We start from the raw sequence: 71,358 nt of genomic DNA on the forward strand, positions 1-71,358 counted from the left end.
ATTGTTTTTCATTGATAATAAAATCTGGAGATGTCATAACTGATACATAACATAAGCATAAACATTACAGGCCTCGATTGTACTAATGGCCTAAAATCCTCAAATCTCTCAACGGATTATACCTTCGTACCGTTACCTGTGATACAAAGAAACGAGTGGGTCAGGCTTGGGAGCCTGGTAAGCACATATGGTTTTCAACCCATAATATTGTATTATACATTTTTCACAATAAAAAAATAATCCCAATTACCCATTCTCATTATTCTTAATCTCTAATCCCTAATTCTAATCTCAAGAGACCTACCCGAAAGGATCTCTATGAGTAGACAATACCGATTAACGAAATTTGTACAAATACGTGTCAACAAGACAACCTTGAGGGGTATAAAGTACCCAACCGAAAAACTTTCCTTTTCCATAAAAAGTATGATCTAAGCTATATGTGGCGAACCTGCTAGTGTTCCACCCAACTAACTAGAATAGTCAATGGTCATCACATATATTTTGTTAGATGACTGGTCCTGATAATACAATGTTTGACCTCTCACCATTATTTTATTTTCCCAACCCATTATTTTATTTTTCCCAAAAACCCTTCACTACCTAATGCGAATATAATAAAGTAATTTATATAAGTAAAAAAATCATATCCTATTATAGAACAAATATCAAGTACACAAATAGCAAGCACATATAGTATTTAATAGATACTTTATATCTATGAGTATGCTGAAAGTAACTATGCACTCACTTGTTAAAAGTGGATGGCTCGGCATTTGTGCAATGCTTCACCCTAGCACTTAGCTTTTCCCTTTATGTGACCCAGGTTTATTTATCACTAAGTTTTAGTCTAATATCCCTTGAGACTAATGATAGTATAGTTTCATCAAAAATCCTAATGTCTACATAAAGATCTATCAGATAAGGAACAACTAGGTATGATCTTATTAGAGGTAGGGTCCGTTTAGTATACAAAGTATACTATTTGGAAATCTCACTTTAAACACCTCACTAAATCCAACATAGACATCACTTGTATAAGTAGATCAATCAATATAATGACGTGGAATTACTGATAAATCTTATTTATCGGTTCATAATAACGACTATGACTATAAATATAAGTCACACTTAAATTAGAACAAGTGCAACTTAACTAACAGAGCTTTCTAACAAGAATCAATAATTGCACGGGCAGAACTCTAAGCTAGAAAATTCTTTTTGTTTGGCTCTCTGATGCCGCAGGGCTCGCTAAAGTAATTGGGAATTAGGGAGTAAGCAGTTGGAAGGAATTCTAGAGAGTCGTGGATGAAAATGTGTGAGAAATAGGGCTGCAAATGCTTCTATTTATAGGCTTGAGAAAAAGGCGTTTTGTGCTTTTTGAGACGCGCGTCACACACTTGGTCGAGAAGGGTGACGTGGCTTCATATGAGTGTTGACATGTGATGGTTTCTGTGAGGACATTCAGATGCACGCCGCGCACTCATGTTCGTACGGAATATCAGATTTTCAAAAATTCATATCTTTTTCATACAAACTCTGTTTTCGACGTTCTTTATATCCACGTGTAGCTATCGACGAGTACTACAATTTTTATGTAGACTCTGTTGGCTAATTCTTACTTTATTTTTAAATCTATATTTTTAACAGACTTAGACTGTTAAATTCCGTATAAAAACCATAACTCTCTGACACAATATTCGTTATTTACTGTCCTCATATCTATGGATAGGTGTCGACGAGATCTTCAACTCTCGTTTAGATTGTTTTTTCTAACAATTGACAGATTTGAATTTCGGTTTCGGTACTAAGATAGTTGCCTTGAATATTTCGAAAAATCATAAGTTTCTCTAATGAAGCCAGATTCACTACTAGAAAACAACCATTTAATGACGCACAAACAATGACACGCGCTGATAGAGGATACACATTTGTGTGTGCCCTAAAAAATAATGTCAGTTTTGAAAAATATGAAGGATAGAGGATACGCATTTGTGCATGCCCTAAAATTAGTGTCGGAAAAGAAAAAAATGGAAATGTGGAGGGCGCCTTTCATAAAATGTGTGTCATCTAAGTGTGTCGCTTTATAATTTTTTTAATGAAACACGTGTTTTAAGTGGGATTTCACCCGCCTATTGGATCCCAAAAATTAAACCCCCCAACGTCTTCCAATTAGCAAGAAAAGGCCCTAGGACCTTCGTGTTGATAGCAGAATTGCTCTTGCTTTCGTGATCAAATGCATCGCGAAGACGATTGTTTTGATGTTTCCAATCTTTTTCTCAGTTTTGTAAGCCACTATAGGGACTGGTGTTATGCATTTTCTTTACTCATTCTGCAATCACGGTGCTAAACTCATGGAGTCGGCGATTGGGGGTCTACGACTCCTCACAATCAAAGCGCGAGTGATTTTAAGGTTTTTTTGTCCCCGATATCAAAGAAGGACTAGGGCTTTTATGTTCTATACCTCACAAGTGCACACCTAAGAACTAGCGCTTTTATATTAGCGTGTTCAGGCAGCACAACGATACCCACTCTTCTCCTAGAAAGGTCAGTTCTGGGGTTTCGAAACTATAGGGCTCAAGTTAGAGGTAAGATCATAAATCGAAGGTTGAAGGTTAGATTTGGGATTAGATGAGTCGTCGGTACAACTGACGTCCTCATGGTGTAGTTCATATGAGTCGCCAAAGTCCAGGCCAGTGATGCGCTAACGATGTCATCGATTCGAGTGCAGGTGACGTGTCGATTATTGGTTTATCGAGAAATATTTTACGTTTTGGGGGTTTTTGATTTTGGATCGTTATTGAATGTCTTTCATTTTTTTTCTAGAAAATCAAACTTGTGGCTGCTTCTTAATCTTGTGCTATATGAGTACCATTGTTACCGTCTCTGGTAACAACATCTAACCTTATGTGATCAGATTCGTTCATTCCGGTTCTCCCCTTCTCCTTTACCTCCCTAAAGTTCTTTTCAACCAAAACAATTATGTTTTTACTTTTGAAAACTAAAAACAGATATTTGAAATTCATTGATGTAATTTCTTATTTTGACAAGCCTAATGATGTGGGAACGTCTTTGCAACAGTGTTATCAGAGTGATTCCTATTCTTCATGCTAATTTTGGATCTCAAGGTAAATCATATGTTGAAAATACATCCATAATCACTAACTGTTCATCATCATCCCCAACTACTTACTTCCTTTTTTATTGTGTTCATGCTTCTTTTTATTATTTATTTCCATGTCTGGTGCAAGTTTTTTTTTATTTTTTTGATTTTAATGTGTTGGATTTTTATTGCCCACTAAGTGTTTAATTATTTGCTTCAATGAGTTTTGTAATATTTTATAAAGAATATAATAAAGATGTAAATTGGTCATCTTTTAATGAATCATGTTCTTCATCAAGTAAGAACACTTCATTTGGAAGCAAAAACTGGGATTCTATATACTTGGAAAGTACCCCACAAAAAGTTGCAGAACTGGGACTTAACTTTCCTGGTGTAGATGAGGTAAAATAGTGTTCTTGTGTTTTCATTTTCTATTTTTTGTTGTTTTTCATCATCTTGATCTTTGTGTGTGTGTATTTACGTTCAGGAGATTAATGATATTGAAGGCAGTTTGGTAACTTCATTTCTAAGTAAATTACATTTAATATACACTAAAACCACACATGTATAAACTGCTATTGCTGTAGTGATAGAGAGAAAACTGTATAAATTTGAAGATCATAAGAAGAACATATGAAAGGTATGTGAGGATTACAAGACTTTTTTGGTGCTATTAATTATTTTCAACTCTGATATCTATATTCGATCATCTAAAATGTTAAGACTATGTTTAATGTGAGTTGCTACCTATATATGCACTATATGCTCACCCTAATACATTGGCTTTTTTTAAATTTAACATTTAGTGCTATTGACTATTGACTTTCATCTTTTTGTCAATTTTGTGCACATTAAAGCGATTTGTTCTTAATGATTTCTGGATTAACTGAGGTTAGTGGTAATAAGTGATTTGTTCTTAATGATTTCTGGATTAATTCAGATTATAACAATACCTTAATGATATTAATAAAATTCTATGATATTTACATTGTCTTGTTGATTTAATTTACTACTGGAACTAATCAAAGTATTTTTGCATGTGTTTTGCAACAATGAAGTCAGAAGAAAAGTCTAAGATCACCAATACAATGAACTCGTGAGTGTCGCATGTAAGAAACACTATTTATTTTTTATTTATTTCTTACAATAATAATTAATCTCGTCTCTTTACAGGTGGATAAACATTGATCAATTATGTCTCATCTCTTTATAGGTGGCCCATTTTCTTTTACTTACAAAGCTTTCTAAGACTAATCCATATGACAAGGGCAATTATGTCCTTTGCACATACAAAAGATCAAAGTTTTGGTGTGATTCAAGTCTTTTTGGGGTTACAGGTGCATGAGATGCTATCATAGAAGAACCCTGCATTGGTGAGTTATTGTGAAAAAAATAGCTGAAAAAGGGGGCCCACTCACTCTGCCTGAAGAAATTGGTGGATCTATTCATGTTGCTCAGATGGAAACAACAACCATGACAAGTGCAAGTGCTCGTCTAAGGAATGTCCAGCCAGAAGTCAATGTGGATCAGAGCTATGAAGTCATAGCTGAAAATGGGGGCCCACTCACTCTCTATTTTCAATAAAATAGAACAACAACTTAATTAGGTTCCTCATTTTCATTCCCATACTTGTTTCTATTATTCTATATTATATGAATATGATTAGTTCAAATCCTAATAATTATTAATAAAGCATTAGGGAGAATATGTGATTTTGATATCAAACCCCAAAACAGAAGCAGATCCAGCTGTCATCTCCTTACTGCTTGAAACAACAAAATCCCAATATATCTGAAAACATAGTAAGCTCACCTCACCTGAAATTCAAACTAAAAAAAATATATATTATCTTTCCTTAAAAAAAAAAAAAAAAAAACACTGTGATGCTTGAAAAAAAATATCTTATGTAATCCCTGACACTTAAGAAACTATATATGTATTACTTCCATACTTGTAATTTTTTTTTCAGTGACTTCTTTCTCTTTTGTATTAGGTAATGAGTGAAAAAAACTTGCAAGATGAAAACACAGAACCTGCACCTATGCTTATATCATTAGTGTTACAGAACTATAGGGGACACGTGGACCATTGGGTTGAGTCATATCAGGTATATGCAATCCTACACCTATGCTTATATCATTAGTCTTTTTTTGCTTTTCGTCGAGGGGGTGATTCTAATCAGGTGTAATTCCATTCATGAAAGCTCAAATATCTTTAAAAATATGAATGAAAAAGATACCGTTTCATGGAACACCATGATTTCGTCCTTTGTCTAGAATGGAATGGATGATGAAGCGTTAGAACCTGTTTGTGTTTTTTCAAAGTTGCTACCTTGTTTCTATTTTCTTACTTTGTATATGTTCTTATAGGTACCTGTTCCTGCACTAAAGGAACATATTTCTTCTGTTACTGCTGTATTGTCTGAACAGCAATGTTTAATCTATCGTGGCAAAGTTTTGAAAGATTATCATCTCCTTTCAGCTTATCGTATCCTTTTCCATATCTTACATTTAGTGATGCCTAGTGGTGATCTATTAGAAAAGCTAAAGAATTTGTGCTCTTTTTGTTCTTGTTATTGTTAGAAGATTGGATTATGAATAGATTCAACAAATGAGTCACTATCAACTAAGTGTACTAGTTCTGCAAAATGTGAAGGAGTGATCTACACTTTCTATACAACAGGATTGCAATCCAAGTATCCAACTGTGTGTTATTCATTCAAACCCAAAATAACCATATGATTTATTAAACTTTATAAAGCCATAAGTAAATTCCCTAACTCTGATTCCATTTGTGTCATTTCCAGTTTTACATGGTAAAGTGATGCATAAAGTGGGTGTTGTATCTATAGGTGTTGGAGGCTTAAAGCTTACTGAATACCTTAAAGAGCAACTTCGTCTAAGAGATTTACATGTTTCTTCATTATACACTGTTCGCTCATTGAAAGAGGTAATCTTTTACCCACTTTAATATCTATAAACTTATGCCCTTGAATTATTTTTATATAATTTCCAATTTTACCCTTTTTGGTCTCAGAAATACAATGGGTCTACATCAGGCAGTGGCAGATTGCATTGAGCGTTGCCATGCTGCCAAAATGAGAACCCATCATACTTGGTTCAGGACAGTTGTGTTGGCTGGAGGCACTACATGTTTACCAGGGTTACCAGGTATAAATTAATTTATAAATATAAATGTTTTTAATTTTTAATATAATATTAATTTATAAATGCTTCATGTTTTAATTAATTGTAGAAAGATTAGAAAAGGAAGTACATTATCTTCTACCTCCCTCTAGGATGTCAGATATAAATGATATTATTTATCTTTTTTTAACTAAAAGTACACTAAACATTAATGTGTTAGTTGTTTGTACTTTGTTAGTATCATTCATATAATGAGCCTCACAATACTTTTGAGAAAGTCTGAGATATTGGAAGGGCTATTGCTTATGACATGTTTCTAAAGGTAACCTGTTGCTCTTAACACATTCTAATAAATATATATATTAGGCTGTTTTTGGGGGTTATTTCTATTCTAATGCTATCATGCTTATTGGCTGCCTATTATGATGAATAGGGTGAAACCGAACTTGGCTGCCTTTTATGCATTCAATATGTTCTTGTTATATATATATATATATATATATATATATATATATATATATATATATATATATATACACACACATTAAATATTTGTTGTTTTTTCAAGTTTTTGGCAGATATACAAGTTGATGACGAGAACATTGTTCCAAGACCTTTAGTGAGTTATGATGATGTCCCTTAATAGCAATGTATTATTAGGTTATATAATTGGGGATGATTATTTGTATTTGACATGTTAGTGCAATGAATTATCTTTCTTATTTATTGTATTTTATTTTGTATTTTGTATGACATTAACTTTTGTGCAATGGATTGTATTTTTTGTATATGATATTTTATTTTCTATTATGAGACATGAAATGCAAATTTAATTTGAAAATTAGTAAATCTATAAATAATTTTAAAAAAAATAAAAATAAAAAATACGATACGCAAAAATGTGTGTCATCTTCATTTATGACATGACCTTTCTTGACAGCGGCTTTAATGATACACATTGCGTGTCATAAATGCACGTCGTCTCTAGACGACGCGCAAAAGCGCATCGTCTCTCGTTATGACATGGCCTTCCTTGACGCGCTTTTGCGCGTCGTCTGAGCGTTTTACGACGCGCAATGAGCGTTGTAAAAGGCTGTTTTTCTAGTAGTGATTTGGATGTTCTCTATATGCGTGAGTTCGCTTTAACAACTACAATGAATTTCATTTTAAGTATTTTCCCTAAATAACATTCGATTGAAAACATCATTTATCATTGTAACGAATAATTATCATATTATTCTTTAATCATCTATCCCTATCTTGTGGACGTTACACCAGACCTATAGTGCATTATGAAAAAAATCACGAAATGGCGTGCCTTACCCCGTTAGTTGGATGTCAAGCTTTACGAAGCCGCCTTCGATACGGTTACAACTTGCCTTAACACCATGGGACGCTATGACACGTTATTGAAAACTCTGGTCGTTGGAAACAAAATGATCAAAGTAAAAAAATGGATGCATATTAATAGGTTGGACGCACGTTCACCGTATCATGACAAAAAACTTATTTTTTATTTTTTATTTTTTAATTTTAGGATAAGTTTATTATCGGAAAAAAAATATACTAAATTTTATAATTTATTTTTTATCATATTTTCATAGACATCTATATTGATATATAAAAACAATTAAAAAAATCTACTTTGTATTGTTTATTTTTTCAATATTTTTTTAATATTTAAAAAAAAAAACTAAATATACTAAATCTTTTAATTTTTTGTCCTCAATAAACAGACATCCATTTTGATATAATTTTTTTAACTTTGATCTAGTCGGATTCGTATTATAAATCTGAACTGCATATAATTAAGTTTTTATTATTAACATTATGAATTTGACTTTTTGTTTTAATACTTTGATAATTAATAAATTAATTTAGTGAAATTCACATCTAAATCCAAGTATATTTCCTTATAATTTTATAATATTTTAAGGTTTTGATGATTCGTAAATTAGTTTTGTACACAAATGAATTCACACTATGAATATGCACTGAATATAATTTAGTTTTCAGGATTCACAATGTGAGTCTGACTTTATGCATACTGTGAATCTTAACTGATAATTCAGTTTTCAGTATTCACAATGTGATTTTAAACTTATATATATATATATATATATATATATATATATATATATATATATATATAAAAGTTGTTTTATACATGAATATGAATGTTTATTCAAGCATTCGTCGAACACTTGAGTTGCAATAATAAAAACAACTTAAATAATACTGTACTGAAAAACTAACAATGTAACCGACGGGCTTTAGACCAATCACTATCCTTTTCTTCAGCATTTTAGGAGTCAAATTACCAAAGGGATTTCTCTAAGCACCAGAAAGAGAAAGAGACAATGATTCACGATCAAGAGCTTGAAAAGAGTCATCAATGGTGATATCTGGAGTTGCAGTGTTAACACACACAACCAATGGACTCCTAACTGTATGAAACCCATCAGACCAAACAATCTCACCATAATCATATCTTCCTCGCGACACCTTTTTTGGCTTAAAAGTCACATAATATGAAACTTCATCTCTGAAATACGAGAAAAACAAGATCATCGGCCAAACTGTAACCTCCACTCCATGAGGACAAACAACTCTTGCGAAATATAGACTTGTTTTCCTCCCACCTACATTTCGAACTGTTCTTTTGATAATGACACTGGATTCAAGACTCGAAATTGTGATAGATGGGTAATTCAAATTCGTGTTGCTCGTCATTTCTTTAGGACAATTCACATTTTTCCCAGGAACAAGACTGATGATTCTCTTGATTTGATCTTCAGTGTAGCCATTGTTACATAGGAAAAGAATGTAATCATCAGCTTTTAAGTCGTAAACCAAACCTGGATCTATAGCTTTCAAGGGATTAATGTGTCCAGCTCCTATATCAAAAGGATTAGATTCTTCATTCGTTCCACCAGATAATATCGTGTCATGATTCATATCCCTGTTGTAGGCTGTTGTCATTAAAGCAGATCGAATCGCTGCTGGAGACCAATTTGGATGTAGTGATTTGATGAGAGCAACTATTCCTGAAACATGAGGGCATGACATTGATGTTCCTGATTGAAAGTTCCATTCTACTGATCTTTGATCAATACTTGTTGAAGTTGGAGGTATTCCAGGTGGCCATGCTGCTAATATAGTGACGCCAGGAGCACTTATATCTGGCTGTGGTGAATTCAATTATATAATTTGTTGTTAATATCATTTTGTATGGATCAAACATTTCAAGTGTATTTTATTACCTTTAGAATATCGGGTGAAATCGAGCTTGGGCCTCTAGATGAAAAATCCGCAACAACCGGTGCTGGTGTTTGTTTGATAATCGTCTTACTTGGAAATATGTGCACCTTAGGGGGATACATCCTTCATTTTTCAAGAAACCAATATTATTAATATATACATACATAATTAGAAAATCTTATGGGATGTTTGGGTAAAGAGGATGAATAAGTAATGTTTGGATAAAGTGTTGCATATGGGTATTTTTTTTTAGACTGAACTAACCATTGAGACTAAGAGCATCCACAATGCATTAATGAATTGACACATCATCATTTTACTTACTATACAACTCTATATTAATTTTCCTACACTGCACTGAACTCAATAGAGTTTAGTGGAATATATATTTAACAGTTAAAATGTTTCATTTTTCTCATTGAAGAGTTTAATGGCTGTTGAATTTCATATCCATTGAATGCTAACATGGCATCCCACAATGGTAGAGTTTAATCCATTGAAAGTCAATTAGGCATATCACTTCATTCAATTCTCCCATTGAACTATGCATTGTGGATACTCTAAATGACCATTTTACAGTTACAACTTTAATCAATTTTAATGGGAGAGGAAAAACAAAAGACAAATAGGTATATCATTAGTGTCTTTATTCATTAAGTCATTTCTTGGCTTAACCTATTAAGTCATTATGTCCATATTAAGTCAAGAAGAAACAACCATACGTGTATCAGTGTCCACCGATTAAGTTCATAAAGTCAAAAGGAAACGACCCTTACATGCTTTGAGACAAATAATGTCCCATTTTAGTGCCTTGGATCATGTCAACACGGATGGTGGGGATTATATCCACATCAACATATTGTCGAGTAGGCGAGTCTACAAAGATCAATCCTGTGGCATTCGCACCCCACACTGCTACTTCTGCCTCTTCAATTAGCACCGATCCTGGGGTTGAGAAGCACAAGATCACTGCTCCGAATGCATTGTTGTTTCGCCACCTACTCATTCTACATATCCTATATTTTCATTGTTAAGCAATAGTCATTCAATTTATCATTAGCACAATTTTATCACATCATATAAATGTACGTGAATTTGTATGTATATATATATATATATATATATATATATATATATATATATATATATATATATATATATATATATATATATATATATATATATATATATATATATATATACACACACAATAGAGAGAAAGAGAGAGTACCCTCCACGAAAAAAAATACGAGCTCCAACCAAATATGCTTCTATGTGTTTATTATTTAAGCTTTCTCCCTACACATAACAAGTTTATGACCATGGGCTTTTTAGGAAATAAATTATAAAAGAATGCAATGAAGTTAGTTATATACCACGAAAGAGAGACTATTATCCAATAATATTCGTGTTGGAAAATTTCGATCAATAGATGAAGCGCCTACACACGTACTCCAAGGTGCAACATTTTGGACAAGAGACGGGTCGGGTCCATTATTTCCAGCTGAGAAAATGACACTAATACCCTTTTGCATTGCATGGAAAGACCCGATATCAGAACTCGAGTTGTAAAGGGGTACCAATGGTGGTGGTGAACCAAAAGACGCCGAAATCGCATCAACTCCATCATAAATAGCTTCATCAAATGCTGCTAAAATATCAGCTTCACTACACCTTCCATCCTCCCAACACACTTTATAAATTGCCAATCTTGCCCTTGGTGCACCCCCTCTAGCTGTCCCTTCTCCAAACCCTAAAAAGCTTGCCTTTTTTACTGTGGACCCCACTGCTGTCGAAGCTGTGTGGGTCCCATGGCCATTAGCATCACGTGGTGATTGATATTCTAAGTTTCCAGTTGTGTTTAGTAATCCGTGTTCTAGTTCGTATCCTTTGAGGTAATAACGGGCCCCAATGAGTTTTAGGTTACAAGATTTTTTGGGATCGAAGTTTTCTCCATTGACACATTTTCCCCTCCAAGTTTTTGGAATTGGTTGCATGTTAGGCTCTTCATTGAAGCTCTTAGATTCTGGCCAGATTCCTGATTTATTGAAAACAATAATAACTATGTACATTACAAAAGATATATTTAACTAATATCATGCATTAATTTCCTATGCTACAAATTAAATACCAGTATCGAATAAGCCAACAATTGCGTTGTCTCCATGTGTTAGTTGAAGTGGAGTTGCTTGATCACCAATGGGGTCTAAATTAAGACCCATGAAATCCCAACTTCTAGTTGTGTGTAGCTTTAATATCTTGCTCTTGAACACTGAGATCACTCGTTCCATTCCTGAAATATAGTTTATTTTGCATTAATTAAACATCCAAAAGCTTTGATTTTGTCACTAGCTTTTAAGATAAAAGTACTTTTCTTTCACTAACCAGCTAAGGTGGCTGCTTGTGTTGAGTTAATTCTTGCAGAAAAGCCTGAGAAACTATGTTTGTAGCTATAAACCATAGATTTTCTTGCATGTTCTTCGCTACAAAGGAAAAAATAGCAATAATATGATCAGTTGTGGGATTTTTCCAACATTAGAATTTAAAAACCAAAGCCATCTAGAGAAAAAAGTTCATTATATGAAAGATAATTAAAGTCACATAAACAAATATGATAAACTCATTCAGTGTTTTATAGGTGTATAGCTAACTCCACCTTTTTACATCGTACCAATGTGGGACAAATTCATCATCTTTGTTTTAGCTAAATCTCAACAGGAATCATGTGTATAATGGGAACTAGAGAGGTATTGAAAGAGTCACCTTGGAAAGACACTAGAAAGGAGTTGAACATGGTAATTTGAAGTTAGGATAGGATCTTGAATATTGTTGAGCCCTAAATAAACAATGTAAACCTGTGTAAAACATACCAAAAACAAATCAAGATGACAGATGTGAGAAGAGGGAACAAAACGCAAAAAGTTGAAAGCACTTTTGGTGGTAAAGTTACATTTGAAGTGGATTCTGAGTAAATAATAGAAAGTGATAAAAAGACCATGCCCAAAAAGGAGTGGTTATAAGCACTTGTCATCGTTCCCTATATGGAAAAACTACAACAAGAGTCACGACTTAAATACCGAAGTAAAAAAAATGAAGAAAGATTATTTTCTATAGAAGGTGGTATTTGCTCTTACACGACATAGGTTCATGATGGTATTTGTTCTTACACGACAGTGGACAATGGTGCATCTTTTTCATTTTGATTTTGTGTTGTTTGTGTTTTAGATTATCATACCATCTAGTTAAAGGTCTTTCATAGACACTATGGATGCCACCAAACAGTAGCATCACATGCGCCCTTCATTATTTCTTTGTTAATAAAGTAAAAGATCACTTTTCAGTTTTCTTCCTTTTTCTGGTTCATAGGATTGATTAATATACTAATATAACTGCACTTCATTAGTACGAGATTAGGACTACTTTTTCCCTATTATATATAGACTTGGTGATATTATCAAATACATAAAGTAATTAACAAGTTTAGATCATAACATAGCCAACACATATATAATTCGATGATGAAGTCCAAGTGACTTAAAGAACACCACCTTAAAGACCTAATGGCAATGTATATATAAGTAGGTTTCTAGCAGCTATGGAGAGGACCATTCTATGGTAAAAAGATACTTGTTTTAACTTGAAAATGATTATGTTATCAACAGAATCATTGCTCAAAAAAAGTTGCGTAACATACGATCAATTTCTTGCGTAGAATTACAGGATTATCGATATGAATTGCAGCTTGCGAAACACGAAAAAAATGGTAAAAGTAAAGATGGAATGATGAAGAGACATGTTTGGTTATAATTGCACCTCTTTGTAAAGTTATATATAGATATGGGGAAATGGTATATATGTGTTATTATGTATATTTGCAGAAGATATTTAAGAGGATGATAGTTTAATTACTAAAGAGTTCTCATCCTTATTTTTTCTATTTTAAGACAAAATGATTATCAATGAAAAATTAATTTGTTGATATGTTAATAAGTGGTTAGTATGAATACACAATATATGATACCATATATACCTTAAGTATCATGATAGTTGATCTAAAATAAATTAGCTTTCATTCATTATGATTATTAAGTGATCAAATGATGGTTGCTAATTCAAGCCAAGGCCCATGGCCAAATGGAATTGAATAAGTGATATTATCGGTTTAATTTAGAAGACAAATTAGCAAAAGCTAAACAAGGTTAGGCCCATGGCCCAATGGAACGATAATTTAGTTCTTAGAAACTTTAAGTTGTATCAAATATGCTCCTTCCATGGCCCTTCACGGAAAAAGATGGAATTTAGCTATCACCTAAAACTGTGTCATTGAGCCTAATCCATTATTATTAAGATAACCCACTAACTTATAATTCTATGTTCTTTCAAGAAAAAAAAACATGTATCTTAACTGTTTTAATCTACAAAAAATCTACAAGGTATAGATCTTTGATGCATTTTCCAAATTGAAAGTTGCCAAAAAGGGCACTAAATCTTGTCTGCTACTTTATGTTTTCAACACAAACCACTTAAGCGTAGATTATATTGTCCCTGGATAATCATGCCTCTATATATGGTATAATTGACTTGTTGAATACAATTTTTGTGAGAACGTGTCATAACATACTTTCATCTTATCAAACATGAGAGTGGTCATCACTATTTACATAATCATTGTGATTATAACACAATTTGAACACCATGTACAAATTTGCATTACCATGGTATATTTTCTTAATTTTTATGCAGGTCAATCTTAATAAAAAAAGGGATTAATTGGTGCAAGGGATAAGAGGATAGTTGAAGCACTTTCATCATTTTCAGTCTTTGACTCATTCTCATGTAAACACAAGTTTATAAAGTTGCAGGTTCCTTAAGATGCACTTCAAAATGAACAAATTTGATGATAGCACATGCGGCCTTTCCATGTTGATTATCATTGTTAATTTGGTAATGCTGGCGCTTTTAGATTTGCATGATCCCTTTAAGGATCGAGCAAATAATTTCTTTAATTAGTCTATATTGGATAAGGGGGGAGTGAGTATAGAATACGATTCAAAAAAAAAAAAGAAAAAAAAACTTATTTTCTTCCGAGTAGTGGAATTAAAATTAATGTAAGGAGCTGGAACTATGAAAATAAGAGCTTTGTTCGTAAAATTTGTGAGAAATGTCGACTAATCGGTTGTTAGGGACGAATTAGAGTAATTTGTTCCAACCCAAGACATAAACAAAGTCAAGGATAATCACCCTTAATCTGAATTATGGCGGATTTTAGAATATATTACTTACTCATGTACTAAAATAACCTAGAATTTTGGAAAAAATAAGAAAAAAAGGCTATGAGACATGCATCTCAAGAGTATGATGTTGAATCGAGACCAACTTTCTATATAATTCGTAACTAAATCATTTTCATATACTATAAAATACTAATTATGACACTTAATTAATACCGATCGAACTTAGGTACTCAAAGGACCTTGATTTTAGAAACAAGTAATAGAAAAACCTATGCTATATATATAGAGAAAATGACAAAAATAGCCAATTACACTAATTGCATTACAAAAATAGCCAAAAAAAAATCGGGATTACATATTTAGCCACCCATTTCGCAGATGAGAAGGCCCCATCTGCGAAATGGGCATCTCATCTGCGAAAGTACAAGTGCCTGAAGCACAACTGTGCTTCAGGCACTTGTACTTTCGCAGATGAGATGCTCATTTCGCAGATGGGACCTTCTCATCTGCGAAATGGGTGATTTTTAGGTATAAAAACGTTTTTTTTTTTTTTTTTCATTTTCACCATTCTCTACACAAAAACTCTCTCTAACTTTGGGCTTCTCTCGGAATTTTGGCTAGTTTTTGAAGAAAATGGAAGATTATGTCAACAATCCCGCAAATATGGTTAGATTTTAACTCTTATAATGTTTAAAGTTATTTTTTTTTTATCAATTGTTGTATTATTTAGTGTTAAAAAAGGGTAATTTTGTTGTGTTTGATTGATAGTTTTAGTATATTTTTAGTATACTTGAAGTTTAAATGCAAGTAGAGACAAGTAGAGACTGCGTAGATAATGTTTACAATTTGTTATTTTTGTAGTTTTTTTAGTTGTTGTATAACCTGAAATCTTGTAAATTTTTATCCTATAATTGTTTATATAAACTGCAAAATAGTTGTTTGTTTGTATATATATTTGTCGTATAACATTTGTATAAGTTGAAAATTTGTCGTATATATATTGTTAGAAATTGTTTTTATTTGTCGTATAAGTTGAAAATTTTGTATAAAGTAGTCGTATAACTTGCAAAATTGTTAGTTTGGTTGTCGTTTTATTTTTAAATTTTTTTGTTTATATGGTTATATAATGTTAGTTTTAATTAGAAAGATAAAAATTGTTTATATATTTGTCGTTTAAGTTGAAAATTTGTTTAAGTTGAAAATATGTTTAAGTTGAAAATATTTATATAATTATGTATGATATTGTTTTCTATCGTAAATATATTTGTTGTATAACTTGGAAAATTGTTTATATATGTGTATGTTATTGTTTTTTATCGAGGAAATATATATATTAGTAATTAAGAAAGTATTTGCAGTTCGTAATCATATATTTAAAAAAAAATTATATTTTTTAGTTATCTAATTTGTTTTTGTGTTTTTTTTTTGCAGCATGATTTTAGTTTAATGAATACGAAAGCCTTTGCGAACCTAAAAGGCTCTGGCGGTAACATATGGGAAGTCTTTGAAGTTTTAGATGATGCCCGACGTGCTATTTTCAGAAATACCGTCTTTGGCTATTTTATTGATGTCCCTCGTTTACAAGGGGACGTTTTATTGTTTCATAAAATGTTCCTTCATCAGATCCGGCCGGACCCTGTTTTATCTCCAGATGGAATAAAACGTTTATATTTTTGAGTAGGCAATACCAAAATGGTTTATGGGCCGGAAGAGTTTTGTTTGATTACCGGCTTCAATTTTGGGGAGTATCCAAAAAACATTGGGAGAAAAGGGTCGGAAAAATTAATAAGCAGTAAAAAAAGATGTTTACTGCGTGAACGACTATTTCCGGACCATACTAATAGTTCGGTGAAAATCGGCGACCTGAAAAGTTTAATTTTAAATCAAACATTCCTAGCACTTGACGACCTTGATGCAGTTAGAGTATGTTTGATATACATTTTGTGTGAAGGTTTTTTGGGCAAAGAAGTTAATGATCGGGTGCCACAAGATTGGTTTTTTTTGGCTGAGAATTTGGATCTCTGGAATAGGTATATTTTCTTTACGTTAAAAGTTCTATTTTATTAAAGTTTTTTTTGGCTGAGAATTTGTTTTCTTTTTGTTTTGTTAGCTTCTCTTGGGGTAGCTATCTATGGGATTTTACTTTTGTTGACCTTGAGGATACGTGGAATAAGATACATAATTATTTATCACTTCCTCAGCGTGGTCAAACTTTAAAGTATTCCGTCTCAGGATTTACGGCTCCAATTAGGGTATAAAAATTTTCTTATATTTAAATTGTTTTATTGTAATATTTTTTATTTTAATTTTAACTTTTATTACTGTTATTGTACAAAATTGTAGATATGGATATATGAGATGATTCCGGCTGTTCGTGCATGTGGATTTGCATTGAGAAAAAATAAAGACTTGCCTCGGATGAAAAGATGGAGCGGAACAAAAAAATTGAAATGGGTTGACGTGAACAAGATTTGGTCAAAGATGCAGGTTTAAAAATATTTCGTTTATTATTAATAAAGTTGATTATTATAGTTTTATATGCATTTTTAATATGTTTAATTTTTTAGGAGGGGCTACCACCAAGACAAAACATGTTACCGGGTGATGGTGAGATGACATCTTTTTATTATATGTCATTTCAAGAGTATGTATATGGTGAAGGGAAAGCAGTTTCATCCCCAGTACGGGACCATTTTAGGAGACAAGACGAATCTTCGTCTAGTATGTCGTCCAGTGGTCGCTCTCATGGTAGAGGTCGGGGCAGTGGGAAACACAAGCTAGACGAGTTGTTGAAACGGGTACATGCACTGGAGCAGCATGTCTTTATGAATCAACAAAAACCTACAGAGGTTTTTTTTGAAGAAGTGAATAATGAACAATTTTGGAACGACATTATTTTTGAGGAACCGACAGTGTCACAAAGAAATTATGATGAACAGGTTAGTTATACGCTACATTATTTATTAAATTTTATTAACATATATGAATACGTGTGTTCATATTTTATATTTGAAAATATAGGTTGTGCAAGATGAAGTGATGAATAAAAACAATACAACTCAAAATGTTTTTGGTGATACTCAAGACGACAAGGTTGTTATAGATGTTACCTTTACGATTTTAATAATTACTTTTTAATAAAGTGTATTTTGTTATTAAGTAAAAAGTTATATTTTTAATGTAGGTGTTGGAGGAGAGTACTCAGTATGCGGGGAACAAATTTGATGATGATGTGTGTGATGTAAACGATTATAGTGAAGTTAAAGAGGTTATTATATAGTTACATTAATATTAATATTTTGTTTATTTAGATATTATTGCTTATTAAATTATGTGTATTTCGTTATTAAGTATAAAGTATTATCTTTAATGTAGGAGTGGGAGGAGAGGAATGACAATGCAGGGAACAAATTTGATGATGATGTGCCGGATGAAGACGAACTTATAATAATGGGAAATGTAGATTATTTTCATGATGATGATGATGACAAAGAAGTTACACCCGATAAACCTAGGAGTCGAAAACCATCACAATTTTTATGCACTCCTTACACCGAGGTATTCGTTTTATTTATAAACTGTTGATTTTATGTTTATGTGAATTATCTGAAAGATATACATTTAAACATTTGAATATTGTTTTTAGTTGCATACGACACCGAAACAAAAAAGAAGAACAAAAAAGAAGGTTGGTATGAAATCAACAAGCCCCGTTCCTCCTCCAGTTTTTGGTGTTGCTCATGACTTCTCCAGGTTGCGCCTGCAACCTTACGTAGCAGGCGGTGAGGATGTCATCCAAAATTATGTATTGCATTCATACGATGTGCAGCATCGTTTGTTTAATTTCGTGTTAGATAGAGATTTTTGGAGCTCATTCTTTGGGCATACACACGACGGATGGTTGGAGTCAGCGGTAAATAAATTGTTAATTAATTCTTTTAAAAGTTAATTGTTTTTTAGTAAATAACAAAAGTATCATGTGTGCAGCATATAACCATTTGGTACCGACTTTTGATGGAGAGACGGTTTGAGAGCGACCGACATACAATAATGCCTCCAAATTTTTTTGTTTCTCATGCTTTGGAAACAGGACAGGACTGGAGGGCGTTTATGGCTGGTATTGCTACATACCCCAACTTCATGGTTGCTTGGTGGGATGTTGATACGGTAAACTTAATAGTTTATATTGAAAATAATATCGTTTTTTTGTTATGTTTTTGTATTGTGATGTTTTTGTATTGTGATGTAAATAAACATAATTTTATTTTCTGATCCTTATACAGGTCTTATTGCCGATTCATTCATCCCCTAATCATTGGCTATTTGGGGAACTACGATTAGTGTCAATGGAAGTGCATATTTATGACAGTCTTGGTAGAGGTGCTTATGAAAAATTCCAATCCGAAGGAATCTTTTCCAAATTTGAACGTCGGGTGGCAAATTATTTGGACAAGATTAAGTATTGGGCGCGGAGGAACATCCCAAGGATTCCATTGAATATGCAATTCATTTATGAAGAAAACGTTCCCCAACAAAGTAGTCATTTGGGAGATTGCGGTGTTTTTCTTTGTATGTTTATGGAGCAATTGGTTTCAGGTCAACCAATACGTGTTCTTATTGACCCAAAGAACGCAGCTTTAGAGTTCCGTCTCCGGATGGCAAAAATTATATGGGGGTCTAGTCTTGCTCCTCTGTAGTTGGATTATATAAATGTATATACAAATTAATGTTGGATTTCATTATTAGTTTATCTTTAGTGTTTACTCAACGGATGACAAAAAATATAACGTTACGACAATTACAACAATTTAATGACCTACTAATTACTTATCAATAAATTCAACATAAGAACGACCACAACATTTGTTTTAACGTTACAAATACAACAATTTATTGACCTAACAACTTCAAAACCATAAAAACAATATTGAAAAGCTTACAACTTGTAAACAAGAACTGCCAAGAACAACACCCAACTACAAACCAATGCTATCTTTAACTTCTTATTTTCTGATTGAAAGAGCTTATTAGAGTTAGCTACTTTAGCTATTACCATAGAAGATTGGTCCTTCTCTTCATCAACCCAACTGATAAACCCGCATTTTGGTCCCTGTTAAATTTAATATCCACAGTAAGAAAATAAATTTGTGTCATGTAAACATGAGGGTTTAAATTTGAATGACGGTAAGAACATGATACCAAATACGGGCAAGCGTAGAACAATCTTCCTGGGTTTTTAGCTGTACCCGAAATCCTAACGATACGTTCTCCTCCACAATTGCAGTATGCCATTAGCCTTCTTATTCTTTTAAATCGGAGTTACTTTCTCAGTTAAATTTTTTCATAATGAGTGACACCCATTTATAGAATAAATCATATTACGGACAATTCTTTTTGACTATGAAATAAACTGGTTTGACTATGAATTCAAAAAGTTCAACTATGGAATGCAGACAAGTACATTCTGTAGTATTGTCATGTCGGTCAGTGAAATTTGACTATGAAATGAACTGGTTTGACTATGAATTCAAAAAGTTCAACTATGGAATGCAGACAAGTACATTCTGTAGTATTGTCATGTCGGTCAGTGAAATTTGACTATGAAATGAACTGGTTTGACTATGAATTCAAAAAGGTCAACTATGAAATGCAGACAAGTACATTCTGTAGTATTGTCATGTCGGTCAGTGAAATTTGACTATGAAATGAACTGGTTTGACTATGAATTCAAAATGTTCAACTACGAATTTAAAGGGTTAAACTATGAATTTTGATCAGTAGAGATACAATATCTTCTATTTATAATTCCAATTGTGTGATCATTGTAGAGCACAATTATCGGTATTGAAAATGAGTAGTCACAGCCAAAGAACCTTTTCTCAACTACCAATTTTCTTGCATAACCTTCAAAGAACAAATCCTAATACCTTCACAGCCATTAAGAAAACCGATAACAACCGCTTTCAATTCTGTTTTGTGGCTTTAGGTTGCGTGGTATAACATACTTGTTTTATTGAGTTATACAATATTTCATGGTAATGTATCTCGATTAGTTCTTACATAACACTAATATGTCTTCGTTTTTATGTATATTCGTACCTTCCTTAGGTGCATGATACCGCTGATATATGTGGGTTATTTACCCCTTCTTGGGAGCTTTCTGAAAACAATGTACTTCGCAGTGGCTTTAGATGGAAATCATGAGCCACTACTCTTAGCACTTGGTTTGGGAACCTTACAGTGTGAAGAATCATGGAGATGGTTCATGATGAGGTTAAGAGATTGTTTAGGTGAGGACACAGAGGTTGGTTTCATAAGCAACATGTGTGATAACATAGACTTTGGTGTTGACAGTGCCTACCCGGATTCCTATCATGGATATTGTCCTAAAGATATAGCTCGAAAGATACGTGAGTCTATCGGACATAACAATACGAAAGTCGAATCGTTGTTTTGGAAGTCATGCAATGCATATAGCGTTGATGATTTTTACTTGTGTTTCGAAAGGTTGCAAAGTACATGTAGGCAACCACCTTTCTGCACCTTGCTTATGAGTCCAATTTACTGGCTTGACGATATACCGATTTCAAAATGGACAAGAGCATTTTTCCCAAAAATACGTTACAATGTTAAATCGATTGACGTCCCTGAAATTTTGCAAATTATATCCTCACGTGAGTTTCCTATAACAACGATAATTGAGTTAACCACCACGTCGATAAAATCAAAGTATGCTGAACGGGCCGAACTGGCTGGTAAGGGAGATTGTTATATTTTGTTTTTTTTATTGTGCTGCTATTTTTATTAAAATATCAAATTTTACAGGGAGGTTGTCTGGTGGGTTGACCCCTTACGTTGAGAGTAAGGTTCAAAAAAGTCTCAGCAAGTCTTACAATTGTAATGCAAAACGTTTGTATGGGGATACATTTGAAGTCCATGACACTTTTGCCACCAGCAACGTACAACTTGAACGAAGGGTATGTAGTTGTGGTAAATGGCAAAAAAGCGGTATACCATGTGGCCACGCTATAGCATGTCTAAGAACCCGTACATCTGAGTCCATTCAGAGAATGGTTGAATACAAGTTCACTAATTATGTGTATCGAGTTGCATATGGATCTGAGTTGGTGAATGGTATACCATCATATGAGCATTGGGAAATACCAAATGAAACGGTGGTCCTGTTACCTCCCTCAATGCAGTAGTTATTCATGTAGCACATTTATGTTTTATGTAGTATTATGTATTAGTTTTTTATGTACTCCGTTTTTATTTTACTGTTGTGTTACGTATTAGTTATCCATGTACCCAGTTTATTTTTTATGTCGTATTATGTGTTAGTTATTTATGTACCCCGGTTTTATTTTATTGCTTTCTAAATATTGGCTATTGAGGGAACAACATACATTAAAAGAAATGGACGTTTATTAAATAGTAACGACTAGACACATACAACAACAAGCAACTTAAATAACGAAAAACAATTAACTTAACCAACATGCATATTAAAAATAAGGGACATTCTTTAAAACATTCCATGCATCTAAGTGGGTAAACTCGCTACCATCGTATTGAAAGCGGTATAGTTCCAAAGCCACCTGCCGTAGAATGTCTTCATCCGTATTTGCATGTTCGTTATCCAACTCGTTATAAATACGTTGAAATTGTTTCACCTTCATTTTCATATCCAGAAACTTCGCTTTGACATCTCTTCTTCTTCGATATTGAGTGCGGTTCATTAAATGGTGAAACAAATGACAGACACGAGACCAAAATGATCCAGCACGAACTTGTGGGGGACCCGGTGGAAAATCCACCTCTACAGTTGTAATCCAAGCTTGAACCAAAGCGACCTCCTCTGCGTTCCTCCATATATGTGGTGAGTCCATAATTGCAAGGAGGGAAGTAATAGAATACAATTACAATGGATATTGAAATCTATTTATAACGACTCCTTACTTTCCTGGTGCAATGAGTTGTCAACTCAAACAGCAATGTATTGTGTTGTCATTCAACTGGGGATGAATTGTCAACTCGAACAGTGATCTTTTGTGTTATAAGTATAGTACACTGCATTCGTCAGTTAATTTTGACTATGAATTGCAGACATATTAGAAGTTTGAACTGCGATTTTGTGTAGAAACTACTATAAATTGACCCTAAGTTACATGCAAAACGTTATTAAATTAACCAATATAGTTGTTCAAATATTGTTTTTTAGATTCTACCCTCTTTGTTTCAATCCAAATGACTTCTATATCATGGAGCAATGAAGAGTTCTTGGTTCTTACACATGCTTATATTCATGTGTACGAGACAAGCAAGTTGAATGATCCAATGTTTTGGAGCCGTCTAACAAATATTTTCAATGCTGAAAACCGAATGGCTACAAGAAACGATCGTGACGAACTAGACATCTTAGCAAGATGGTATGAAATGAAAACCGAAGTTCTATTATTCAACGATCTTTATACCAAAATTGACGACACCCGTTTAAATGCTACTGAGGATGTCATCTTGGAAGCTGCTAAGGAGGAATACAAGTCATTAAGTAACGGGTTGGAATTCCAGTTTGAAGCCCCTTGGAATATTTTGAAATATATCCCGTTTGTTTAAAATCTATTTTAGTTTATTATTTGAGTACTAGGTTATTTTCATGTACTAGGTTACTTTCATGTATTTCTTATGTATTTCGTATGTATTTCGTTTGTTTAAAATCTATTTTAGTTTATTATGTGAGTACTAAGTTATTTTCATGTATTTCGTATGTAATTCGTATGTATTTCATATGTTTAAAATATATTTTAGTTTAGTGTGTGAGAAACTCGTATGATTAAGTTGAGTTAATATATATATTTTACTTTATTATGTGAGAAACTCGTATGATTAACTTGAGTTAATAAATGGCCATTGCATTAGTTATCAAAATATATTAGAATACATTAGTAACAAGATTCCATGAACCATTAAAACATCACAACAATTACATGAAAAAAACGACATAATACGAACAAAGCATTAACGTAAAACACAAGTCCATGGCTTATTCTTAACACAAATTAGAGCGGTCTACTTGAAATACTGTTTATCTCTAACAACCTTCCAAACTTCCTCATATTCGAAGTCTCTGCCTTCATGCTCAAAGATGTAAAACTCTGTAACAACTTCCAAGAACTCTTCTTCGTCACGACAACGAACATTGTTACGTTTCGCATAACTACATGCTCGATTGAACCATGTCACTTCCTCCTTTACATCCGTCCACTTAGTAACAACATCTGATTTTTCTCTTTTTTGCCCTTCTCCCATCTCATGGTTAAATAAAGATGTGATGCGACTCCATTCATCACCAATTAGGCAATGCGGGGGAGCAAGTAACGGTTCACCATCCTTAACACTTAGCCAGCACCGTGTTAGAACTAACACCTCGTTTGTCGTCCATGACCTTTCAGAATTGGAACCAGGTAATTCATTCGAAGAACTTGTTGCATTCGACGACATTTCTAATAATGGGAATTCGTTTCGTTTAGGTGATTTGGGTGTTTGGTTTATAGATCTTAAACATCTATTTATATAAATAAATAGACTATGAAATAATACTTTGACTACGAAATGGTTATATTTGGACTACGAATTTCAGCTTTATGCAGTGTTTTGTCATGTCAAACTGTCATTTATCTCTTGTCACTTAAGGGACCCACTGGGATGTGCAGGTTACTACAGTGACTTGTCATTACTGTCTAGTCATTTCAAAGTTGGACTTCTCATTACTGTCTAGTATGTATAAATACCACTTATTGCTCCAGTTTAATACAACATCGATTTTATTATGAGTTCCTCACACAAATTCGAAATTTGCTCATGCAACGAAGTAGATTGTTACTACTGTGATTCGGTAGACCCTTTTTTTACACCCTCTTCAGTCGGGTCATATATGTCACATGAAAATTTTGAAGAATTAAAGAAGGCTAAAGCACAACAAGAAGAGGACAAAGAGTCATCCCGACTTCTCACTCAACTTGCTAATGATATAGGTTCGGAATGCAAACAAGCTGAAGAATGGATTGACCTCAATAAAAACAAAATCAAAGAGCATAAAGATTGGATAAAAAAGAGTAAGAAGGCAATCAAAACGACTGAAAAACGGCTTGCTGAGAAGGATGAGCAGTTGATACACATTATGGTAAAAAAGGATCGTTTCGAAGACAAAATGAGAATTAGGGATGACTATATAACAATGGAGAAAGAGAAGTACCCGTTGCAGTTCCCTGAGTTTAAAAATTAGTTATAAAGTTGTTGTAATATTATCATGAAACAGATTAGGTTGCCAAAGGATCGTTTGTTGTTTTTTTTTAAATAACATGTTGTAACTGTTAAAATAAATCTGCAAACTATATTTTATAATATAAAGGCTTCATTCATTGTTATAATCAACAAACTTAACTAAAATATGAAAGCATAGCAATGTCTTGTAAGAGTTAATAAAAATATTACAATACATAATAAGCTAACAACTCGTCATTACTCTTAATTTCAAGGTTGTTTTATATCAAAATCAGCGTTATGGGTTTGTGAGCAACCCGCTGAACCACCAATATTATATGCCATTTCTGCAGTAGAAATTATGTGACCTGCTCTGCTACCAGACGCCCTTCCAGTACAATTATTTCTCGTGTGTCCTAGTTGACCACATGTAGAACACTCTTTTATAATTGGACCCTCGCCTTGGGATGGAATGCGGTCTGTGTTTCTTGGCCTGCCTGGCTGACGTTTATCCATTATAGGTGGCTTAACAATCATCAAATCATCGGGGATCTCCCATTCGGATGGCTTCGGCAGAGGGTTTATTGATTCCTCATATGTTTTCCTCAGTGTTTCGGTAAAGTAAGCATTTAATGCAAACCTCGAGCAGTCTTGGTAATTGTTCACTGTTAAACATCTTATGACATGACCACAAGGTATCCCATCAAGTTGCCAATGCCTACATGTACATGTCATATGTTGAAAATCAACAATCACATTTTGTGCCCCCTTTTTGACCTCGCATTTCGTATTTGAGATCATGCGAACATCCCATTTGGTAAAAATTTTCTTGTTTTCTTTTACAACTTCATCCGCCCAAGGGGTAAGTGTTGTTGTTGCTTCCGCTAAAAAAACAGCCAAAATGAAGAAGTTAAAATCAATAACATCGAAACTAATAAAACATTAATACTACAAATTTACGTAATACCTGCAAAGTTACGTCTTTGAAACCACCATTGTTGCATTGTAGCACGAAAAAAATCAATCAACTTAAGTATTGGCACCTTACGTGCGTGTCTAGATAATGCATTTATAGACTCCGCACTGTTGGACGACATAAGATTGTATCGGTTCCCTTTAAAATGTGCCCTTGACCAGGTTTCTGGATTTATACTTTTTAAGTACTCCCATACTGGTTCTTTTGTCTTTTTCATAACATCCATGGCAGCATCAAAAACATCAACTGTGTACGCCCTACACGCCTCCCAAAAAATTCTTTTAACCGTCTTACTCTTGCCGAATCTAGATACTATGTTGAAATACAAATGGACACCACATATTCCATGATGAGCGTGAGGAAAAATGTTGGCAACGGATGTTGCTATAGATGGAGACCTATCAGATATAATTGTAAGCTCCTGCATATTTCCTATGTAATCACGTAGTTTTTGAAAAAACCATGTCCAAGAATCAGTACACTCATTTTTGCATATACCATATGCAACCGGTAATATTTGATTTTGTCTGTCCTTAGTAACTGCAAGTAGCATGGTACCTTTGAACTCGCCCTTTAGGTGAGCTCCATCTACTACTAGGGTCGGCTTACAAAAATTGACAAAAGCTCGTACCTACAATACATTGTATATCTATTCAAATACACCAAAATAAATATTAAAAAAAAATTAGGACATGATAATACTAACCGAGCAACCGAGTGCGACGTACAAAAACTCAAACCGATCATCAGCATCTGTTTTGATATGTGTGACAGTACCCGGATTATGTTAGGCCAAGTTGTGACAATACGCCGGAAGTTTGGTAAAAGAATCCTCTTTCGTACCCCTTAACGACAACAATGCATATTGCTTCGCACGCCATGCCTGATGGTATGAGATATTGATATTCAATTGAGCATTCATATCATTAACAATTTCTTTTCCCCGATAAACTCTACTATAGTCTTCAGCCAAAACATCAGCAACATATTCACCCAAAACATATATGTTTGCTTGTCGATGATTAGGTTGCAACAATGTTGAAGAACATGTGTGTACATCAACAAATTTATTCACTTGGAAAAGTCCATCAGTATTTTTAATTGCTTTTGCTCTTAGTAACCAAGAACAATTTTTCGAAACACACACAGCTTCATACCTTGATTTGGTGGATCTACTTGTCCTCGTCTGGAAACCTTCTCGAAGACATTTTTTACCAATACACCGCTTTAAAAGTTCTTTGTTTTTAAATATACTCTCACATTGAATCTTTTGAAGATTAATGTCTACCATCTGTGTTGGGATATCTTCATTATTATCAACTGGCCATGCTGGTACAGGGGGCATACCGTGAAAAAGGTTATCGGGATACTTAGCTTTAACTTCATCACCCAACTCATCTCTATCGGAATTACTTTGTAGCTCGGTTATATCTAAACATACATCACCAACATCAACATAATGCCCGTAAACATGATTTTTTTCATTTTTTTGAGTTGAATTTTTTTTCTTTTTAGTTTTATCTACCACACGCCTATTCATAAGTTTAACTTCTTGTTCGGCAACATCATCACAACGACCACCAACATGATTAAGATATGTACCAACATCATCATCACCAACATACTTGTAATTCTCGGGATCCACATATTGAATAGGTGAATAACTAACATTAACATTTTCAGCAACACTGTGAAACTGAGGTACACTAGGAGTATTGAAAGTACCTATCGGATCGTTGCTCCCTTTAAAACTGCATAAATTACCAACAACTTCGTTTCCAATTTCACCGCCCCCATTAACCTCCTCAACTTCATCAACCACCACAAACACTTTCACAGCCCTTCCTCCACTACATTTGATTACGTTTATCAACATTCTAACATCCACGTCTTTAACTATAGCTATATAATAATTTAATTCAGGATGGTGGAAACGAAGACTAATTCTATATTTGTCTAACAAACCAATTTTGCTTCTTACCATAGATACAAAATCACTATAACTAATATACTCAGAAAATATCAAAGCAAATTCAGAAATACCTCCCTGTGGACATATGTATTCCAGATTAGTTCCATTAACTTGCCATCTCCCACCGGTTACAAGACAAACCAAATATTCAATCATTTTTTTTAACAAATTGTAGAGATAGAGAGTATTTCACAAACCAAATAACAACCAAAATGATATTTTTTCTACAAAAGTTTTTATATAGCAAAGCCCATTTCGTAGTCAAACCAATTCATTTCGTAGTCAACCTTAAAAAAAAAAAAAAATTCATCATTTCGCAGATAGGATCAGAGGATTTCGCAGATGGGACCTATTCCATCTGCGAAATTACCCCTATTTATACCGAAAAAATTTAAAAAAAAAAAAAATTCTCATCTGCGAAAGTACAAGTGCCTGAAGCACAACTGTGCTTCAGGCACTTGTACTTTCGCAGATGAGATGCCAATTTCGCAGATGGGGCCTTCTCATCTGCGAAATGGGTGGCTAAATATGTAATCTCGATTTTTTTTGGCTGTTTTTGTAATGCAATTAGTGTAATTGGCTATTTTTGTCATTTTCTCATATATATATATATATATATATATATATATATATATATATATATATATAAGTAGGTTCATGCGAAAACATAAATATCTTGCGAAAATGCGAAAACAGAATTATCTTATAAAAATCAAACACATTTACTATAAAAATAAATTTATTAGCAATAAATTAAAGATAATAAGTTTACATTGGATCGTGTTATGATAATATAGATTTAAAAACGTTTTTAACAATTACTTTTTTTCACGTCCTTAACCATTTTTAAATTCACGTTTTCATAATAAAAATGTCAAAAATAATATTTTGCTAATATGAAACAATTTCTCATCTATTATCAATTATCTTAATGTATTTCAAAGTTTGGATGAATTATTGTCCAAAATATAATGTTGGAGTGACACAATCTCATAGGTTTTTCTTGTTTTCGCAGATTATTTGTATTTTTGAATGAAACCTCCTATATATATATATATATATATATATATATATATATATATATATATATATATATATATATATATATATATATATAGAGAGAGAGAGAGAGAGAGAAAGAGATAGGTTCAGGTATTATAACTAATTATTGAGTGATTGTATGCATAGTTGTGGGTCAATCATTTAAAAACGTAGATAGGGGTAAAATTGTAATCTTACCTATTAATTAATTTTGGTAATTTAAGAATTAAATTATTTTTTCCTTTAATTTAGGAAAATTAATTTAAAACCCTACCGTATATGTCCACCTTTAAACTGCAACCGGTTTTGGTGGGTGCGGCTTCAACAGAGAACAACGAGGGGGAAGGGAAGAAAGGTGAAGTTGTGATAGAGGAACTGTACTAATTTAGAGAAGGAGAGGTCAATCTAGAGGTGTTTGGCTTGTAGTTGCAGTTCCAAGGTAATGATTCTCCTCATTCATTCTCCTCTTTTTTTTTTGGTCCTCGTCTTCAAATCACCATCACCGTCGGCTGCCATGGCCGCTGGCTATTGATGCCATCGTCGACTACCTGCCACCTTGATGTGGTGGCAGTGGGTGGGTCTCGGAGGCATAGCCGTCGACTCTCACGGCCGATTGTTCTGGATTGAATCACGACCTTCTAAATCAGGGTAAGATGCTTAAGCATCTATGTCAAACCCTAAAATCATCACCCAGAAATATGTTTGTCTTAACTTTACCCGTGATCGGCCTGATCTCATGAGGTATATAACATTGTTCTTCATTGGGTTTCTAATTTACGATGCTTTTGAGCTTAAGCACACCACCTGTTTGACAATAGTCCTCTGTGAAACTTCTCCACCTCTTGAATGAAAATATCGTTTTCAAATTTCTCCATTACTTATCATAAGACAATCGGGATCAGGTTGAGTTGAAAAGGGGAGATTGGTTATGTAAAAGGTATATTGAATGTTGTAATATGTTTCAGCGTTACTATTTGTATTCATAGGTATATCTTGATTTATAATTTTCCTGCCAAATAAAACTTTGATCAATTGCAGATGGACCTTTAGTGAGCTATGCAGATGGAGTTTATGATACATGACTTAATCGATACATCACTGTTAGATGATGGTGAGGGATGAGGCGTAGATATAATGTTAGGTCGATCATTTAACCCTAGGATTATTGCTTGAAAGTGCCATGGAAAGAAGATTAGGCAATAACAATGAGTGGTTGTATTTCTCATTTGCAGGTACACATGAAATCAAGAACAAGAATGTTCTTGTTTTCTTAGCTGGGAACGAAATGAGAGATATCAAAGCAAAACAGGGTGCATATGAAACTTACAGCATTCTACTAGAATGTAATCTTGAATTCCGATTCTGTCAGAATAGAATCTTGAAGATGAACATTGTATGGGATGAAGATGAACAATGACCACCAATCTTCCAAAAAGAATGGATTATTCCAGCAGAATAATATACAATATAATGAAAAAAAATATATGTAATAGTATATTCTGGTAGAATGATTTATATATTTGTATTTCTCTGTTATTAATAAGTGTAACGTTCTTCTAGAATAGTATATAATTTTTTTTCTTTTTCTAAGAATGTAATGAATTTTTTTTTAACTTGTATCCAAAATTTTGTTATTCTTCAAGAAGTTCATTAAATCAAAATATATATTATGTCAGAATGTGTATTCTTGTATGGTTCAATCATATTTGTTATTTTTCAATATATTGATAAACATATTCCGTCATAATGTTACAAATTAGGAGAATTATTATCCATACAATCAGATTTTTAAAATTAATAGAATCTATTTTTCCTTAAATATGCAATTTTCTTTTATTAAATCTATATTAATTGACTAAAATACCATTCTAGTTATAATAGATGGTATTTTTGAATGATATTTAATTCAATAATATGTAATAATCACTTACTTAAAATAAGTAAAATTGATTGGCCCACATTTATGCATACAATAACATAATAATTACTTTGAATAGAATAACCTAAGCCTATATATATATAGGGAAAAGTTCAATAGAGAACCATAATTATGGGTTCTTCAAGGAACCAAATTTTTTTTTTCAATTTCTAGAGCTTAAAAATAAGTTTTAAAAGTTGAAAAAAAGATTGGTTCCTTGGTTAATTATAATTCTCTATTGAACCTCACCATATATATAAAAAAAGGAAATTGTTTTTTATTTTAATTTATAAAAGTAAATAAATGATCAAAACTACGTAGTTTCAATGAATGGGTACCTAATCGTGTATACCCTTAAGGGTATATTCATTTTTCCATATATATATATATATATATATATATATATATATATATATATATATATATAGAGAGAGAGAGAGAGAGAGAAGTTCAAATGTTTTTGATAACTATTGTGTGCATGAATGCACCAATAGGAATTTAAGAAAAAATAAATAATTAAATAAATCATTTAAGGGTATTATTGTAATCTTTGCATATTTAATTATGGTAGATAATTAATATATTTATCATCCAGATATCAAAGTCAAACCCGGTAGAAATTGGAAGGCAATGAAGGCGGCTATTCTTTTTTAACCTAGTAAAAAACCTACTAATACGCATTATTCTATTCAGTCGCATCATAACCTATTTTTCTTCCTCCATCTTCTTTGTTTGTTCCCCTCGTTGATTGCATATCCGCCTTTATCTTGGACCCAAAAAGGCATTAATGGCGTCGTCAGACTTCCGGTCTCCACCTCCATGCCGATTTCATCATTGATTCAATTCCGCAACCAACTACTGTCAATCCCGTTTTCTCGGGATTATATGGAGCTTCCGAAATCCAAGCAGTTTCAGGAAAAGGAGGTGATGTTCGGATTCAGATTTCACCCAATTACAAACGAGTACATTGTTGTGAAGATTGTGTCCTACAAAAACGGGCAAGGGAAACGATGGTCATCCGAAACAATAGGAATTACCCGAAATCGAAGGTTCAAATTCTCACCATTTCCTTGTTTCCTTCATCATCCCCCCCCCCCCCCTCTCTACATAAGAAAATTCATAATTTGTGTGTGTATATAGGTGCTGAAGTGATAGTGTAATACAAATTCACATGAAAATCCTAGAGGCAAGATTTTCTAACTAATATTTACCCGAAATACAATTGAAACAATCATTCACCACATCTTACTAAAGTCTCTATTGTCATCACGACCATCTGTTACTTCTCGAGAAAAGAGTGACCTACCATGACCATTTTTTGTTCCAGTCTGCCTATAAAGCATTATTTTTCTGCAATAATGGGTTGAAGTTGTGTTGGATGATTTTTGGGATATTAATCTGAGATGATTTTCTCATGATGATTTTCACATTTGATCTTAACTGTACACTAGATAACATTTTTCTTTTGGGGATTTATTTTTAAACTATATAGATGCCACTGCCTTTATGATGTTGCAAATTTATAGTCTGTGCTAATTCTTTTTTGACATCAGGAGCATTTCCAAGGTCAAAAAGACAAAAATAAAAAATAAAAAAATAGAGTCATTCAGATATCAATACATTGACACACAGAAACTCAGGTTTTAAGTTCAATTTTCATCTCATATGGCCTTTCACATGATTTTAGCTTGTTTGATGATAATGCCTAACAAGTGTTTGTTGAAATGTCTAAAAGAGAATCTAGAGAATTTAACCTTGTTGTATGCATTCTGTCAGAATTACTAGCAACAAACGTTTTATGTAATTATTTAAAAAGGTAATTAATTTGTCTCTGTATTATTTTGGTTCAATTTGTGATTTTGAATTCCAATTTATATTATCCCTCATTATTGTATATTTGGAATCTAAATTTATATTAGCAGTAAATATAATACTTTTGAATGTATTCTATGTATTTTGTCAGAATGTATTCTGCCAGAATGTATACTATGTGTTCTGTCATATTCTATGCATTCTACCAGAATATATAACGTGATAGTTAATTGCAAGTAACATGTTTTTAACCATAATTAGTTTTGTTGTATTTTTTATAGGAATGGATGGAAGAATTTGTTGAAGACATAATAGGAATAACTTGAAGAATGAATAAAGTTTGATCATACTCATGATTTACGAATGTTGTTATTTTTTTTAAGAATTTTATTCATTTTTGTTGATATTCTTTTAGAATATGTATAATTATATTAAAATGTATAAGACTTTTAGTCTGTAAGAGTATATATGAATTTGTATTTAAGTTTGAATGAAACAATATTCTGCCAGAATAAAACCGCAAATTTATTTACTAGTTTATTGTTGACTTTTTGTCATTATGACAGAATAAAGTCGGTTATTATTATAAATAATATTAAAATTTAATTAGAATTAATTTAAAAAATTTCAGATTTTTAAAAAATAAGGGAATTAGTGATCCCTTAAAATCCGTAAATTTCCTTTTTTAAAGTAGGTTAATTGACAAAAATACCATTTTGCTGAAATTTATGTGATTATATGATACATGATACCCTATTGTAATATCATAGACCCTCAGATCATGACTGTTGATTTTATTCATCCGACTGTCCAGATGTGTGCATTCTAGCACACAATAGTTAGTAAAACAAAACAACCTAAGCCTATATATATATATATATATATATATATATATATATATATATATATATATATATATATATATATATATATATATATATATATAACACTAGGACATGAGTTACCACCTACTTGAATATGTCATCTTCGTTACAGTGACATTATGATATATAATCGATCCATTTACACATAGTATAGAGTACTTCTACTACTTGAAATCCGTAATTCATTGAACTTGTTTTACAAAAGAATACATGTGCCTATTATCCACAAAATATAGACTAAATACAAACAATGAGCTTGACATTACAACTTAGGCAAAAAAAAAAATTAAAATTCCATTAGTTTAATCAGGAGAAGGTTTTGGCGAAGGCTCAAACTAGATCAAAATTCAATGAATGAATCGAAAGGAGTCATTTTGTAAAGATGCCAGGATACCGTGCAGTTGAAGGAGCATGAAAGACTCAAACATGGGCTAAGAGCATCTCCAATTATCGACATCAGTAAAGACACTATTCACCGGTCATCTTGAAAATGGTGAACTTAGGGGTCGTTTGATAGTTGCTAACTGGCTTAGAGCTGACTAAGTTAGAAGCTGATTGGTTTAGAAGTTTGATTGAGTCTATCTGATTGAATTTATGTTATTTGATTATTTCTTTGACTGACTATGTGAATAATAAAAAGTGATCATGTTATCCTTATGTTGCCTACTTTTTAATTTTTGGTTTTTATACTTTATTCAATGTTGAATAATTAAACATTATAAGTGTGGTATTTTAATTTTGATTTTCCAATTAATGAATATTAAAATAATTTTTTATTACTTATTGTGTTTCAGATACAAACTATATAAATGATCGTTTGGTTACATGATATAAAAGAAGAAGAAGCTTTTTCTTTATCTTACCTTACAAACCACCTTTATCTTCCCTTACAAATCATCGCCTCCGTTATTTTCTTCTCACAACATTCCAAGAAAACACAACATCTTCTCCATCTCTTTTCTCCATACCGATTTTAAAAGGCAAACGAACTCCATCTTTTATCATACTTTCTTCGATTCATCCACTTCCCCCAATTTACCCACCAAAAACCCTTCTGAACCATACCCATCATCCTCTAAGTCTTCATAATTGGTCAGATTTTTAATTACCTAAATAGTCGACCGATTCAATAATGAAATCTATTTTAGTTTTGTTTTCAATAATGAAATCAATTTCAGTTTTGGTTTTCAATAATAAAGTCGATTTCAGACTTTAAGGGGTTGAACATGTGTCATCAAGGAGAAGTGAATAAGTGTAGCTGGTAGAGGGAAAAACGTGTTTTTTATTCATTCCGCCCCAGTCAATCATGTTTTTTCTTTGGACCGAATTAGCACAAAAATGGGTAGCATTTTGGGTCGAGTCCATAGGTGCAACAGAAAAACAAACACGCAGACTAGAGATTTCTGACCGATTCCAAGCATTAGACCCAGTCAGAAGGTGCATCAAACACCCCCCTTAGTTGATTGAGTTCACAAACTTTAGTTGATCGAGTTTGTGTTTTTTTTCATGGAATAGTCTCCTAAAGCTTGGCAAAAGCCTAGGAAATTTTGCAGCCTTCTCAGGAACTTTTTTCTAATTTTTAGAGACCATTTTTTTATAAGAAAATAGGACCTTAAACACATAATAAGGTTACGATTTGAAACCGCCCGACCTTAACTAATCTTAAAAAAATCATTTCTTTATAAAAAGTTCCACAAATAACATAGTAATTGTTACATCCAAAAATTCATGAAAAATTTTAAACTTATAAAACCAACCCATAAATCATCATTTTTTACAATTTAGTTTCCGAAACATGTTTAATATTAGAGTTTTCCCAAAATCATAATTCAAAACATGAGTAGGTGCACGATCACGCCTTTATGTTCCCGCGATCATCTAAGGTATCTGAAACATAACCCAAACCTGTAAGCCCTAAGCTTATCGAGTTTCCCTGAAAATACCAACACAATAAGTAACATATATACAATAATAACATGCAATGGGTCCACAACTAAAAGACTGGATTACCCCTGAGCCCACATTATAAGTCTGGCTTGCGCTTGGTCCCACAACTTATGTTTCGCTTGCTCCCCGACCAGATCAGTCCTCAATCTGAATACCACTAAGCCCTCAGTACGAGTCTGGCATGCCCTTCGCAGACCTCAGCTCATATTTGGAATACTCATGAGCCCTCAGTATGAGTGTGACATGTCCTCCCTGACCCTCAGCTCATATCTGGATTCCTCCAGGGTTTGTTAGCTACCGCACAAAGTAGTACAACCTCAAGACAACCCACACAATATGTCGATATATAACAGATAATAACATACACAGATAATAAGATAGTATCACAGGTAGTCCTATAGATCTACCTGACTAGCATATCAAAACTAGCATACATATCTATTCCATACTCAGCACATCAACGAATATCGGGTTATGAAACCAATGGGTTGGCCTTGGTGTAACGCCATAAATTTCAAAACAATTTTCGCATTTTATACAAAACACAGTTCGTTCAATATTCATAAAACCATCATTGTTTTTAAACTCGAATTAGTAGCATATAAAAATCCCAAGATCTCATAACATAAAAATCTCGTGTGTGTACTGATCAGGCCGGCGCCTTCCCGCGATCCTCACTAGTACCTGAAACAAATAACACCAAACACTGTAAGCACAAAGCTTAGTGAGTTCCCCAAAATACCACACATAACACATATTAGCCACTTGAGGCTATAACTTTGTGGGTCCGTGGGCCCTACTCTGTGAACCCGCTGGTTCTAACTCTGTGAACCTTCCAGTTCCAACTCTATAAACATGCACAGCATAAATCACATAGAAATAATGCAGTACAACACATAACATACATATAGCATACAAATATTCTGTCACATAACTCTGATTACCTACTCAAGGTAAGGTATAGTGAGAAGACTCACCTTGCGTATCTCGGTAACTCGTAAATCCCTAAAATCACTAGTGCTCGATCTCCCGAGCTATAGTCCTCCTATAACACAATACATCTCTAATTAACACTTTCCCAACTAAGGTTGACTAACCCTATCAAGTCAACACCGGTCAACTCTGGTCAATGGTCAACGGTCAACTCAACTCGCTGAGTCTGGCATGGACTCGCCGAGTGTCTACGGGGACCCGATTCCTCTGAGTCCCTTCCGACTCACCGAGTCACTCACCCGACTCGGTTACTCAACTCCGGGTTCGAAATCACTGAACAACCCGCACCAACTCGTCGTGTCTGGAAATGGACTCGGCGAGTGCATTCCATGCACAACCCCAAACGACCTTCTAAGGTCAGATCTGCTCCACTAACTCATAGATCCAGTCCTTCCAAGCTTATTTATCACGTAAAGTTCATGTCTTGGCGCTCATAACACACCTAATGACTCATAAGTGGTGTTTTGACCTCAAGCACCAAGATCCCAAACCAAAACCTCCATGGATTCATAAAAATCTTGGACAAAGGGACACTCTGGACCTCCAAGGGTCTAGATCTAGAACCTAACTCGCTTAAGGGACCAAGGAAGCACTAGATCTAGCCACAAAAGGGCTCAATAAGCCCTAAATCAACATGAACATCACCTTAACAGAAAATGGTTCGAAAATAGTACCTCAAACGTGATGTTCTGGACCTCAGATCTTCAGGAAGTTGATCCTCTTGTTTCCCCTTGGCTATAGCTTCCTTTCCCTTGCTAGATAACACCTCCAAGGTCAACAATGGCTCCTTCTCTCACTCCAAACGCTCAAGCTCACTAGGGTTTCGCTCTGGGGACTGGTGAGCACAAATGACGGCCATAAGGCCCTTTAAATAGGCCCCAAACCCGAGAAATTAGGGTTTCATTAAACAGCGCAGACTCGTCGAGTCCGGTCATTAATCCGGGTGAGAAATCGCGTCTCTACTCGGCGAGTCTACGCACCAACTCGCCGAGTTCTTCCACAAAACTCAAAATAAAATGAATAAATATAATACCTGAAATTCCGGATGTTGCACTTGGTGCCTTCGGCCCGAAAGTATAGTGAGGAGAACTCACCTCACACTGTTGATTCTCACAAAAAGAATCTCTAGGCACTGCCTCGCTAAAATCTCCACGCTACAAATCACCATAATAATTATCCATCAATAATCAGATTTGGTCCATACTAATTGTCCAAACTGGGGTAAAAGGCCTTTTTAATGTCAATTCAGCATGACCCAAACCTAGGTCCAAACCAGCAATCCAAAGGTCCAAAGATCCAAATAAACACTCAAGGACCATACATGCCCAATTTTCTAAATTGGGCCCAAACCCTTACATGGTCCTTACCCTAAGGCCCACTGGTTTTCTCTACTCCAAACTCTTGCATTCAGGTGGCCCAACAAAGCCCCAAGCCATAAATCCCATAGAATATCCCAAATAAGAGGCCCAAACATGCGAAGTCCACCAAAATGAATACGCGGGGCATACTCAGAACGTACGCGCAATGTACTCACTTAAGGGCTTATACGCTAATCTTACCTACTTTTACGTCCAACATACTCACCCATTCAACCCAAAACTTGATTTCATCACTTAATCCCTTAAGACATAGCTCCAAAACATAGATCTGACTTCCTTGAGCTGGATTATCTTGTAAAGTTGCTAAATTTCGGTTCATGCATGGCTAAATGAAGCTCTTAAGCTTAAAGAGGACTTAATAAGTCTGTCAAGTTACTAGTATGCCTCATTCGCAAAGCCATACTATAAGGGGGGGGGGGGTATAAGAAAGCAGCCTATAAAATGACCGTTATTAGGGGTCCAATCTCACCCACCGCTCCCATGGATGCTAGTGGGTCGTTAGACGAATAGATTTGACAGGACATAACCTCTTAAAAGTATGATGCTATTAAAGTACTAAAACCTTTTAAATAATCCAAACTCTAGTTACTTTAGGAGAAAAATGTGAAGTGCATGCTAGTCCATGAAAACACACATCACTCTTTATATGTCATTAGTGGAGCGTGCGTGGTTAATCGACACACTAATTTAGGACTATAAAGCTGAGTGACAGACAAATCAAAAATTGTCATTGTTAATTGACTGTGTGTGATTTACCAGCATATTAATTTGAGATGATAAATGACATCGAGGTTGTCAAGTGGGTTTGCATGGTTATTCACATCGTATTTGTGATCCTCGGCATCCCAGTCACAAATTTGAAGAGCATAGTATGATATTAAACATGTCATTGATAAGATTCAATGAACCTTAAATGATCTGGGAGTTTCATGCTAGATTGAAATTGGTAAACTTATATTACCTACCTTGATAAATTCACAATTAGATTACGGCATCCCCCTTCTTTATTATGAATTGTATTTTGTATCCTAGCATTAAATATTTATTTTGGGTTAAAATATTAAGGATTTATATCACTAGCTAAAAACTATGTCTTTTATTAAGATGTTTGGAAATGGTGAACTCGTTGCTACTCAAGTCGGCTCCTCCAACTCAAAATTGTATCTACTATCGATTTTGTCGAAAGAGAAGCTCATCAATCCCAACTACATCGACTGGATGAGGAACTTGAAGAAGACTCTTTGATATGAGGGAAAGGAATATGTACTCGAGAATCCTCTTTTCGAAACAAATCATTCCACCTCCGCTCTTGAGGAAATTGCCTCATAAAACAAATACTCTAATGATGCCACAAAGGTTGTTTTCATCATGGTGTCCACTATGGCACCTGAACTGGACAAGTTCTATGAAGAATATTGACCATACGAGATGCCTCTCAACCTTGCTGGAAAGTTTCACAAGAAGGCAAGACAAGAGCGCTTCAAAGTGCTCAAAGCATTCATGGCGTGCAAGCTCAATGAAGGAGAATTTGTTTTCCCTCATGTAAAAAATATGCAAAGGTACATGGAGCAACTCCATAGTCTCAATGTGTTGTTGATGAGTTGGCCATTGACATGGCCCTTAACTCATTACCTCCTAGTTATGATCAGTTCATTCTAACTTATTATTTGAACAATACAGAGAAGACATTGACTGAGCTCCATAATTTGTTGCAAATTGCTAAATTGAGGATGAACAAAAATCATGCCTCTACTGCAACAAATGCTCCTGTCTTGGCCATTAGATCAAGAATAGGGAAAAGGGGGAAGGCTCATTCCTGGTCTGGCAGGCAAGGGAAGGCCGATGTTGGAGGGTCTAGCAGTGGGTCAAAGTCAAAGCCCAACTTTGATGTCACTACGGCCAGTGATCCAAAGGAGGCCACTTGCTTCCATTATGGAAAAAAAGGGTCGTTAGAGAAGAAGCTTCCCTGAGTACCTACAAGACACGAGGGATGGCGTGATCAAGGTGTCCTCTTCTGGTATTTACATTATTCAAGTTAATAACACAAGACATTCTCATTCTTGGATCCTTGACACATGATGTGGTTTCCACATTTTTTCTGATTTGAAAGGGCTAAGTGAAAGTGAGGAGGTAGAGTATGAGAAGCTCAATATAATCATGGGGAATAGTCAATCTTCACTTTACCAAGATTGGAACATATGGGCTTGTGCTTAGTAGTGGTGTTAGGGTTAATTTGATTAACTGTTGTTATTCGTCAAATATGACGTGAAAAATTATTTCAATTCATGCACTATTCAGACAAGGTTTTAGATATTCATTTGATAATGAACTTGGTTCCATTTTTGCTTATCATAATGGAATTTTTTTGTTTGAAGCTTTATCTTATAGTGATGTGTATAAAACTGTGACTTGTGTTGACAACCTAGGCAATAGTGTGTTTTATATTGGTTCGTCCAATGGTGTGGAAAAAAACATATTTGTGGCATTGTCGTCATGGGCACATAAACAAGAAATGCATTTCCCAAGTCCAAAAGGATGGAGTTTTGGAATCATTTGATTTTAGAACAGATGATGAATGTGAATCTTACCTCTTGGGAAAGTTGACGAAATCATCTTTCACTGGAACATGTGAAAGAGGTGAAGGATTGTTTGACTAAATCCATACGGATGTATATGGCCCAATTAGATCCACCACAAGAGATGTTAATCGATACTACATGACATTTACAGATGATTACAGCATATATGGTTATATCTGCTTAACCAAACCTAAATTAGAAAACTTTGAAAAGTTCAAAGAGTTTAAGCACAAGGTCGAGAATCAATTAGGCACGAAGATAAAGATGCTCAGATCTGAAAGACGTGGTGAGTATCTTAGTATCGATTTCCATGACTATCTAAAGGTATGTGCAATCGTTTCACAATTAACTCCTCCCAGAACACCACAACTTAATGGTGTGGTTGATAGGAGAAATCTAACCTTACTAGATGCAGTTCATTCTGTGATGAGTTCGGCTTTTATTCCTATTCATTTATGGGGCTATGACTTAGAGACAACAGTCTATATCGTGAATCTTGTTCTAACAAGGAAGGTTGCCAAAACACCTCATGATATGAGGACATGGAAAGCTCCTTCACTTGCACATATCAAGATTTGGGGTTGTGAAGCACTCGTAAGACGAGAGACACGTGACAAACTTGAACCCCGAGCCGAGAAGGGTTATTTCATTGGCTACCCACAGAAGTCCTTTGGATACTTGTTTTACAGAACTAGTGAGAATTTAGTCTTCGAAGCTCTAAGAGGAGTCTTTCGTGAGAGATAGGTCATATTCAATGAGGACAATGGGAGTACTATTGATCTTAATGAAATTAAAAATTCATCCAATGAAGGAACCTCATACAACACTAGCACTCCACAAGAGGAATAGGTTCCAATTGAGCTAGTTGACAAATCATTACCCCTTTGTTGTTCCAGCTGGGTTAGTATGTCACCCGAGTTCTATAGTTTCTATATTACTTCAGATGGTGACATGTTTTTCGGTGATCATACACTAGTAAATTTGGATGAACCTGCTAACAACAAGGAAGCAATGACAAGCCATGAGGCTGCTAAATGAAAGGAATCAATGGACAATAAGATTCAGTCCATGTATGATAACCAAGTATGGAACATGGATAATCATGTACCTGGTCGAAAGACAATCGGGTGCAAATAGATCTTCAAGAAGAAGGACGGCATGTATGGGAAAGTACACAACTATAAAGCTAGGCTGGTTGCAAAGGGATTTACTCAAACCTAAGGGATTGACTATGATGAGACCTTTTCACCAGTAGCTAACATAAACTCTGTCAGGACTATGCTTGCTATAGTTGCATTTCATGATTATGAAATTTGGCAGATGGATGTTAAAATCACTTTCCTTAATGGGAAACTATTTGAGGACGTCTACATGAGTCATCCAAAAGGTTTTTGTGTATGCCAAGTTTTCTAATAGGGTATGTAAGCTTAAGAAATCCATTTATGGATTTAAATAAGCATCTCGCAGTTGGAATCTTTGCTTCCATGAGAAAGTCAAAGAGTTTGGGTTCTCTAGAAGTGAAAAAGAGTCATGTGTATATGTCAAAGCTAGTCGGAGTATAGTGACTTTCCTAGTCTTGTATGTTAATAACATACTCCTTATAGGAAATGATATTCTGACCTTGCAAGAAGTTAAGTCTTGGCTTGGAAAGTGTTTTGCTATGAAGGATATGGGGGAAGCGTCGTATATTCTAGGAATAAGGATTCATCGGGATAGAAATAATCGTCCTATTGGTCTTAGCCAGAGTACATATTTTGATAAAATACTAAAGCGTTTCAGTATGTAGAATTAAAAAAAAAAAAAAAAAGGGAATTGCCCATTCATAGTACTATAAAGTCGAGTAAGACTTAAAGTCCAAGTACTAATAAGGAGATAGTTGACATGAGCCGAGTTCCATATGCTTCAGTCGTAGGATCAATTATATATGCAATGACATGTACTCGCCCTAATGTGTCTTATGATTTAAGAATGGTTATTTAATTTCAATGAAATCTTAGAAGAGCCTATTGGATTGCGGTGAAGAATATTCTTAAGTATCTACAAAAAACAAAAGACATGTTCCTAGTTCTTGGATGCAGTGATACATGAAGTGTAAGTGGTTGCAGTGACGCCAGTTTTCAAACAGACCGAGACAACTTTTATTCATGGTCTAGTTGGGTGTTCTTACTAAATGGAGGAGCGATTGCTTAGAAAAGTTCCAAACAACACATGGTGGCTGATTCCACATGTGAGCCTGAGTATATTCTAGCGAGTGAAGCATCGAAGGAAACGGATTGGCTGAAGAAATTTATCGGAGATCTTGGAGTCGTTCCAACTATTCAGGAACCCATAGAACTGTTGTGTGATAATGACGATGCGGTTTCTTTGACAAAAGATCCAACGGATCATGGTAGATCCAATCATATCGACAGAAAGTACCACTACATTCAACATCGGGTAGAACAAGGACACGTGATGGTAAAGAGAGTATCATCAGAAGATAATGTTGCATATCCTTTCGCAAAGGTTTTGATCAGAGTCAAACACTACCAGCATGCTAGGAGCATATGCCTAAGAGACGATATTAGTTTGATTAGTTAGGTGATACATTTGAAACTTGTAACAAAATAAATATAATTGATTTGGTGAATGAATAATAGAGAATTATTTATGATTATTGTACTGTCTTATTCAATTATTTATTCTTGTGTTTCTTTTTACATGTTTACACTTCCTGAGTAGTTTGAATTATTTGAACTTACACAGTCGTTCATATTTTTGGAAGTAAGTAGTGAATTAAGATTAGCATGCTTACACTTCCTGAGTAATTTGAATTATTTGAACTTACACAGTCGTTCATACTTTTGAAAGTAAGTAGTGAATATATCTATCATGAATTGATTGTAGATTATCGATTAAGGTTAAGATGTTGCAACCTAAATCGTTGCAATATTCATGAGTACTTTAAAAATAGGGATTTTAGTTATTGGATAAACCCATGCTTAGCGATTACTTCATGGATCTTGTCATGAGTAATTATAAGACGATAACATCTACTATTCTTAAAGCAAAGATATGTGTTTCATATTTTACAGATTAGTTATGCATTGGTTGACTCAAACGCATTTCGTAACTGAATGTTATAAAGGGTTATTACATGTGTGATTTGATATGTAAATCGTATGACTACATAGTCAAAACAATTCTTTATTTTTTCCCTAACAAGAGAAACGATATCATTGGTCTCGTCGATGATTTGATACTGACTATATAGTGATGGGCCCAACCAGGACTAATTGATGTGTTCAATTTGAAGTCCAACAAAGTCTTTACAAATCGGGAAGAAAATTTTGGACAATGAGATTGATTTTGATCCATTTCTTGTGTCCATACGATATCTTGAAGAACGAAGAAAGAGCTGATCACTTATCTTAGGGTCAATAGCTGACATGAATCGAGGTTTGGCAGTTGCTTTAGAAATCACTCTTTGCTGTTTATTTCAAGGTCTATACTTACAATTGTAGTTACAGAATTATCCAAGAGGGAGACTGTTGAATTAAGATGTCTAAGCCAATAACTAAATTTGTATATTCTTGAATTAGAAGCAAAGTCCTTTTTGGGTTACCCTCAAAACTAGTATTTAGATATAATGACTTTTGGAGGAAGAGACTGATTTGTTAATTTATTTAATGATTAATAAATCAATTAGAAATTGAAATAAATGATTTATTAATATATTGTATGATTAATATATTAATTGGAAATAGTAATAATTAATTTGGAATTAATCAGAAATTAATCGTTATTAATTTAGGGATTAAATGAATTATTTAAAAGTGTAGGGACGTACTTAGGTTGTTATTGTTCAAAAGTTGAACAAATGAAGACTTCCAGAACCTTCCCCATAGGGATGGTCTTCGAGGAGCCCTAGATAGGGTTTCTACAAGCCTCCTAATGATAAGGATACTAGATAATTATCTTGAATTTGAAATATTATTATTTTATTTAAGGTTAGGATTTTAGGGTTATCCTACATCCTATAAATAGGACCCCTTGGGATCCTATTTTTGTCCACCACATACACTCTCACAAGAGCCGAAATTTTGCTCAAGTCTCGTCCCTCCTCAAGTCTTCTTGCTACTAGGGTTTTGGGTACAATCCATTAGAGGTACCATAGCTTTGCTGCCAGCTCTTCCAAAATCTTGAAGAAAGATTCTACTTTGGTTATTTAGAATAATAATCAGAATGTGTGTAACACTAATTTGATATGAGTTTCGATTTCATAGCCTCTCTCTCTTAGGGCTTCTTGATATTCATAGTTAGTTGCTATCAATAGAAAACGTAGATCATTTCTAAGTAGTATACGAACTTAAGGGTTTAAGTGTTTTTTCGCCAGATGTAATTATTTTATAACCTAGAACCCATCAATTTATAGCATCTTACTTTTGTATATTTTTGTTATTTATGTTATATGGTTTTGTTTTAAGTTTTTATAAAACTGTAACACCCAAAATCAGAAAGACCAAGAAAGGAAAGAAAACCCTAAGTCAAGGGGGTCAACTCGTCGAGTCCAAAGAGGAACTCGACGAGTCCGAGCGGGATCCAGGTCGAGGAGTAAGTGACCGACTCGGCGAGTCGGAGGATGAACTCGGCGAGTCTGGTCTGAAGAGGGAAACCCTAAATCCGGGACTTTGTGCACTATTTAAGCGCCTCATTCTCTTCCTTAGGGTTCCTTTACAACTCCTCTCATCCAGAACATCAAACCCTAGCCGCCATATCCGTTTTTGAGCAAAGATCTAGCCTTGGTTTTGTGATTTGAAGCTTGGAAGAGAGGGAAGTTCATAGTGGTGCAAGAGGAAGCCTTGGATCCAGAGTTGGTGTGGCTTTTCAGAGCATTTGAAGGTAAGAAGTCATTACCTTCACTCCTTTGCTCATAGTTTCCTTTTGTCATGAGATTTGGGGCTTTATGCTATGTTCTAGAGCCAATTGGAGTTAGAAGTCCAGATCTGAAGTTGCTACTTCAGATCTAAGTGTATTCTGGCCTAGAGAGTCATAAAGTATCAGTCTTGGAGGTGTAAGTGAAGCATGGTTGTCTTAAACCCGAGTATGGAGTGTTTTGGACCTAGATCTCCTTAGCTAAACGTAAAGTTTGCAACTTTATGTGAGGAATAGGCCTTGGAAGAGTGGATCTACAATTTGGAGTCCCTACATGACTCAAAAAGCTTCTGATTGTATGAAGAACTGAATAGACTCGACGAGTCCTTCGAGTGGACTTGGCGAGTAGTATGAAGATTAGGAGAAACTCGACGAGTTGGATGAACAACTCGGCGAGTCTGTTGAAGTTTGCCTTGGACTCGGCGAGTCTGTTCTTGGACTCGGCGAGTCAGGTCGCGAAACCCTGAACCCTTCGAGTTAAGACTCAAATCAGTGAGTCGGGTGGAGACTCAGTGAGTTGGACAGGAGTGGACTCGGCGAGTCATGGGCTGACTCGGCGAGTCGAGTCGCGAATGGAAGGACTCTGAGCATATGAACTCAACGAGTCAGTAGGCAGACTCGGCGAGTAGGGTTGACCTGGAAGGTTGACTTTGACCAGGACTTTGACTTTGACCAGAGATGACTTAGTTGACTTTCAGAGGACAGTTAGACTAAGTGTTATATTGATATTGATAGCTCGGGGAGCTAGTGGAGCCGCAGTTCGGTAGAGTGGTCGGGTAGCAGCAGAGGGGTTTCAGCAAGTTCAGCAAGTGCAGGTGAGTTTCCCCTTGTGTGAATGGGTCTACGGCCACAATGCCGGCCCATGTAGTTATGAGTAGGAAGACTCGGGGGTTATCCTTAGGCACAGTATGCTAGTATGATATTCAGGACGAGGTCCAGTGTAGCGGGGAGGGTGCCCAAGGAATGGTTTGCATGATAGTTATACTTGTTGTCTATGTGATACATGTATGTGCCTGGTAGGAAGGTGAGTGTGGGCGAGGTCACGTATCTCATCAGTAGCAGAGTATGGACGGTGTTCCATATCTCATTAGCAGCAGAGTAGGGGCGAGGCCCAGGTTAGGAAGAGAGTGAGTGAAGGTCGGGCCCGTATCTCACTATCAGTAGGAGCGTGGATAGAGTTCCATGATTCATCAGTTGCAGGACATGGGTGAGGCCCAAGATAGGCGAGGCCTTTAGAAAAGGATTCGGTAGTATATGTTTAATTTATGTGTTGTGATATATTATGTGTTAGTATATGTTGGCGGGCGAGGCCCAGTGACAGGCGAGGCCTAAGCGAAACAGATCTGTATCCGAGCGGGGCTCGAAGCCAGGCGAGGCCTGGAGCGGCGGGGCCGTTGTAGCAGGCGAGGCCCGAAGTAGGGGGCGAGGCCCAGAATAGCGGGCGTGGCCCAGTATGTGCAGTATGTGGTTATGCATGGTATGTGGTAGGTTGGGGGACTCACTAAGCTTCGTGCTTACGGTTTTCAGTTTTGGTTTCAGGTACTTCCGGTAGCGGAGGAAGGAGCTCGGGGTGATCGCATGGCACACACCACAGATTAGACAGCTTGGGATGCTTTACTCTGATAATGAACATATGTTTTGGAAATTAATACTTTGATTATGCTATGGATTGATAACTATCTTTTAAGTAATGTTTTATAAAAGAAATTTTTAGTCTGGAATTTTGGGACGTTACAAAAACATTGTACTTTAAATATTACATTGTTTTTTTTTCCTATTTGAGCATTGTACTTTTTTATATTTTTGTTATTTATAACATTTTTTGTATTTTTCCAATTATAGCATTGTATTTTAAAAAATTATATTATGTTATGTTATTTTCTATTGTAGTGGTTTACTTCATGTTTTCATTTCCAATAATATAATCCTACTTTATTTGATTTTTTTACAATCCACATTGTTGTTTTTTATAAAAAATAGCATTCTTAATAATAGCATCTTACATTATTTGCTTTTTCGATAATAGCGTCCTACAATAATAGCATTCTCAATACATATATCAAATACACAATAACATCCTACTTATACCAAAAACATATACTTTCACGTACATATATAATAACATCAAATATGCGTACTTTCACATACATATACCACATATACACCAAATACACATACATTCTCAATACATATATCAAATTCACAATAGCATCCTGCGTATACCAAAAACGTATACTTCCACATAATACATACTAGCATCAAATACACATACTTTTGCATACATATACCATATATACACCAAATACACATACATTCTCAATGCATATATCAAATACACATTAGCATCCTACTTATACCAAAAACACATACTTTCACATACATATATAATAATATCCTACGTATACCAAATACATAAATTTTCACATACATATATCAAATACAGACATGTGCCACATATACACAAAATAAACATATATTCATGTATATGTTGTACACACATACATACACCAAATACATATTTTCACATATATACACCACATTGAAATACATATATCAAATACACATTTATGTTGCAATTAATCTCCAAAATCATAGTAAATAGAACTTGAGGTGGCAAAATCAACAATTGGTGCAGTGGTGGTGGTAATCATCGTCGGTGACAGCAACAGCCGACGGTATCGGTGGTGACAATGGGGAAAAAACTCTTCTGAAACAATTTTTTGCAATTAATCACGAATACAAGTGGAAATCGACATTAAAAGAGAGAAACTGAGAGATGAGGAAGGAAAACACGAACCTCGATAAAAATTGACAGCAACATTGCTAGAGTTAATGTCACAGTGGAATCTTCAGAGATGTCAAAGTAAGGAGTTTTCGGTGGCCTAAAGTCATCGCTGATATCTCTTCTAACCTTCGGAATGATCGATTAAGCGAAAGTTGTCGAAGGAAAAATGGAAAAAAAAATGTATATAAATGAAAGTTGAAAGCAGAAAGATGAGTGTTATGTACGTCGACCAATAGCAACGACACTAAACCTATAGCTACGAATATAACAAATAGCAATGACGTCTAAGGATGGAACTTATGTCGTGTCTCTTTTTCGACCTTTAGCGACGACTTTTTGTCGCCGGTATTGGGTTTGTGCGAAAACGAGGCCACAGTCGTTGGATTAGATACTCGATCGGACAATTGGGGTTTATCAGAAGGGGATAATGTGAATTCGATAAACAAGACATTACCAGCGACGCCTTTAATGGCAACACGGATTTTAGCGGCGACAAAGTGATAAATCGCCGCTAAAGGTCATTGTCGTTGTTAAAGGTGTCCTCGGTAATGCCTTGATTTCTTGTAGTGCTTTTGGAAAACCACATGGACCAATTCTGAAATTCTGTCTTAATAAAATTTTATAAGAATTGAATGATAATCATAATCTACTTTTACTCTACATTTAATACCATCTATGTCCAAATAAGATTTGAACCTTCAATCTCATGGAGTAAACCCTTTTTTTTTCAAATTCATACATGTTCCCGCCACTTTCAATCCATCTTATATAAATGTTGTTGGTGTACGTCAAAGTTCTAATAACTAAAACAGTTGATAGCTTAGGCTTGAGTACTCAGGAAGACATGCCATTTGCACACAACCATGTAGCTAATTTAATTTACTAAGATTTTTAGAGATTTATGTAATATTATAAGGTCAAATATGGAACGCCCCTACTATTACAAATAATTGGGGATAAGTAAAGGAGTAGCATTCGTGTACTACTAGATCGCCATAACGATAAAGTAATGCAACTTTTTAATACCCTCTATAGTGATGGAAGTGACAAGCACGAACCAACATATAAATAGTAAGGATTTACGAAGCTATATGTTAATTTTATAAAATATACAAATATTGACGAATTTAAAATTTTAGTTTTGTGGTCTTGATGGAAATATAACAAACCACAATTTCCCATTTTGGTCGCAATGATCCGAGATTTGTTAACAATTTTTCACGTTTGTTTGGGAATCCACTTTTTCTTTAAGCGGCAAGGTCGTAATATTGACTCGGAGACTTACATGGCAATCGATGAAGGTGTGCAATGACTAAGGATACAATTTAACACATCAAAATAAAATACTAAAACAACAATAGTATACGGTTTATCAACGCACAATACTAACAATTTTTACGATGACAAAGATGTTGAATAAGACGAATATGAAGGCAACGATGGTCGATGGTGATGAATACTACCAACATTCTTTTAGAGAAAATTAAATTTATATTTCTTTCATTTTGTAATGTAACCAAATAACATTAAAATATGTTTCTTTCATTTCCACTTCTTGCCACTGTTATAATTCATCACTGCTGCCTTTTCTTGGGCATGAATTTAAATGCACGTACTAAATTAAGTAAATTAGTAGGAAATTTATCTGCAAAACTTTGGAAGAATAAGATATGAAAGAACATAGGCCCATTGACGCACTATTAATGAGGGGAATCTATGTGAATAGATTGGTAAAAAAGAACAGGCGCGGGCTAAAAAAGAAGGTATTGAAGAGGATAGATAACGACTCATAGCTATTAAAATTCTCCAAGTCTTACAAAAGACGCACTAACACTCAAGTCCAAACATTAAAAAGAAACAGCACATGTACACACCACAATTTCGAAATTAAAACAAAGTAACATGCGGATGGAAAACAGCCCCCACCACTTAGACACTCCACTTCATGATTACCATCAAGAAAGATCTTTAGTTCCCACAAGAAATTTCCCCACAAACATTTTTTCTTTCTGTTTTCTCTCTTGGCAATAAAAGATTCAACCTTTGAAGAGTAATCCCCATTAATCTTTTCATCTTTTCTTTTAATGGGTTATTTTTCTTGTTTATGTCCTTAGTAGCTTGTTGTTTTTGTGGTTGAGTAAAAGAGTGAGTAAAAGAGCGAGTGATGGGTAGCTGCTGGTGTAAGTGGAAACCCTCGATATATAGAGTCTCATCAAACTCAAAATCAGGTGTGGTTTTCTATAAACTTTTTAGTTTTAATCCATATAAATCGCAACTAGGTTTTTGTAAACATGTTCTTTTTCCTACCTTCTTTTACTTTTTTGCTTTTGAGATTCCTCATTCAAGGTATGTTCTTGATTTGGCTTCTTGTTTTATGATGAAAGGAAATTAAGAGATAAGGTGGCATTTCTGAATATGCTCTTCTAATCTAAAGCTTTTTATGATTTTTTTTTTTTTTTATATTATGTTCTTGTCTTTCATATGTTGGCTATATTTGGCATGGTTTGGTCTTCGTTTTCAGAGTTGACTAGGGATGAAAGTTCATTGGCAAGAAGAAAGGAGGAAGACAATAAACTGCCGTCAAACCCTGAAGAAGTGGAAGATTTTCGTCGTAGTTCTGCAACTAACCTTTAATCGTTTTCACATTTGATGAACTTAGAAAAAATCACTGGTAATTTTAGACAAGATCACATGCTAGGTGGAGGCGGATTTGGTAGTGTTTATAAGGGTTTCTTGAAGATGATTTAAAAGAGGGGATTCAGCCAATCCGGTAGCTGTTAAAGTTCATGATGGAGATAACAGTCTGCAAGGCCATAGAGAATGGCTGGTAAGAAAAAAAAAATCTCTCTCTCTCTCTCTCTCTCTCTCTCTCTCTCTCTCTCTCTCTCTCTCTCTCTCTCTCTCTCTCTCTCTCTCTCTCCTCTCTCTCTCTCTCTCCTCTCTCTCTCTCTCTCTCTCTCTCTCTCTCTCTCTCTCTCTCTCTCTCTCTCTCTCTCTCTCTCTCTCTCTCTCTCTCTCTCTCCTCTCTCTCTCTATATATATATATATATATATATATATATATATATATATATATATATATATATATATATATATATATATATATATATATATAATATATATATATATATATATATAGTATATATATATAATATACCTAACAAGTTTATATAAGCTTAGCTTAAGTAATCAACTCTTAAAACTACGCATTCTTAATTTAAATTAGAATTTTCCTCCTTATTTATGTAATACTTTTATAATATTTTATTTTCTTAAAACTATGTGGTTTTTTATTCATTTTTGACTATATAGTTTTTCATCAGAGGTTTTTCTCTTAGTCTTATTGGCTATTTTTGGTGAAACAACTACTATTCATATTCTTGAATTAGTGTAACATAATGTATCATCATATAGCAATTCGGAAATAAAAAAACTCCTTTGTTGAGTTCGACCATAAACGTAGTCGATCATTCTAATCGTATGAACCATATATATTATTTGTGTTCTTATTTTTGTTTTGTTTTTATTACTTTGTGTATAAAATCGATTATCATTTGTTTAAGTAATTAAACACTAACAATAAGTATTAATGTCATGTAACAATTCTTTAGATGAGTACATTCAAGTTACAACTTGCAAGTGAATCATCGAGAATAATACTCTTATCTTGCAACTATTACAATTAATTAGTTACTACTTAGAAATAGTACTTATGGAGTCATCATCTATTATAATCATTCTCAACAACTTTTGTTTCGAGCAACAGAATTATATTTTGTTTGTATCACACGTTTGCATTGATCATTTATATATACGTATGACAAAAACATATACATACAACTCTTGGATCTATGGTGACTTTTAGTGACTGAATATATTCCGTCACTAAAAGATCAAATTAAATTTAACTACAACATTTCCTTAAAACTTTTTTTAATGCACATTACTTAATGACTACAGATTTCGGACACTACTAAAAGTCATTGATCTTGCGTTCCGAATATCAATGATTTTTTTTTTTTTGGGTGCTTAACAAGGTTGCCCAGGGGTACATTTGAGTAAGCCCGCACAACGGGTGAGTGTCTCAACGGGTATCTTTGTCTCAACTTCAAGCATCCCAGGGGGATGTTGTATATTACCACCTGATGGTATGAAAAAAGCTCCATTTAGCAAAATATCATGTTCCGATTTCCAATTCCATGTCTTCCATTCTGCCTCAGTGGCCTCAGCCCTTCGTGTCACCTTCACAACATATCTTTTCGTTAGACAAATCCAAAAAGAAAAGAATGATGAAAGTTTGTATATATTAATATTAACATACACAAAGTCCATGCTAATAACAACTTTGCAATACCTGTTTGTATTGTTTGTCATCAGGAGCCACAAATCGGTTGCCTTGGCTAAGAATGGTAGGTTTATCCGTACCACCGATAGCATACATTTGCCATTTGTCATAGTCATTGTTAACCACGTGTGTAAAACCACATCGACACCTAGGCAATCTTTGGACACATCCGCAACCAAACTTGTTATATGCAACCGTGACTTTCATGTTCATTTCAAGTTCATTACCTACCCCTAGCAACATGACCTGTTCATATGTTAATCACAAAGTGTACAAGATTAGATATAATATACATAAATCTACGTACTTTGTCGTGATCGTTGAATATGCAATTGGAAATGGTTACGTCTGTGCCACCCATTGTAACATCTATAAGCCCATCTGCACCATGATCGAGTGTACAATGGTCAATCCATATCTTGGAAGAACCAAAGATGCAGATACCATCGCCATCGCTTTTTGCTCTTGGCCCAGAATGTGTATCTGAATCCTTAATCACTCCCCCTGGTGTTTCTTTTATATGGTGTATGTGAATCCCATGAATGATGACGTTCTTGACCTTCATTATGGTGATACCAGCACCATTAGCGATCTGGACGCATGCACCCCTACCATCGATTGTCTTGTCACTAGTCATTACAAGCTCATGTTTGAGTGTAATCGTCATATCTTTCTTGAAGATGATCCATAAAGGTCTGTTTTGGGTAACACCACACCGAAGTGTCCCTGGTTTTGGATTCACAGCATCGTCATCCGAAGGATCAGTGACCTCGTAGATTTCTCCGCCCTTTCCGCCGGTGGTTCCCTTTGCAAAACCGAGAGCGCAATCGGCTAATAATTGACGGTTTGTTGCCCAATCGGGTTTGCACCTCCAGCACTTATCTATTTTGTTTGTTGCTTCGCATGCGGTATGTAGGCCCCTCCTTGTTGAATTTGCTCCAAGAATAGAGCTACACGAAAGTAACATATATATAAGAGTTCATATATACGAGAGTTAACTAAATTCATATGCCTATAGGTTTATCAAACATATATATACTCACCCTTCATCTTGTATGGTCCTAGCTAAAATACCCGACACCATAAAAAGAAAGGCATGGGTGAAAAAAAGAAGGAAAGAGGGTTTTCCCATTGTATGATTCTCCTATATCCACCCTTTTTACGATCGATTTCCTCAAAAAGTACCTAAAATATTGTATTGCTACGAATCTAAAAGGAATCACTAGCTTTATTATTCCATATACACCAAAAGCAAGTGATTCGTTTATTATGTATTTTGTTGGAGATAATTTTCTTCGTTTAAATAAGATGACTTTGCTTATATATATTTAGTAATAAACGGTTTACCGAAAAATTATTGTGGTCATTATTTTCGCTACTAACAATGGACAGAAAGAGAACATACAAAGACCGATGAAATTCATATATATTTTCCTCGGTCGAAAAAAGTCACTACGTATGTATAGTGGTTGTGGGACGTCCTTCTATATATATTAAAACTCATAATTGTTAAGATTCAAACGATTGACCATTTCTTATCATACATGTATACATGCTTAATTTGAGTATATGTTTTCGGAATTATATTCCAAAAATAATAGCTCTTCTGTGCTTTGTAGGCCGAGGTTATATTTTTAGGGCAGCTTACTCATCCAAATTTAGTGAAATTGATCGGATACTGCTGTGAAGATGAGCATAGAGTCCTTATATACGAATATATGGCACTTGGAAGCGTGGAAAATAAATTATTTTCGAGTAAGTGCTCCATGAATTCGTGTAGATTCTAATATTCCATAGAAATTTAACGATTATATTGAGATTTGTAAAAAAAATACTATATTTTTGAAGGAAAGTGTGCTACTTTTCAAGAAAAAGACCAATAATCACATTTGCTATATCTAAAAACAAAGTGATTTTGCTTACTTTACAGCTCATAAGAAAGAATAATTTGACTACAAAAGTTAGAAAAAAGTTCATGTAGCTTTTGTTATGTGGTTTAGCTAGTTTCTTGAAATGGTATTGTGTTGTAGGGGTGTTACTTCCTCTTCCATGGTCAACTAGAATGAAGATTGCTTATGGTGCTGCAAAAGGACTTGCCTTCCTTCATGATGCACCAAAACCTGTCATATATCGTGATTTTAAAACTTCAAATATTTTGCTAGACCCGGTTAGTGCACAAATACTCAATAAAACATATATTATTTAATAATTTATTGTGTCATTTGGAATTTCTTGACTAATTATTATGTGGGCATATAGGACTATAATGCAAAACTTTCCGATTTTGGGCTAGCGAAAGATGGTCCTGTTGGAGATAAAACTCATGTTTCTACTCGCATAATGGGAACGTATGGGTATGCAGCGCCTGAGTATATTATGACAGGTTTGTTAACTTTCCCCAGTTAGACCCTCTTTCTTTTTCTATTAAGTGATGTGATAAATAATGTTTCTTTCTTTCTTTTTTCCATTAAGTGATGTGATAAATAATGTTTCTTGCTTTCTTTTTCCATTAAGTGATATGATAAATGATGTTTCTAAGACATTGGAGACAATAACGCCAATGGAAAGAAAAAAAAAATTTAGGACCAATTTGTAAAAGGTTAAAGACTTAACGAGAAAAGCTCATTTCTTGGATAGTCCACGTTAAAAAGGAAATACCCACTTAGCGTTTACCAAATTAAGACTTTGTAATACAAGTTAATTGGAATTGAATAGATTTTTTGTTTCTTGCATGCTAATGACATGTTCCTCTAATTTTAGGCCATTTGACTCCAAGAAGTGATGTTTATAGCTATGGTATCGTTCTTCTTGAACTTCTAACCGGAAGAAAATCATTGGACAAATCAAGGCCACCTCGAGAACAAAACCTTGCAGATTGGGCTCTCCCATTACTTAAGGAAAAGAAGAAGTTGCTAGACATCGCAGATCCTAGGCTAGGTGATTACCCTATCAAAGGGTTCCAAAAGGCAGCCATGCTAGTTTACCATTGCTTGAATCGTAATCCGAAAGCTAGACCACTTATGCGGGACATAGTAGATTCTTTGGAGCCGCTGCAAGTTGCACCCGAAGTTTTGTCCCAGGGAACTACCTTGACTTTGATTGCTGATAATTAAAGATGCAAACTATTATTCAAACTACTATATTTTTTTCAATTCTTTTTGTTTTCAATCATAACATGCAACTTATATGGTTACTTTGGCAACTTATGTTGTAGTGTATATGGAAAATGAAGATGTGTTTAAAATGGCATTGGCATGTTCTTGCGATTCGTTAGTAGCTAGTCCTTAAAAACTTCATCAATAGCCCTACACTCTAGCACACCGTTGGTTACAAGGTTGTGTATTGCATAAATGATCAAGGGCTTGAGTATTGACGCTATATATAGTGTGGGATTTTTAATTCCAATGTGAATTAGTCACCTTGTGGACATTACTAGTAGCTCTTATTCCATCTATCTAGCATAGTTTATTATAAGTATTTTAATAACTTAGTCTATATATGTATGCGGAAGTTTTCAAGGTCGGACCTTCATACTCGAATCTGGATAAAAGAAAATAGTAGAAGGAGATAGTGTACCTGCTTCCATTGAAGCTTTTGGATCTGAAGAACAAACTTGGTTTTCCAGTTGATCTCAAGACAACTCTAAGAACCCTTTGCACTCAAGAAAAACGAATTTGTGAATTAATTTCGTCCTCTCTGATTTGCTCATCATCACATATATTTATAGATGGAGATAAACCCTAATGTAAGAGATGGAAGGGATCTTGAGGATCTTGAGTCAAACTGAGAACTCAAGCCACAAATGGTAAGTGAATATCGGTCCATCAACAATCTTATACACTTGCCATAATATTTTGGATTTAAATGATAACAATATATATGTTCATTTATAGAATGGTCCCATGATTTTCTAACAATCTCCCACTGGACCATGAATATATAAATGTACATATAACCATATTAGCGCTTTAATGTATGTTATCATGATATTGGTACCCTTAAACAGTCTTGTCCATTAATCATAACTGTATAGGATCAATGCGGTCTTTGTTACAATTTACGTAACTAAACCATCAATGGTCACATATATAAGTATAACTAACGACATAGATTAAACATGATGCGTGGTCACAAAATCAAAATTGATTTTCGACGAGTTTCTTTTTAACTTGAAATGAGATCAAACTTCAAATAAGTGCACCTAATAATGAAATTTACCGAATTCTTAAGTCTGTACAGAAAAAACATAATTGTTCTTAAACCAAAATAAAACACCCAAAAATAAATTGTAAAACGCCCACTAAAACAAACTATCATCAATATTTATCACACCCATGTGTGTAGTATGCTCATGAAAGACCTTGGGAGGTAGTCCCTTCGTGAGCGGATCCGCTATCATGGAGTTTGTCCCGATGTGCTCTATTGCGATTTTTCCATTTTGCACTCTTTCTTTAACAATAAGAAACTTAATGTCAATATGCCTTGACTTTGTGGAACTTCTGTTGTTGTTGGAATACAACACTGCTGACTTATTGTCACAATACAACTTTAGTGGTCTTTCAACACCAATAATACGCAGCCCTGTGACTAAGTTCCGCAACCATATTGCATGATCTGATGCCTCGAAACATGCTACAAATTCTGCCGCCATAGTGGAAAAAATTACTAAAGTTTGTTTAGCACTCTTCCATGAAATAGCTCCTCCTGTTAATAAGTAAATGTAGCTTGATGTGGATCGATAACTGTCTTGGCATCTAGCAAAATCAGAATCAGAATACCCAATAATCTCCAAAACATCTGATTTCCTATATGTGAGCATGTAGTCTTTTGTTCTCTGTAGATATCTCAAAACCCATTTGGCTGCTTTCCAATGGTCCATACCTGGGTTGCTTAGATATCTTCCCAACATCCCTACAATGAAAGATATGTCGGGACGTGTACACACTTGAGCATACATAAGACTCCCAACAACCGATGCATAAGGAATCTTCTGCATCTCTTTAACTTCAAGGTAATTTTTAGGGCATTGATCGAGACTGAAGTTGTCTCCTTTTGAAATAGGGGTGTCTCCTGGTTCGCAGTTTTGCATGCCAAATCTTTCAAGGATCTTTTCAATATAGCTCTTTTGTGATAATCCTAGAATTCCACGAGATCTGTCTCGTTGAATTTGGATTCCTAATACAAATGAGGCTTCCCCAAGATCTTTCATCTCAAAATGCTTCGAAAGAAATTTCTTGGTCTCATATAAGACCCCTAAATCATTGGTGGAAAGTAATATATCATCAACATACAAGACCAGAAAAATGTATTTACTCCCACTAAACTTGTGATATACACAATCATCTACTATATTTGCCTCAAAACCAAATGAGACAATGATCTGATGAAATTTGTGGTACCACTGGCGGGAGGCTTGCTTGAGTCCATAGATAGATTTATTTAGCTTGCAAACCATTTCCTTTGATTCTTTCGATACGAAGTTTTCTGATTGCACCATATATATAGTTTCATCAATGTCACCATTGAGAAATGCTGTCTTAACATCCATCTGATGTAACTCAAGATTGTAATGTGCAACTAGTGCCATGATCAACCTAAAAGAGTCTTTTGTTGAAACTGGAGAAAATGTCTCTTTAAAATCAATTCCTTCCTTTTGAGTATAGCCCTTAGCTACAACACGTGCCTTATGTCTTTCCACATTACCTTTTGAATCCCTTTTGGTCTTAAAAATCCATTTGCAACCAATAGGCTTCGTACCTTCAGGTAATGGAACAAGATCCCAAACTTTATTGTCTTGCATGGACTTATACTCCTCGTTCATGGCATCAATCCACTTTTGAGAATTTGAACTTTGCATGGCCTGAGAGAAGTTGATTGGATCATTTTCAATCATTCCATCCGGTTCTTCATTTTCTTGGAGATATACATGGAAATCCGAAGGGATTGCACTTCTCCTTTCTCTAGTGGATCTCCTAAGTTCTCTAGTGGATCTCCTAAGTTGAGGTTGTTGAGGTTGTTCATTATGAATAGGAGAGTGAATGACATTGTCTTGTTGAGGTTCCTGAATTACTTCTTCTCCGATAGGCACATTAATTTGTGTATCGTTAAAATTAACAGTAGGAATCGAGATTGATTCCTCCTCAAAGACAATGTATCTAACCTTATTTCTCCCTCTAAACTCAACATCCTCAAAAAAACGTTGCAGTTCCTATTTCAAAAATTGATTTTGTTGCAGGATCATAAAACTTATAACCCCTGGATCGTTCAGAATAGCCAATAAAGTAGCTGCTAACGGTTTTGAAGTCCAATTTCTTTTCATTCGGCCTATAAGGCCTTGCCTCAGCTTGACATCCCCAAATACGAAGATGAGTTAAACAAGGCTTTTTCCCTGTCCAAAGCTCATAAGGTGTTTTAACAGCTGCTTTAGTTGGTACTCTATTAAGAATGTAAGTTGCAGTCTTAAGTGCTTCACTCCAGAGTGACTTTAGTAAAGTAGAATGACTTATCATACTCCTTACCATATCCTTAAGAGTTCTGTTGTGTCTTTCAGATACACCATTCATGCTAGGCGAACCTGGCATTGTGTATTGAGGGACAATTCCACATTCCTCTAGGAATTTCGCAAAAGGTCCTGGACATTGTTCACCCGATCCGTCATATCTATCATAGTACTCACCACCACGGTCAGATCTAACACATTTAATCTTTTTATTAAGTTGGTTCTCAACTTCAAGTTTAAAAGATTTAAACACTTCCAGTGACTGAGATTTTTCATGAATAAGATATAGATACCCATAACGTGAGTAATCGTCTATGAATGATATAAAATATTGTTGAGCATTCCAAGAAGCCAAAGGGAATGGTCCACAAATATCTGTATGTATCAATTCTAAGACACCTGAAGACCTAGTGGCATCTAATCTTTTGGTTTTTGTCTGTTTTCCCTTGATGCATTCAACACAAATTTTCAAATCTGTGAAGTTGAGGTCACTTAACACTCCATCTGACACAAGCCTATAAATTCTCGTTTTTGAGATATGGCCTAAGCGTTTGTGCCATAGTGTTGCTGAACTTTCATTATTTAATTTTCGCTTAGTACCACGTGAATCCACGTGCAAGGTTTCATTATATGAAGTAACAATATCAAGCATATATAACTTATCACAATACATTAGAGAACCAGTACCGATAATATTTTAATTTAAAGACAAACTAACTTCGCCATTTCCAAAAGAACAATAATAACCAGATTTATCCAATTTAGAAACAGAAACCAAATTGCGTCTAAAAGACGGTACAATGCAAGTGTCTTGAAAATCCAAATAAAAACCAGTATCTAGTAATAAACGAAATGTGCCAATTGCTTTGACTTCAACCTGCTTGCCATAAGCCACATAGATATTGTTGGGTTTTGAGCATTCTAACACTTCTAAGTGTACATGCAACCCAAAATACCTTGGATCTATGTTTTCTCTATTATACATGCAAATATGAACATCCAAGGTATTATCCTAATCTAGCATATAAAACTATCAATATAACAAGATAGAATACATACCTCTTTGATGTATAAAGTCTTCATGAAGTTTGAGTGCCTAGTGCCCCAAGTGTGACACCTCAAATGGTTCACACAACACCAAATACACTTGGAATAACTTGAGAGAAATCCACAACTCTTGAAATCGGCTAGCCCTTATTTTTACACACTCTAGTGCCGATTTTGGTCACGAATAAGATCTTTATATAGTGTTACAATTAGGGTAAACCCTAATTGTCATGACTTTCCATTTCCTTGGATCCATGGGTTCAAATACACCATGGAGCATCCATGGACCATCCTATGGGTTTTAGCCCAACTTGATTATCCATGGAGCATTAGCCCACTATACAAGTATGGATGATTTACACAATCAACCCATATATTTAATTAGTCTTCTTTTGATCACTTAATTAATCCTAGATTAATTCTTGATTAATACTAATTAAATAATCTTATTATTCTTATTATTAATATACTAGAACTTATAATATATTAATAACCATAAGTGTCTTATTTCTCTCATTATAGTCTATCCAAGTGCATGATGTCATGCAACCCAAATGGACCATGCCGGGTCGGGTCAAGTCTTACCAATTATAGTTATGGACTTAGACATTAATCCAACAGTCTCCCACTTGGATAAGTCTAAAACTATTATTGTGTATGACTTCAGGAACCAAATGGCAATCGTAGCTCTCAAAAGCTTCTATCGAACTCTGACCTTGTCGATGAACTCTGACCTTTGTCAATGACTTGTCCATTAGATAAGGGATCATATATTCCTCCATTCTAGATATCATATGAACTGAGACATGGATTATAATCATTCTCTCTGTCCATTTGTTGTTTCCCGATTTCCGATTTATGATGACTGACTAATTGAACAAATCAAATCAGTCCTGGCCCGGCCGAGCACTTCCATTTGTCATCATCAAATCATCGAGGGGCCCACAGATATCGCTTTTATCCCGAAGGTAAAAGGAATGGATAAACTTCGACTCATATGGCTTGTTCTACTACTTGTTGAATCATACACAAAGGCACGTTTTATAGCACCGAGTTACCAAATGCGTTTTCGTGCAATCAATGTACAACCAACTCATAGTAACAACTCATATCTCTAGGTTTGAAGAATATAAGATATTATTGTCTCATGATCACTCGTGATAAAATCCATGAAGTGATTCCAATGAGCGCGGGTTGAATCCAATACTCAGAACTTATGAGCACTCATGAGTGTTGTAGCCCTTTGTCCAATACCTTATACCTCTACAAGCCAACCCATGACAGTCTTAATTCATATCTACTTCCAACATATGACCGACTGTGGATGGTTTGAATAACTTAGTCATTCCAGAAGAATAACCTAGTTTATTCTGGAAGTCAAAACATGCAAAATGAAACACAATAATAATTGAATCCAATATGGTATCAAAACCTATGAACATAAATAAAACACCTTTTATTTATCACCATATGATTACACATTATTCATTTATACTGTTTCAGCTATCAACTTTATTCTTGAATTTAAAACAATAGTTGTCCCATGCTCCAAGCATGTACACTATGTTTTCTAAACACTAGTCATGCCACACACCAAATATGCATACTATGTTTGTCTATGATCTTTACTTTGTGAACTAGATCCATTGAACATAACTTCAATGATTCTCTTTTCACACTCCCAAATCCGTACTGCAAATACAAGAATTCCAAATTCATGTCATTTATTGAAATCTGTTAGATTCTAAACTTATAAGCACTGAACCTCTTGTAATGATTATGCACAAAGTCACAAGGACTTGACAACAAACATTACAAAGTATTCCAAAGGAGATCAAGTCCTTGGATACATCCTTCTTGCACTAAGTTTCCTAATCTTAAACAGATTGAAAATTCTAACTTTGAAACATTTCCAGATTCCATTTTGACTATCACTTCTGAACAAGAGTTGCCTCTTTCCAGATTATGTCAATATGGTCCTTCTAGAATTATCACTATACTTCCAACTGTCCTTGAGCACCCAATCTTTGGTAAACCTTAGATTGTCCTCGACAATTGTTTAATCCTTTTAGTCATATCCAGTTCTAAACCTTTTCCCTTCTTAATGCCCCAGGCATTTGGAAAATTTTAGAAAGGATGAATATAGCACATGTAATCGATCCTATATCCGAAGCATATGGGAATCGATTCATGATGTCTCACATAAAGACTAAACCAGTCTTTTGCTATAACATTTCCATTTCAATTTGCCAAGTTCTCATAATTCAGATTATGAAAAGGGATGTCGTAATCATAATCGAATTTTAGAACGCAAATAATGGACTCATATACAAAATTTCCTTATGTTGAGCCATTCCAACATGAAATTCATATATATCCTTGACTAAATGATTAAAACCTCACGATCTAAGCTTATAGATTTGAGATGAAGTATAATTTCCTCTCCCTTAATTATAGCAAAACAACTCTTTCCCAATTGAAACTTTTGTTTTCTATAATTAACATTGCTAACTTGCAATATTTATCATAATTATCATGCTCCCACTAACATGATGATTATTAGCATAACACTTATGCTCCCACTAGCTTTGACATGTACTCAGAAATCAACTGACTTTCTTACCAAAGTTCAGATTTCTGATACTAGATTGTTTTGATAAAACTTTATCAAAATCATACACCTTCCCTTAGATAGCACACTTGTGTGTCTAAACAATTATGAAGAGGGATGCCGTAATCATAATGGTTAGACCTTTTTGCCACTTCTCACAAGTCCAGGTTAGTGTGCCGGTAAACCACACACACTCCACTAACGACTTTGAGAATGCAAATATCACAATTGCTATCTAGCTAAAATCTACTTAGTGAAAGTGTTTCCTCACCATCATTTTCATGAATCAGAGAGAAACCTTATGACACTTATATTTAATGGTGTATGTGTTCTTATCCATGTGAATTATCAAAACCATAGACACAAGACAAGGATAATGACAAATCCACACTCATATGGATTGAACTCAATCTTAATTTCTTACCACCTGGCAACTCAAGGGCCTGCCATTGCTTCCAAGTTGTTGTGCAACTAATTGAGAACTCTAAGAACTCATATGCAAAGCCAACTTTAACTGGAATGGGCACAGAATATGTCAACATAATAGGTTATAAACCTCATGTCGTGTGCTAGTGAAGAACTTCAGGTTTTATTCTTGATTAGTTCTTGAGACTTTCAAGACCTTTAAGACTCCCACTGTCCTCTTGACATATAAGACTTTCTTGTCAGTTATTCAAGAGATAGTGTGGATTCTAATCAAGACAAACACTTCACAAAATTGGCCTAAGTTGGTCTTTGTTTTATCCAAAACATCACAACTTACCAATTTCAAATGTACAAGAGTAGAAAACTTTTACTCTTACATTTGAAAAGTGTTTTAAACCTTCTTTAAGACATGTCACTCAAGTTACAATCTTGGAGTATGACTCTAAGACTTGTATTGGAACGAAGTATGACTCATCTTCTTGATTTAACCATTTCAACAATTCAAGTTCCTCTTCTTAGTCATAAGAATACACTAAGATTTCCTTAGAGAACTAACTTTGATATGGTTTCTTAATCATTAAGATGATCACAGAAACTGATACTAAAGTACTCTCCCATCTTTTCAGATTTGAGAAACTTTTATCCTTCTGCCTAAGTTGATTCTTCTTATTCGCTCTACCTTACATTGAAACTTTTCCAATGTCTCAGAATTATACTTTAGCCTGTAAGTATAACCATATTTACTAAGCTTTAGTAAATTATGACGAATAATCTTATCGATCTTTTGTGGTGGACTTAATCAGTGCATAAGAATGTGTACTCGATCCCTTATTCCGTTACTTGACTCACACATCCATGTGATCAAGTAGTTAGTCTTAATTTTCCAATACCTGAAAGTTCTCATTCATCATGCTATAGAACTTGCATGATTCCTAGTTCCGGTCCAATTGAAACTTGGGTGATGAGAATCTTTCCTTATTTGGTAAATTTAGACATTACCACAAATGAAAGAATCAATTTCATATTTCCACTCTTGCTATTAATGGAATCATATAAGCAACAATTTTTCCTCAAATGCCATTGTAAGGATATTTTAAAATAAATAAAATCTAAAATTGTCTTTTATTTTAAAACTTTGCGGAAAAACTTATCCTTACAATCCATATGAAAACTTGTTGTTATCTATTCCTAAGCAATATCTCATAACTCCTAAGAAGTAGCTCAAGAATCCGATCTTCAAGCTACGCGTTAGAAATCCATCTAAGCGATCAGATTCAGCATATTCTTTCTTTAAGTTACTTTACTTTTCTTTGATTTCTAAAACATCAACATGTGATCCAGTCACATCATGTATCAAGAATCTCATATTAGAAACTTAGCAGAGTTAGATAGTGGATTTTACCTGAAGTAGAGTCAAACTTATTGACTTCAACATCCTTAGGTAAATTTGGCAGAGTCGTAACCAATGTCCCTTCCTTTGGCAATATAAACATATGGACTCTTTGATAATGGCACACGTGACTATCACAGACTTAGCTTTTCTCTTTACCATTTGGTCAACCGAGTTGACTATGGCCGATCCCTTTCCATGGGGAAGAGAATACTTTTCTGGATTTCCTGTGTCACTATTTTCAATGTCCATCAAGTTTTAAGGAAGTTGATCTTAACAAATAGATAAGATCATTAAGGGTCTTGTCATAGTCTGTTTCATAGGTGTCCCAAAGGAACTCACTATGTGACTTAGAAAGTGATTGAACCACCAACTTTCTCAAGACTTTGACACCCAACTCTCTCGGCTTGTCAATATGTGACTACATCTCCAAGATGTGATCACACCTAGACCTTGCCTTGCCAATTGGGCTTGAGTGACCTTAAACTTTTCAAGAACTTGTGGGTTAGGGAGAATAATTGGAGGAGGTGAATGAAGTATGATTTCCATGGGACATCATCTTCATTTAGGAAAGTTTGTTTCAAGAGATTTGGGAAGATCATAGATGTCTAAACCAGACATCTTTTGGGAGATATTCAAGATAGTTGATCTAAAGTCCTTAATATGACACCCAATATGAAATATTAAGGCTAGGACCCAACAAACTATTTTATAACTTAGAAGAGGTATGCCGTAATCCAAGCTATAAAATATTTGAAGGTAGGTGAATGACGATTCACCAATTTCCACCAAGATAAACGAAATGTATTATTAGGTTTTAATTGGTTTTGAAACTCCTAGATCTTTGAGATTCATTGAACTGTTCAATGGCATGTTTCAATCTCGAGTGTGCCCTTCAGGTTTTGTGACTAGGATGCCGAGGATCACAAAACATGGTGTGAAGTAACCATGCAAATTACTTGGTACCCTTAAGTGTTTACCCCTCAACCGATGTGCCGTTTAACCACACACGCTCCATCGATACTATGATAAACATTAAGTTACCCTTTCCCTACCTTGTTAAATACGAGTTAGTGTGCCGGTTAACCACACACGCTCCACTAACCGACTTAAACAAAGTGCTAAGTGTAATTTCATGGATTAGCACATTATTCACATTTTCCTAAGTAACTAAGATTGGGTATTATTAAAAGTTTAGTTACTTAGTATTTATCATTAATACTTTTAATGAAGGGAGAATTATAGTTCTGTCAAACCCGTTCGGCTAACGACCCTCCACCAGTCAAGCAAGCGGTGGGTGAGAGTGGACACCCATTAAGTTGCCATTTTATAGGCAACAACCTTATACCCACCTTATAGATCGGCTTCGTGAATGAGGCGTACTAGCGGTAAGACTGACTTTACTCTTAAACATATATATATATATATATATATATATATATATATATATATATATATATATATATATTATTAACTTATAATATTATAAAGTATAAGGGTTGAATTTTAACTCTTTAAAATTCTAAGGGCTAACTTGGAATTAAAGTATTCATAAGTGAAAACTTTTCAAATTCCAAAACTTGAGGGCAAGTTTTGAAACTATTCAAAACTAATTAATTTCATAACTTATGTGTTTAAAGTAGTTTTAATCCAAAAACTCTTCAAGTTCCATAACTTGAGGAAAAGTTATGGAAGACTTTAAACTAATAAAAGAATTAACTTTTCTTTATTTTATAACTTATGGAATTAATTAAGGTTAAACTTTTTTAAATTTATTATTTAATGAAGAGACTCTTGGTCCTCCATAACTTGAGGACAAATTATGGAGTCATAACACCATTTAATTAGAACTAGACTCTTCATTTTTGTAACCTTTGCCAACTTTTATGAGTTTTATGAAACTTAAATGTGACTTTTCATATAACTTGAGGACAAGTTACAAAAACACATTTTAGAATCAAATCTTAGATTAATTTGGATTGAAAACAACTATTTCACTCAACTTTTCTATTAATCTAAGCAACTCATAAGAACAAGATAATTTAAATCAAACTTTTTCATGTAATTAGTCTAAACCTTAAACTAATACAAAACATGAATCTATTGACAATTATCTTTGAAATTGGATTAGCATGAACATTACCACATCAAAAACAAGTTTATAAGTCCAAAAACATCTTAGGGTAATGTTCCTAGTCCAATTCCAGCCAAAAAAGTCGAATTTATGTTGTCTGGGGGTCCAACTCGTCGAGTGCATGAACCAACTCGGCGAGTTTGATCGATTTGATCACTTTTTAGGCATGGAGTCGCCGAGTCTCCTGATGGACTAGCCGAGTCTGATGATCAGACAGCAACAATTTCGATTTTTAAGCAGTTTTGCAAGTATAACAAGAAAACAAGCCTAGGCTCTGATACCACTGTTGGGTTTTGAGCATTCTAACACTTCTAAGTGTGCATGCAACCCTAAATACCTTGGATCTATGTTTTCTCTATTATACATGCAAATATGAACATCCAAGGAATTATCCTAATCTAGCATATAAAACTATCAATATAACAAGATAGAATACATACCTCTTTGATGTAGAAAGTCTTCATGAAGCGTGAGTGCCTAGTGCCCCAAGTGTGACACCTCAAATGGTTCACACAACACCAAATACACTTGGAATAACTTGGGAGAAATCAACAACTCATGAAATCAGCTAGCCCTTATTTTTACACACTCTAGTGCCGATTTTGGTCACGAATAAGATCTTTATATAGTGTTACAATTAGGGTAAACCCTAATTGTCATGACTTTCCATTTCCTTGGATCCATGGGTTCAAATACACCATGGAGCATCCATGGACCATCCTATGGGTTTTAGCCCAACTTGATTATCCATGGAGCATTAGCCCACTATACAAGTATGGATGATTTACACAATCAACCCATATATTTAATTAGTCTTCTTTTGATCACTTAATTAATCCTAGATTAATTCTTGATCAATACTAATTAAATAATCTTATTATTAATATACTAGAACTTATAATATATTAATAACCATAAGTGTTATTTCTCTCATTATAATCTATCCAAGTGGATGATGCCATGCAACCCAAATGGACCATGCCGGGTCGGGTCAAGTCTTACCAATTATAGTTATGGACTTAGACATTAATCCAACAGATATATCTTTCAACATCATTTGGTTTTCAGTAGTTCAGGCAACCCTGCATAGAAACACTTATGTGAGTAGTAGCACCAAAATCTATCCACCAAGTATTTCTAGGTACATAAACTAAATTAACCTCAGAACAGACCAAAGCACGGATTATACCTTTCTTAGCTTGCCAAGCGTGGTATTTTGGACAATCTGGCTTCAAGTGACTAGGTTCTTGACAAAAGAAGCATTTAGGAGGTCCCGATTCCTTTTTCTTTTGATCATTACCTAAATGTTGTTTCTTTTGCACTGGTACCTTAGTAGCAACTTCATTTCTCTTTCTTTTGCCCTTACCTTTAGATATACTAGCAAAATGAGCACTCTCTGTTGTTTCCTGCTTCATCCTTTCTTCTTCTTGCACACAAAAGGAAATGAGCTCATTAAGAGTCCATTTGTCCCTTTGGCAGTTGTAACTGACCTTGAACTGGTTAAATTGTGCAGGAAGAGAAAGCAACACCAAATGAACTAGAAAGTCATCAGAAATTTCTAGTTTCAAAACCTTAAGTTTTGAAGCAAGATGAGACATCTCCATGATGTGCTCCCTTATGTTTCCTTTGCCTTTATACTTCATTGAAATTATCTTTTGCAAAAAAGTACTTGTTTCAGCCTTATCATTTTTTGCAAAACGTTGTTCAATTTCAGCAAGAAAATCTTTAGCATTAATAGACTGCTCGTTTGCACCTCTAAAGGCTTCTGGAACGCCGCGCTTAATGATCATTAGACTCATGCGATTTGAGCGATCCCATTTTTCAGCATCCCTTTTATTCTCCACTGAACTTATGGTCGTAAGGATGGGTTGCTCAATTCGAAGTGCAAGGTCAAGATCCATGCAGCCGAGAACTAACATAATGTTCTCTTTCCTTTTCTTGAAGTTAGTCCCATTGAGAACTAGAATGTGATTCAAGTTGGAAGATATTATGCCACAATTAGCATTTGTTGTATTTCAGAACAAAATATTAACAAGTTTTTATGCTGATTAAACCATAATTATAATCAATAAAATTCAAATTATGACATCACAAGGTATCAACACAACATTAATATCAAGTCTTTGAACAACAATATTAACTATTAAGAGATATCTTGTTTAAGTAGTAAAAATATTGACAATAAAACATGTTAATCAATAAGCCCCTCTTTGGATTGACTAATTAATCACATAAAAACCCAAAAAAAATTATCATATATTTACCACTATATAAATTTATGTTTATCCGATCGAATATTAACCTACCTTTGGGTCGATTAATATCCGCATTGACAAACACATAAACCATAAAATTTTAATAATAATATTTGACAATAAATCATCCCGTTTAACAAGTCCCTCTTTGGATTGACTTATTAACGAAATGTAACCAAAAATAATTGTCGCATATTCATTATCATATGCGTGTTTATTCGGCAAAATATCAACCTACCTTTGGGTCGATTGGTATCCGCAATAATAAACACATAAACCGTAATGTCATAACTTAATTTATTGATAAACCAAAATAATTTAATATATTATTAACAACTCGAAATTCAAATTAACAGTGCGTCACTTTGGAGATATTCTCTACCACAGTTGATCATGATTTAGGAAGCATAATTGGAAATATATCATTATAAATAAACCAGAAAAATATCATTGTTGTTGGGACAAATAATATTAATTAGTTTTGTCCAAAGCATATGATATCGTGAATAAATAAATAAACAAATAATTTTGATGGTGATTAACAACAGAGAACTAATTAATCTATTTTGACCATTAATCAAACATGGTACAAACTTTAAAGATATTACATATGCATAATTTAAGCAGTTACATAAAGAACATTCGTTTTACACATAAGGCATTATTTTAAAGCATAAATTTCACAAAATACAAACAAAGTTGTATTATAAATTTATCTTTGTTCGACTATAATATATTATAAATGTACCAATTATATCATGAATGGTAACTGCTTCCATTGAAAGATCTCTTTCAACAGTAAACATACAGGAATGTCAGAATAAAAAAGAGAAAAAGCAAATAGTAGATCAGTTTGACAAATCAAACAAGCAAGGCACTGCTACGGATAATAATAAAATATTTGAAGTTTTAGTTTCTTATAGAGCAACATATCTCACACCCTTTCTTCATACATTGTTAATCAATAAAAAAACAAGCGTACGAAAAACAGACGAAAGGAAGAAGAAACAGGTTTTGAAGATCTCAAACCAAAAAAAATTCTAATATCAGATTCGAGAAGGCTCTGATACCAATTGAAAGTATTTTAATAACTTAGTTACAGAAGTTTTCAAGGTCGGACCTTCATACTTGAATCTGGATAAAAGAAAGGGAAAACTGCAATAAAGTCCCTATGTATTGCCCGTATAATCGATTTAACCCTTACATATTTTTTTTGCAATTTAGTCCTAAATACCTGTAAACGTAATCAAAACGGTATATTTAATAGGTTAGCCGGTATCCCACCGGTATTTTGCGCATGTGGCACCTTACGTGTACAAGTGAGTTTTACCCTTCCATTTCCACTGCATTCGACGTCTGGTAAATCGATTGAGAGAAAAAGTTAGGGTTTTTACAGAGTGATACACGAAGGAAGTAAGGTTTTACTGAGAGAAACGAAGGTAAAACCCAATGGTTGTCGAATCAGAAGAAGTTCTCCATGAGTCGTCTGAAGAATACGACTCTGAAGAATACGAAGATGATGAGGAGGTGCTCGATACTGAGCACATAGATGTGGAAATGGAAGAAGATGATTTCAAGACACAGGGTAAAGAGAGATGCAAGGATGCTTTCCTTAACTTCAATTCTGATTATGAAGATAATGAAGCCGATGAAGACAATGACTTAGTTGATGAAGATGAAGAAGGGTTTGGTTCAGAAGAGGAAATCGATGACACAACAGGGGCTAATGATCTTGATTTGGGAGATGCGGTTGGTGCAGGCTTCCCCATTCACGACCCATCAGTTAAGTGGAATAAGATGAAGCCCCTTCTTGGTGAAAGGTATGAATCACCACATCAGTTGCAACAATGTCTCACTAATTATGCTATTAAGTCAGGTTATAACATTAAATTTGCGAAGTGTGACACTATGAGATTAACTGCCAAATGTGGTTCTAAGATGAACTCTCAACCCTGCCCAATCAGAGTTCATGCTTCCTGGATGACTCAAGAAAGGTCTTTTCAAATTAAAACCTTAGTCGATGAGCACAAATGTGTTAGAAATTTCAATATTTCAAATTTACTGAGTCCCAGATGGCTAGCAAGACACTTTTTGAAGGAGTTGATAATGAAACCTAACTTGAAGTGTAAGGAGATGCAATCAATAATTAGGACCAAATTTCATTGTGGTGTGTATTAGTCTAAGGCTTACAGAACAAGGTGTAGAGCAATGACCATTATAGATGGTAAACTTACAGAACATTATGCTAGGGTGTGGGACTATTGCCATGAGTTACTAAGGTCAAATCCTGGTAGCACTGTCCAAGTTGGTGTCACTGTAAATCCAGATCAAACAACATACTTTCATAGGATGTATTTGTGTTTTAAAGCAATCAAGGAAGGTTGGAAAATAGGGTGTCGTAGGGTAATTGGTCTAGATGGATCTTTCTTGAAAGGGACATGTAA

General features: G+C 34.5%; 3 protein-coding genes across 4 annotated transcripts; 1 reads left to right on the forward strand and 2 right to left on the reverse strand.

The window, feature by feature from the left end:
• Nucleotides 1–8,395: 8,395 nt before the first annotated feature.
• LOC111898614 (subtilisin-like protease SBT3.18) lies at nucleotides 8,396–12,714 on the reverse strand. Of its 2 annotated transcripts, XM_023894512.3 has the most exons (10): nucleotides 12,645–12,714; nucleotides 12,461–12,560; nucleotides 12,274–12,365; nucleotides 11,896–11,993; nucleotides 11,642–11,803; nucleotides 10,887–11,548; nucleotides 10,742–10,809; nucleotides 10,287–10,526; nucleotides 9,513–9,633; nucleotides 8,396–9,435 (listed from the first exon to the last, which is right to left on the reverse strand). In XM_023894512.3, the coding sequence occupies exons 2-10, from the start codon at nucleotides 12,539–12,541 to the stop codon at nucleotides 8,584–8,586; spliced, it is 2,376 nt and encodes a 791-aa protein (XP_023750280.1). In that variant the 5' UTR covers nucleotides 12,542–12,560; nucleotides 12,645–12,714; the 3' UTR covers nucleotides 8,396–8,583. The 2 variants fall into 2 exon arrangements, with proteins under 2 accessions (XP_023750280.1, XP_023750281.1); XM_023894513.3 differs by lacking the exons at nucleotides 12,461–12,560; nucleotides 12,645–12,714 and having other exon boundaries at nucleotides 12,167–12,306.
• Nucleotides 12,715–50,069: 37,355 nt separating this feature from the next.
• LOC111898612 (probable serine/threonine-protein kinase PBL16) lies at nucleotides 50,070–55,801 on the forward strand. Its single transcript, XM_052768435.1, is given in 7 exon segments — nucleotides 50,070–50,435; nucleotides 50,729–50,949; nucleotides 50,951–51,034; nucleotides 54,172–54,307; nucleotides 54,583–54,719; nucleotides 54,812–54,935; nucleotides 55,313–55,801. Coding segments are annotated over 7 exon segments (1,119 nt in total). The 5' UTR covers nucleotides 50,070–50,371; the 3' UTR covers nucleotides 55,666–55,801.
• Nucleotides 51,976–53,817, reverse strand: LOC111898613 (pectate lyase). The gene is made up of 4 exons (XM_023894511.3): nucleotides 53,596–53,817; nucleotides 52,860–53,502; nucleotides 52,562–52,798; nucleotides 51,976–52,449 (listed from the first exon to the last, which is right to left on the reverse strand). The coding sequence occupies exons 1-4, from the start codon at nucleotides 53,682–53,684 to the stop codon at nucleotides 52,237–52,239; spliced, it is 1,182 nt and encodes a 393-aa protein (XP_023750279.2). The 5' UTR covers nucleotides 53,685–53,817; the 3' UTR covers nucleotides 51,976–52,236.
• Nucleotides 55,802–71,358: the final 15,557 nt, after the last annotated feature.

The sequence above is a fragment of the Lactuca sativa genome, chromosome 2 (genome assembly GCF_002870075.4).
Source record: "Lactuca sativa cultivar Salinas chromosome 2, Lsat_Salinas_v11, whole genome shotgun sequence".
In the NCBI taxonomy this organism is placed as follows: Eukaryota; Viridiplantae; Streptophyta; class Magnoliopsida; order Asterales; family Asteraceae; genus Lactuca; species Lactuca sativa.

Excerpts from the sequence above, each read along its gene's own strand:
- LOC111898614 (XM_023894512.3), bottom strand. The coding sequence starts at position 12,541 with ATGACAAGTGCTTATAACCACTCCTTTTTGGGCATGGTCTTTTTATCA. Across the intron at positions 11,804-11,895 it reads ACAAGCAGCCACCTTAGCTG|GAATGGAACGAGTGATCTCA; the intron begins GTTAGTGAAAGA and ends ACTATATTTCAG. Across the intron at positions 9,436-9,512 it reads TTTCACCCGATATTCTAAAG|CCAGATATAAGTGCTCCTGG; the intron begins GTAATAAAATAC and ends AATTCACCACAG.
- LOC111898613 (XM_023894511.3), bottom strand. The coding sequence starts at position 53,684 with ATGGGAAAACCCTCTTTCCTTCTTTTTTTCACCCATGCCTTTCTTTTT. Across the intron at positions 53,503-53,595 it reads AGGACCATACAAGATGAAGG|CTCTATTCTTGGAGCAAATT; the intron begins GTGAGTATATAT and ends ACTTTCGTGTAG. Across the intron at positions 52,450-52,561 it reads ATGACAAACAATACAAACAG|GTGACACGAAGGGCTGAGGC; the intron begins GTATTGCAAAGT and ends TATGTTGTGAAG.